Here is a 72,089-nt window from a genome sequence, read left to right as displayed (position 1 = left end):
CATATCTACCTCATACTGCTGCACCTTTCACTTTTTTTTTTTTAAACTGTATATATGTTAATAAGAGCTGTCATTTGTCTATTTACTGTACAGTGAGCGAAAATAACCGGAGTCAAATTCCCTGTCTTGTTTGACCTGACTTGACCAGACTGATCCAGATTCTGATTCTTTTGGGGTCCAGACCTGTCAAGTCTCCCGTTTTGGCCAGGAAACTACCGTATTTTACCCCTCTTTCCCGCTGTCCTCCCGTATTAGTATTTTCACGTAAATTTCCAATTTTATAATGTAATAATTTTTAAAAAGCATTATTGTGCCTCTCCAAACTGAATTGTCACTAACCTCGCGAGAACTGCCACCTGCTGTAGCCTCGGTGACAGTTCTCGGGAGGTTAGTGGCGACAAGGGAAGCAAACTCGGAACAAATCAGAGATGGATGTGACGAGAGAGGAGGCATTTCTGCTAAAAAAGCGAAGACTTCATGTAAATATCTCTAAAATTTGGAAACCGATTTTACTTTCCAAAGATATAACAGCGGGAGGCTCAGAAACTTGTTTCACTTGAAGAAAAACAATATAAACTGAACATATTTAAAATAAATATATGTGCTTTAATTCTTCTTATGTTTTCATTTAGGCTCATAGGAATTACACACATATTAATAATGTCCACAGTATTTCAGTGTGAAAAAAGGTCGGCCTGAGCACATAATTGTAGTTTGTAAGTTGTTAACAGGTAGTTATATTATATTATATGTCTTAAAATGTCAGATACTGGACCTCGGTTGGGCTGGTGGGACAGGAACATTTCTATTTTTAAATCCTAAACTTGACAGGTATGGGTGACCTCTACGGTTGCCAATCGTCCCATAAAATACAGAATTGTCATTTATTTGAGAAAAAAATGTTGCGTCCCGTATTGAACTAATACGGGACGCGATGTGTCCTGTATTTTCATTAAAGCCCCATACACACGTCTGTCACACACACATCAACACTAAATTTAACAATAATGAACAAAATAAAACATAGGAAACATTAAGGCCAGAAAAATCTTTGTGGCGGGACAACAGGACCTGCTGTGCTATGTGCCCAGATCTTTATATGTTGTTTTTATATATATATGTGTGTATATGTGTGTGTGTGTGTGTGTGTGTGTGTGTGTGTGTGTGTGTGTGTGTGTGTGTGTGTGTCAGACAGCGGGGAGGACTCAGGCTTGTGTTCCGAGTGTTCCAAGTTGTGTTCCGTATTGAACCAATACGGACATATGTTATGCTCTTATTTATTGATGAAATAATATACAGGTGAAGGTCGGAAAATTTGAATATATTGCAAAACGTGATTCGTAGTAAATTTAACTAAAGGTTAAACAAATATATTATTTCCCACTACATTCAAAGTGAGATATTTCAAGCCTTTTTTTGTTATGATTTTGGCTCACAGTTTATGAAAACCCCAAATAAAAAATAAATAAGAGAATATTTTATGAAATCAATAAACAATTCCATCATCTAAATTATAACAAATAAAGGTTTAATAAATCTTGCTTTGCCTGTAATAAGACTAGGTAATATATTAGTTTCACCTTTTAAGTTGAATTATTGAAATAAATTAACTTTTGCACCATATTCTTCACCTGTAGGCTATATTATACATCTTGGCTGATGTGGACATACATATCATAGGACAGTGGTTCTCAACTCCGGTCCTCGGGACCCCCTGCCCTGCATGTCTTAGATGTTTCCCTGCTTCAGCACACCGTGATACAAGGAGCTGTGTCATCAACAGAACTGTCCAGACTTTGATGACAAGCTGGTGACGACTGTTAATTAGAATCAGGTGTGTTGATGCAGGGAAACATCTAAGACATGCAGGACAGGGGGTCCCGAGGACCGGAGTTGAGAACCACTGTCATAGGAGACTATTTCAGTTGCTAGTATGGTTGTCTGTCTGTACAGTCATGAAAGTTCAATGCAATTAAAGCACTTTAAACTTTAAATCAAAGCATTTTGTTTTTTCATATAAAATAAACAAATTTTTATGCAGTTTAAAAGTTTTGGGGCTTTTTTTTTGGCTCCTGCGCTGCTAAAATCAGGGCGTCCTTTATTTCTATTCCTGAAAGGTGCAACCCTAGTGACCTCCAACAGTAGTTTCGCTGTGTCTCACTGGCTAAAGTAGTGAGTTTTCCTCCGTGCTTGATGGGCCTGACTGGAGCAGAGAGTGGACCTGTGTGAGGTGTCCAGGTGATTGTGGAGGGGGAGGATCGACCACCTGGTTCAACATTGACATTAGCATCGGCGGCTAGCACCTGTTAGCAGCGCGCTCCCCTACCTGGTACTCCGAGGACAGTTTATCGGGCTGCGCGCCCAGACGAGCGACGCTGTCAGCGTGGTAAGGTCTGCTGCTGGCCAACGAGAAACTCCTGCATCGGAGTAGCCACGGTCTGGCTGACCGTAGGAGCATTTTAATGCGACCTAAACCTCAAATGTGCAGCTTTTAGATCTCCAGCTGACCCAGCGGTTTCTTCTTCTGTGGTTGCTGGTAGAAGAGACGCGGCTCCACGTCGCCACCTGCTGGTCACGGACAGAACTGGCGAAAGCTCAGGGGAGTTTTAATTCGGGGAACAAAATGCAATTTTCTCGTCTCCCCCTTCACAGGGACAAGTTCCAGTGACATTTTAGTGTGAAGAGGTGTGATTAGTTTTAGAGTTGGCTAAGGAAAAGGCTTTAGGCAAAGATTAACATAAAGATTATAGTTGGGATAGTTAATGGTTATGACGTCTCTAGGCACAATGTCCTCTGAATTTATGGAGACGTGGCTGCATTTGTGTAAAAGACTAATTTTTGTTTTCCATCCACACTAAAATATTTTTATATGGTCAAAAGGTCATTTTCAGAACCTTAACATGAGATTTTGAGCAGAAATTAATGCTTTTACACAATGGCGAGAAATAAATCAGAAGGTAAGTGAAATCTTGACTGCAGATTACATTCATTTAAAGGAGAAATAATAATCTGTGGTAGTTTATTCTTAAGCATCCCTCCTTTTTCATGCATTCTGGCAGGTTTACTTCAGGAAATGTGCAACATTTGGTATATTTTCCTCTTGGTGGGAGGCCCCTACAGTGTTGAAGATGTCCAACACATTTGGTTTCACATAAAAAGAAAATTCTGTTTCACAGCATGCTATAATAACTCTAAATCCATGCAAAAAAAAAAAAAAAAAAAAAAAGATCCTCAAAAAAGCATCCCTTCTGACTTGACTACTTTATTCGAGCTGGAGTACCTTTGGCAGCATAGGAGCTGAAGAGCTTTCAAACCAAGAGCTTTTAGTTCATTTGGTTTTAAGAGGCCTCTCTCCTCCAATGCTCCCACCTATTCTATCACCATGCAAAGAAACGTCCATGACCTCCACTCAAATGGCTGCTTCTGTTTTCTTAGTGAATTCACAATCCTCCTCTCTGTGTGCAAACTTCAACCCTCTCACTCATCCAGCTCTCTCTATTTTTCTTTGACCTTTGAACCGTTCACTGCTGCGGCCGTGAAGTGACTGAATGCATGTAGCGGCACGAAAAGCCTCTTCAAAGAAGAAAAAAGACAGAGAGAGAGAGAGAAAAAATATTTATAAAATATTTTTACAACTGTGGGGTGCGTACAGGAAATTAGTTGAAAAAGCACACATGAGTTTCATGAAAAAGAAGCAGAGCATCCTTTCATCGTGAAATGTACGGAGTCTATCATCACATGGAGGTTGGTATTTGTTTTTTTTATTTGTTTTCTTGTTGTTCTTTATTAAATGTGTACGGTTTGAGTCATAGATTATCCAATTTTGACCTGATGGTGGCTCTGGAAGATACACCGAGGGATCGCCAGAGTTATTACAGCTGATGCTGAGAGAAACAAAAATGCATCCAACAGTCGCCATTGAGCTATTTAGTCAAATCAGACCAGGAGAATATTTTCAAACTAGCTTTGGTTTAATATACTCTTTGAAAAAAACTTAGATATGTACAGTAAGTGGCTGACACAGAAGCCCCTATCTGCAAAATGAACCTGGAAAAGTTGGGAAAAACCTCCAATCGGGACTGTGCAAGACACAAACCATTTAACACAGAAAATATAGTCCAGACTGTGCAATGGTGTTGGTTGTCCTAAAAGATCGCATTCTACAAAAGAAAAACAAGCTTTTATTGTTTGTTTTTGTTTTTAGTTTTCTTAAAACAGTGCATTTTTAAGATAGGAAGTTTTACTTTTTGGTCATCGATGTGAACATTAATTATAAAGAATAAGTCTGTTTCAGGGTTCTGTTGTTGTTGGTGATTCTCTGGAGCTGTCTGCTGGGCTCAGAGACTAACCATAAAGGTCTAATTTCTCTGATATAATGAATTCTGTCAGTTTAAACTGCAAATTGCAAATAACTAAAGATCCCCCCACCCCCCCAACCCCCCTTCAATCATAAAAGACCAGTGTTAGATGGAATGCTTGGGACATAAAATGCCTATTCCAATCTAATCAAAATGCAATAATTGTTATTTTCACCCAAGTCTACATTACAGAACGCAGTGCTATAAATATTTTATTGTATTGTCCAATAAATCCGCCTAAACGTTACACAGCGGAGACCACTATGATCTGTTTTATCTGAGCTTTTCCTGCCAAGACTTGTCAGAACGTCTGCTGTGAAAAAGGCCAAAAACAATTTTTGCTCCCCCACATGATGCGCAGAGGAGTGAAAGGGAAGAAGAAAAAAAACATGTGGGTGTACACCGAGTGCATGTCCTTCATGAGGAATTTAGAGATAATCCAGTTAAGAAAGAAAAAAATCAGAACGCAATCAGCTTCTGTTGTCGTTTCTCAGTTAATCGAATCCAATTACATCTGTTTCAACAAAAAAATGAATTGTTGGTTTGTGCTGAATTGAATGTGGCGAAAGCTGCCTTTTTCCACCATTTCCCTTAGGTGCAGCGTGCAGTGCTCAAGTGTCACTCATTCACTTACACATTGCACACACACACACACACACACACACACACACACACAGACTGATTCCACCCCTGTCTTTTTACATACTGAGCTGAAATCTCCCATCCTTCCCTTTTTGGAAAGAGATAATGATGCTCGTTTCACAGCTCAAAGAAGTCATTAATGCGTGACACTGCCTTGAATGTAGGATATCAAAGCTCTGCAGAGTGTACCACCCCCCGCCCCCCGCCTATCCTCCCACCCACTAACGGGCACAACCTCGTTAAGACGGCGGAGACATGAATTAATCATCAGTTCTCCCTGTAACAGGGCAGGAAATTGTTAGCAGCATCAGCTGTTGCGAGAAATGTCCCTTTGAATTGCGCAAAAGTATAAAGCTTCTTACAAATCTTTCATCTCATTACAGGATCACTGTCAAATTTACTTCACCAGATAAGCTGAAGGATGTGCTCCCTCCTATGTACCCTTATCTAATCTCATTCAAAGATTTGATGGTACTGGCAAGGTGAAAAATGGGAGAAGAGGAAAATGGGTGAGTCAGACACGACAAGGACAGATTTTGTCAAATGCAACATGCAAGGCCATAAAAGAGAATCCTATAAGCCTTACAGAGATGCTATAATCTCATTAAAACATGCTATAGTGCACTGAATACACGGCACAACTTGTCCCCTCAGAAACCAAGAAGCGTCTGCTCACACTGAGTTCTTTCATAGGTTTCATCAAACCAGCTACCAGTGCAGCAGGATCTGTCTGCAGCGATGGAAGAAGGATTTTTACTTAAAATAATATTACCATGAATTCACTGTGATGTTTTCTTGGTTCCAAGCTGTTACATCTCACTGAGTTATTACCCTCTTCCTTTATATTTGTAGCTTCTCAGTGTCAAAAACGTCCCGCAATGAATGTGTTTTAATTGGGGCCACCCCAAATCCTGCCACGTCTACAACTAATAGCCCCGAAGTCAAACACTGCAGGCTGTTAATGAGTTCATTTCCTGTAGTTAATGTCATCAGGTACTCAAATGTAACATTTAATGAGAGCAACATGCTTCAAATCTTCTATTTAAGCTACAGTACTAACTAATTATGTAAATTACGTTAATATGGATATTTAGCAATTTACATTATGTTAGAATACCATATTTTACAATCCAGGTTTACCACCCACCTTTTTACATAATTTAATCTCACTTCACAAATTAGGACAGAAACAGTGATTACATATATATATATATATATATATATATATATATATATATACATATACATATATGTATATGTGTGTGTATATTTGTATATACAGTAAACACTTTCTCATTCAAACAAACTGGGGGGTGTGTCCAAACTTTTGGTCTGTACTGTATATATTTATATCTATAAATATAAAAGGTCCCAATGAAGTAACAAAATGTTATGGTTTTGTATTTCTGTTCTCATGATTCTTTTTCCTTCTTTTTTTAGCTGTTTTAGTCTCGATTTTTGTATTCTTTTGTCTCCTGTGTTGTTGCTGTTGGCTTTACTTCCTGCTTTAGTTTGAAAATCTGCTTTTCTAATGTGTTACTCCCCTTGTTTGTTCCTGATTGTTCCCACCTGTGTCCCCTCAGCCCCTGTGAGTAATATTAGGTGTATTAGATAGATGAAACCCCGCATTTAATCCCTGGATGATGAACGCGTGTTTAACATGCGTTGGGCAATGTAAACGTTAGGGGTGTTATTACCTCCCCGGTGCCTGAAGGCGAATCGAGGGGAAGGTATTGTTACTACGTAACAGACGGGAAGCTGTCTGCTTGGAGGGCCCTGTGGGCTTCACCGATAGCAGAAGAGCTGGATGATGCAGGAGATGGAGCGGGTGGCGGATCCATTCTGAATAACAGCGGGATTTGCTAGCGACTTCTCCCAATGTACCCTCTCCCATATCATGTACAAATTATACAAATATGACCAGGAGTTTTAGTAGCCAGTTGCAGATTACGTTTCTGTAATATGATGATTTATGTCGACCACGGCTCTGAGGATGAGGAGCTCTATCCCTCCCACAACCAGCCACCCCACCTTAGTCCCTTAGAGGCGAGTTATTTGCGGGGCGAGCCCAATCCATCAACCCTGTGTCAGTCAGTGTAAAAAGGACATGCGACTAAATCCAAATGTTAAGCGCAGGGTTTTAAGCTTTTTAAAAGCAATTTTTTCATGACACTATGTCTGTTTTGCTGCCTTGTCTCACTCATGTGTCCTACCTTGCAATTAGCCCTTGATTTCTCCTGTATCAGTATTTTTTTGTTTTGTTTCACATTACCTGCTTTTGCAGCACTTGTTGATTGATAAAGAACTTTATTTTGTAATCCTGCATACTCATTGTCTCCTCCATTTGGCTTTTCCACCCCCCTCCTTCATGGCACCAAAGGTGTGTGATACACACACTGACTTTAAGCGGATGAAACAAGTATTAGAAAGTGGGCGGATGGATGGACAATGTTAGTACTACTACTAGTAGTAGTGCTATGGGTTCTCTTTAATACAAGCCATTATTTCACCTGTATCAGGAAGTGAATAAATGTAATTTAAAACTGTATGCTAGCCAATTTGGCTGGTTTTAAGATGATTGTACTGTACTTTTATTCATTTGTTTTATTCTATTTTTGCACTGTATCTGTCTTTGTTGTGATATGTCATGCATGCTGTATTTGTGTTTATGTCTATTGTGCATTTTTTATTTTATTTAAAAAAAAAGTCTGTTAACATCTGGCGAAGGGACTGCCGATGAAAATTAGCCTTTCGGCTAACTAGGGTACATTTACTTTCTGCAAGGAAACGTTGATCAATGTACACTGTCCCTTTTTAAAAATAAACAATTATTATTATTAGAATTATTAGTGCTGAACAAAAGAAACTTCTACGTCCTAAGTACATCATAGCGTCGCTGGTGGAGCCTCGTTAACGGCTTTCATAATGAGCTGGACAGCTCGACACATTTGTCTTGAGCTGCAGCAAATATTCACTCTGTTGCCCTAATAATTCCCCTTCAGAGTCTCCAGAACACGATGTTTGTTCTATAAAACGGCAAATAAAGAACATTTCTGACATCCCTCCGAGTAGCAGACAACTGTTCAAAGTGGCGCTTTGCAAATGTTACAGCAGCAGACAAAAAGTCATGCACGGTTGTGAAAAGGTAGAAAGTTTTTCACAGCAATAGTAGTGGACATGTCCATTTTAAACATCAAAATTAGCTGATTTGTGAGCAAAAAAAAAAGGCTATCCTTGTAGCCGATGAGCCAAATCCACCAGCGATGAAAGCTAATGGCAACTTGCAGTTATGTGTCCTGTTTGTTTAATCCAACTTGTGTGCTCGTCAGGAAAGTGGGTGATTTGCATCCAGCAAGTGCTCTTAATATAAATGTTGAAGTAGGGTGGCTCATTCCCACATTGCATCCCCACCTTTCCTCCTTCTCTCCCACTTTAGGCTGCGAGGAGTACTAATTGGAGAACTGCACCAGGAGTATCATTCACTGTAATGGCAGAGCGTCCTCCTCCACAGCCCTCACTTGGATCACTTAATCCACTCTAACAGTCCAGCGCGGTGCTCGGCATGAACACGGCACCTTCACAATGGCAGGTGGTGAGACCAGCGTTGACCAGTCAGCTTGTACTAAAATGCCACTCTAAAACATTGGAAGCCCTTGTTTTTCATGGCCCACTTAATGTTGATGTAGAATATTCCTGCCACCCTCCAACGATCAAAATCAAAGTGTTTTTTTTTTTTAAATGCCAGTCCATATCCTAGCGTTAAAACAAGTTATATCAAATTGTATATCTATCATATGTATAGATATAAAAGAAGAGTAATGAAACAAATATGAGAAAGTTTTTCAGACTATTACAGTACTTTGAAGCTGGTTGTATCAGATTCCGGCCTTCAAATTGCAAAAATTATTGCAAATTGAGGCTTAAAATTTTTAGATAGCGTACCTATGATTATCTACAAAAATCATGATGTGCGGACAGGATTGTGAGGAAAAAAATAACAACCCCCCCTCCCCAACTTCGACACAAATAAGTTGATGGATGGATGGATGGATGGATGGATGGATGGATGGATGATATGAACACTGCAGACAGCTGTTGTGAGAAAATCCTCCAGATAAGCATTTGGAACATGTTACATTTATAGTATCACTTGTGTGAGCGTTTGATGTGATACACAGCATCGGTCAGGTTACACATTTCCAAAAGAACGATTTTGGAAACAGCAATAATTTGACAATTTTTGAGACCTTTTAGTGAAAATACCACGTTTTGGACTGAAAACCACCAATCTTATATTCTGAAGCGAGTCAACATTTAATTTCTAAAGAGCTTTTTATGAAGTCAGCAGATCTCAGGTCTTGGTTTAAAAATATCGCTGCAAGATGTAAAGTACGTGGTAACGTTGATTCTATGTTTGCCTTTCAAGATGAAACGGAACCAAAAATGCCACATTTCATGGAAGTGGAGCCGCTGCAAACATCGTGGACACGAGAGCAAGATATTAACATTTATAAAAGGGATGAGACTGAACTACATGTTGTCACTTTAAAAGAGACAGTAAATTACAACGATGTACACGGTTTCCTACTACCATAATGTTCTTTACTACGGTATCAACATATATCTGTATTTCTGTGCCAGAACTAAATGAACACAATCCCTGTGTATGTGGCAGTGTTTTCAATTGTGATGCATTTGCAGCTTCTCTCATGCAAATATCAGGAAGTTCAGATATGACAGCGAAGGCATTAGATCCAGATGAATTAAAAGATTATATTGTTGTCTCTGCTTGCCACCTGACAGGCTGATAACCACTGTTATCTTTTATTCAAATACCATAAATACTCTGTAAATAAGTATTCTTTTTAACATCGTCTGTTCATTTAGTTTAGGTATGTAGAGCAGTAACATCCCGCTGTACTGTAAGCTGCAGTGCGCTTAACATGTGAAGATGAATTGCTGAGGAAATATATCATGATGCAGTTGTCTCTTTAAAGATTGTAATATTAAACCCTACTTGACACAGCGCCCGGACTTGGAGAAATGGGAAAAAAAATGTCTTTACTGTCAAATATTTGCCTGAATCATCAAATGCTGTGGACAGTCTCCAAAAGAGAAGACAGAAAATCCTTATGTGTTGCTTACTGAATAACAATTTAGGGACAACAAGGCTAATCTTTAAAAATTACTCTTAAAGAGGAGACCTTTCAGATAAATATTAGTGAACAACTTATCTTGCAACAGTAGTACGAACCTGCATTTTAAAATTTCGACATACAATAAAACATATGCTGCAGAAATGGCACTTTTCTCTAGAGGGTTTGTAATGATACTGTTGTTTTTTTCATGTCTGATCATCATCATCATCTTTCTTATGTTATACAGGACTGTCTCAGAAAATTAGAATAATGTGATAAAGTTCTGTAATGCAATTAAAAAAACAAAAATGCCATACATTCTGGATTCATTACAAATCAACTGAAATATTGCAAGCCTTTTATTATTTGAATATTGCTGATTATGGTTTACAGTTTAAGATTAAGATTCCCAGAATAGTCTAATTTTTTGAGATAGGATATTTGAGTTTTCTTAAACTGTAAGCCATGATCAGCAATATTAAAATAATAAAAGGCTTGCAATATTTCAGTTGATTTGTAATGAATCCAGAATGTATGACATTTTTGTTTTTGTAATTGCATTAAAGAAAATCACAATATTCTAATTTTCTGAGACAGTCCTGTATAAGGCTAAACGGTTGAATCGTGATTTTAAAAGTTACCACTTGAGACAGTAAGTGAGGCTCAGACAAAATACTCACAATAATACACACAATAATTTAATAAAATCAACCACAGACTAGAAAAAAAAGAGAGCGAAGGCATTTCATACTGAATGAAAAAGCTCAACTGGCAACAGGAAGTTTCTCTCTGCTGCAAGCTCGATTAATTACATGTTTACAGTCAAGTTATCACACCTTTGAGAGCTCAGTGAAGCTAGGCGCCATGTACTTCATTACCGTATGAGGTCATGTGACTTGTAACAATCAAAGAAGACAAGTAACAACCAGGTTTGACTCTTTACATGAACGTGAGCTAAAATGTATTTCAAAGCTCCGAAATGGAGATTGAAGAGTGTTGGATACAGTTCAGGAGGGCGTCACCAGATCCTTTTGTTTTTTGAGAGCAGAAAGAACTACAGAGCAGTCAGTTGCAACAAAGTGAATAAATCATCATTTAAATAGGAATTTATGACAGACTGAAGCAACAAAAAGGGGAAAAAAGATAAGGCAAACACAGTGGAAAAGAACAAAGCACCAATATGACCCGTCATTTAAGTCTGTACAGTCTGTCTCTGACTGCCAGAAAAAAAACACAAAAAAAAAAACAGAAAAACAATCACATATGTGTTATCACAATAAATTATCTTTTGAGTGGTCTCCTCCGCATGAATTCTCTTAGATTGCTTCTCCTGGTGAGAAGAAAATGCTGAAAAATGTCCTTTGGCATCCAAATCAGCAGTCATGTTGAGAAGTATTCTTCTCCTCCAGATGAAAAAGAAACTAATCCTTCCAGTGCAAGTCAGTTTAGAGACTTTAAAAACAGATTTGATGTATATTGATTTTCTGCAGAGCTTAAGGACATTCTGGGAAACAGAGAGATGAGTTAATACTTGCTCGAGAGTTTCCCAGGCTCTCAAAATGTTTTGTCTTTGAATTTTTAGATCTATATCAAGGTATTGAGACCATAAGGAATAAAAAAAGAAAGATGGGTATAACTCAGGCAAAGATATACAATCAAACAAGAATTTTGCTCATATTTGTCACTGTTATCTTGTCACAGTCATTGCCATGGGAGAGTGTTGCGAAAAGAGACAGAAAGCAGATAACGATGAGATGAAACAGTCGTCTTCACATTTAACAGTGATGGAGAAGACGGACAGCAGCCGTTACAGAGAGCTCTGAGTAACGTGGTAATGTGTTCATATAGACACTACACCACCAATGCAAACACTGTTTGGTAGTAGCTTTTTACTTTCTTAATCTGCCATCTAAGAACATTGTTTTGCACTCAACCAGGGGCGTCAATTGGGTATGGCAAGGTATGGCAGCCGCCACACCTTTGCTTCAAGGGTTAAATGTGTTGTTTTTTTTAAATACATTTATGGAATAACTACAAATGCAAATAAGAACAACATGATCAATTTCACTAGTTATTATACACTGCAAAAACTCAAAATCCTAACAAGAATATTTGTCTTATTTCTAGTTAAAATGTCTAATTTTTAGTCTCATTTTTTTTTTAAATCTCATTACATTTAAGACAAGACTGAAAAACAACCATTTTCACCTGTTTCAAGTAGATTTTCACTTAAAATAAGTAGAAAAATCTGCCAGTGGAACAAGATTTTTTTGCTTGTAATGAGAAGATACACCTTGTACCACTGGCAGATTTTTCTACTTATTTCAAGTGAAAATTTACTTGAAACAGGTGAAAATGATCAAATAACAAGTTATTTTTCTGGTAATGACTCTTGTTTTAAGTGTAATGAGATTTTTTGACTAAAAATTAGACATTTTAACTAGACATAAGACAAATATTCCTGGTAAGATTTTGAGTTTTTGCAGAGTGAGATTGCATTTGAAAAAGTTCCAATTTTCTTGACCACACAGATAAGCTACATAGCCGACTTCTGTGATGAGTATTTGCTGGACGTGTTGATTGATACTCTAGTTAAGTTCTGTGACTCGTAACCTTGCCATACCTTAGCTTCCACTGAATTGACGCCACTGCACTCAACAGGCGGAGAAGTAGAAGTTAAAGCTAAAACACTCCGATTATGGTTTAAGCATCTGTTTAAGGTTCAGTTGGAACATTTCTAAATAGACCAAAACATGGTATTTCACATGGGTGTGTTCAAAGTAAACAGGAGTGTAGTCCTGCTTATTTCCAAGGGCAAAGCTGACACGCACTCGAGTGAATGATCTGGGTAACTGTTACTGAGAACTAATCTTTTGAAGTAAATCACCATCCTCAAATTGCTACAAAATGTACATTCAAAAGCAGTAGGTTTTATTGTGAAAACCTCGCCGGCAGAAGTCTCACGTTTTCTGCGCTTGTGAGCTGTTGAACAAGTGGCAGGAATAAAAAATGCCAGAAGCGCAGCAGAATAAAGGCACTGTGTTATTTCTACGAGCCAACAGAAGTTAATCCAAGACAAATCACGACCTTACGTCTGACCGCTTCTTTTCAGATAAAGAGCCCAGAAGGATTAACAGAAAATCCAGTCTAGAAATGGACACCGACCTCCAAATAGCAATAAACCATTTTAGCTGAATTCTGTCGGGACGAAAACCGCCGAGCGTCCAGGGGAGTAAAAACTGAGGTGCATAATCAGGTTCAAAGTCTTGGTTTGTTCAATAAGTGCAAACAATGCTGACACTACTGTACATACACACTACGGCACGCACACAGACCGAGCTCACACCTCCTGCAGAAACAGAATTACTGTACAAGAGTAATGATATACAGTAAACGTTGGAGGGAACGAGCACAAGCTTTGTTTAAACAACTAGATGACAAACTGCATGACTTATGAAGCCTAGACCAGCTGGTTTGCTCAGCTCAGCACGACTGGAACAGTTGCAAACTGCCTGCCTCGTTTGTCTAAAACATATCTGCCTCTCAACACATAGATTTCATTTTTTTTTACATGAAATACCATGTTTGTTTGCTTGTTTTTTGAGCAAATAATGAAGCTAAAATATACTACGCCTGTATGTACAGTAGACATCTTTTGTTTCTGGACCCAACAGCCTCCAAACGCCGTGTCTTTATGTAGAGAAGCATTACTTGTTGTTAGGGCTGGGTGATATATCGAGATTTTAATATATATCGATATATTTTCAAACGCGATATGGTATGAGACAATATCGTTTATATCAATTTAATTTCTTATGATTTTGATATAGCTTATTTTGTGACAAATTGACTTGAATGTTTTATTTGAGATTTGCACAAATGTTTTGATATTTGCACAACTGTCAACCTCAGTGGAAAAGTCTGCCTGTTACTGCCTACATTGTATTAATTGCACAGTGTATTTTAATTTAATTGTTATGCAGGAAAGGGGTATTTGTTTTATTTTATTCAATAAGCATTTTTATTCTATATATACAGGCAGTTTATTTTTATTTCATTTGTTTTATACATTTTGATATTGTGCAGACCTCTGTTAATAAATGTACCTGTGTGACATTTGGCACGAGGCTTTGTATTAAAACTGACTGTTTTTTTAAGGGTTTGCCTCAGAAAAAAATGAAGCTAACAGAGATGCTATGCTATAATGCTTTGGGGGAAACCCCAATTATGGCACAGAAAAAATATCGATATATATCGAGTATCACCATTCAGCTAGAAAATATTGAGATATGAATTTTGGTCCATATCGCCCAGCCCTACTTGTTGTCATTTCTCTCTCTGCAAGAAAAAGTGGGGGAAACATTGTGCTTTTATAGCTTATAATTCCAAACTGTTCAGTGAACACCGATGACACTTTCTCATCATGACGCTTCTGTTTCCTGGAGGAACTCTAAGATATTAAGAAACCTTTCTCCCACCATAAAGCACCATTCGGCATGCAAATATTATTTAAGTGGTTTTTGATGTCTTCCAGGTATGGAAGGCTTTAAAAAAAAGAAAAAAGAAAAAGGGCATAAACTGCACATGAAGGCAAAATGGAATAAACAAAGTAAAAATCAATAAATTGCATTTGGAGCATTATTTTTCAACGAGGCATTTACACGTACGTAATTGCTCATATGGTCTATCGCGTATCCCTCAAGGCAAAAGTGTCTGTCTCAGGAATTAACCCCGCACCTCTGTGAGATGGAATTAAGCAAAGAAAGGAGGATGTGAAAACATGAAGACAGGTCAGCAGCAGACAAAAATGGAAAAAAAAAATGTTATGAGAAGAAATTGGTTGCTTTTTTTCTGCTATAATCTGAATAGTTATGTTAAATAAGAATATTAACACCCTCATTATTACTTACCAATAGGAGAAATTTCTGAAGTTGTACAAGATGAGTCACTTAGTTTACCTACATTTTAAAGCCTCCGGATATATACAAAGTACATAGGTAAATACTGTATAGGTTAACAATAACACTTGCGTCACAGTTGCTTGTCTACATGTCGAGGAAAAAAAAAGAAATATACCAGAGGTCTGTGTCAGACAGTACATAAAGGAATGTGATCCGGCGACTCCAGACTCAGTGCACGTGGACGTTCACTCATCCTCAAAACAACAAAAAGCCACTCGAGTACAAAAAAAAGAAAGGAAAGAAAAAAAAAAAAACTCTGTGCTTAGTTCCACTTAGTTCTTTTTGATCCACAGCCAGCCAAGTAGTCAAAAGATCGCAGTCCAAAAAGTGTTTTGATTCGTCCAATTCAAATCTTACACACATTTAAAAATGGTGGGGACTTGGGGCCGGAGGCGCGGACGACCTCGGCTCTCCTAGTAGATGACCTCGTACACTGTTGCCTTTTTGTCTCCTGAACCCGTCACAATGTACTTGTCATCAATGGAGATGTCGCAGCTCAGCACTGAGGAAGTCTCTTTTGACTGTGACAGGGAGAAAAACGTGTGAGTTATCCTCCAAAGCAACACGAGGACAAACTAAAGTCGTGCATGTGACAGACAGTCTGAAATAAGGGAATATTAAATATGAATTTCCCTCTACTCAAAACTCACTCTCATTGTAACTCTGTTCCAAGACTCTAATGAAGACTTATTGTTCAAATGTCTGCCTGTAACTCAATTCACTTTTTCATTCAATAATACTTTATTATAGAAATAATACTTGATTATAATGTCACAGAGTGAAAGCTAAGTGCGCTCTTACTTTGAAAGACTTCTGATTTTGCTGTACTTAGCACCTATGCTGGAGCGCATTCCCCTACATGTTTATACCTCTCAGCAATTGAACACTTAACCTTTTTATGGACCATCCTCCCACAAAAGTTTCAATTTAGCAAGCGGAAAAAATTGCTTTGACATCTTTCTTAAAGATATTTCAATAAACCTCCCAGCAATATAACTGGGCTGCGTTTGGCCTCTCAGCTCCCACTAATGCATTTTTATTTTCCCCGGTGAATTATTTTCCACACTAACCTGGAATATGCTGGCTCCATACGGGGTTCTCCACGCATTGAGCAGATTGTCTTTTCCTGTGCTGACAAACCACTTCCCTGCAGAGAATGGCAAACTGCACATCAGACACGTCCCTGTCACCCGTCCGTTTGTGTACATTGATACGGGATGTTTCTCAGCCCCTTTCAGCTCACGTACACATCATTCACAGTCACATTTCTGAACATTTAGCACCGTAAAATCCCTCAAGTGTGCGGGATATATTCATATCTGATGATTGTCAACTGGATTTTATGAAAAAAAGAAAGAAAAACTGATTTTAAAAAAATCACTTATGATTAGGGATGGGCGGTATGGACTAAAAAATGTATCACGATAATTTCTGGCATTTATCCCGATAACGATTAAAATGACGATAAGAAAAATACCAATTCAACTCCACCTTTGTAACTATAAATCTATCACCACATTCAGTCTTTGGAGCCCCCAAAAAACTGCTCTAAAAGAATACTAAATGCTACTAAACTTGAAAAAAAATAAATTGAATTAATAAAAACCAATTAAATGAGTTACACCTGTACTGCAAAACTGGAATGACTCAGATCCGCCATGTTTGTTACACAAACACGTATCAACGGGAATTTATCCTTTTTTCTTTCTTTCTTTCTTTCTTTCTTTCTTTCTTTCTTTCTTTCTTTCTTTCTTTCTTTCTTTCTTTCTTTCTTTCTTTCTTTCTTTCTTTCTTTCTTTCTTTCTTTCTTTCTTTCTTTCTTTCTTTCAGGCTCATTTCTTTCTTTCTTTCTTTCAGGCTCATTTCTTTCTTTCTTTCTTTCTTTCTTTCTTTCTTTCAGGCTCATTTCTTTCTTTCTTTCAGGCTCATTTCTTTCTTTCTTTCTTTCAGGCTCATTTCTTTCTTTCTTTCTTTCAGGCTCATTTCTTTCTTTCTTTCTTTCTTTCTTTCAGGCTCATTTCTTTCTTTCTTTCTTTCTTTCTTTCTTTCTTTCTTTCTTTCTTTCTTTCTTTCAGGCTCATTTTTTTCTTTCTTTCTTTCTTTCAGGCTCATTTCTTTCTTTCTTTCTTTCTTTCTTTCAGGCTCATTTCCTTCTTTCTTTCTTTCTTTCTTTCTTTCTTTCTTTCTTTCTTTCTTTCAGGCTCATTTCTTTCTTTCTTTCTTTCTTTCTTTCAGGCTCATTTCTTTCTTTCTTTCTTTCTTTCAGGCTCATTTCTTTCTTTCTTTCTTTCTTTCTTTCAGGCTCATTTCCTTCTTTCTTTCTTTCTTTCTTTCTTTCTTTCTTTCTTTCTTTCTTTCTTTCTTTCTTTCTTTCTTTCTTTCAGGCTCATTTCTTTCTTTCTTTCTTTCTTTCTTTCTTTCTTTCTTTCTTTCTTTCTTTCTTTCTTTCAGGCTCATTTCTTTCTTTCTTTCTTTCTTTCAGGCTCATTTCTTTCTTTCTTTCAGGCTCATTTCCTTCTTTCTTTCTTTCGGGCTCATTTCCTTCTTTCTTTCTTTCAGGCTCATTTCCTTCTTTCTTTCTTTCAGGCTCATTTCCTTCTTTCTTTCTTTCAGGCTCCGTTCGTTCGTTCGTTCGTTCGTTCGTTCGTTCGTTCGTTCGTTCGTTCGTTCGTTCGTTCGTTCGTTCGTTCGTTCGTTCGTTCGTTCGTTCGGCTAAATCCGGCTTTACACAAAAACGTCATCAACGGGAATTTATCGTTTTTACCGCGAGATGACAAATTCTTACCTTGGGGAATTTTTTTGGCGGTATATCGTGAACGGTAAAATATCGTCCATTCCTACTTATGATTAAAGCCAGTGTGGAAATGCAGATTTCCAGCAGCCTTGCATTAACATTTTTTTTAAATCAAATTTCCCCCAAGTCTGTAAGGAGCCTGTTAGTTATTTTTACTAGTACTCATTTGGCCATTTACTCAGATTAAATAGAAATTAGGTGTCAAAGTTTCCAAATGTAGGGAAGTGCCTGGCTCGATTGACCCAGTCACGTGTGTAAAGCAGTCACTTACAGGTCTTTTGTTTAACATAGTCTTTTTTGTGTCTACCTCAAAGGGGAGAAAAAGCCCCAAAAGCAGGGATAAAAGATCACATCTCTTGACACATTTATAAACGAGCAGCAGACTGTGCCTGAGACTCACCACAATGAGCGAATCTGAGCGACAGGACGCAGCTTTCATGCAGGTGGAGCTGGTACTTGTCAGGTTTGGTGACATGCAGGACCTCCACGTTGCTGTTCTCCATCCCCACTGCCAGCCACTCCCCCGTCGGACAATATCCCAGCGAGAAGATCTGTGAGAAAAATCAACCAGTCTCGATTCATGACATTTACAGAACAATAAATTAAGTGGGTGACTGGTTTTGTAAAAATCCAATTCTCTAAATAAAAGGCAACCATCCACACACCTCATGGTTTTTGTAAACCCGGCAAGTGCAACAATATTTGTTTTCTTTCCAAAAATGGTTGGTGATTCATTCTGTGAAGCGTCAGAACTTCATCACTCATATCTCTCCCCGTCTGCTCTGCACTCTCTGAACCCTCCTAAATGCACCCTCGCGTCTTCACACGCACGCCCAGGCTGTGAAATGGGACTATTCAGGAAAATTGCAGTAATGGTCTATTATTGCTGCTTTTTCTTCTCACCTAAAAAAAAAAAAATTCAAGTATTATTAGTGTTAAAAGTATTTGAGGGCATGAGGGAAAAAAATGGAGCTCAGTCTGGCCTTTAGTGTGGGTTAAATGCTCTGAGTTGAGCTTGTAAATTACTGCCATAAATCAAAAGCTGAGACAGTAATCACACAAACTGCAAATGGCACTGACTCGTCCTACGATGCACATTTTATATCAGTCTGACATTTCTACTTCAATTTAACCACCAAATAATGGCAAAAGACAACTGTGCATCAGCAAGCTTTGCGATCGCCTACACCAACTTAAGTACCGCAGGGACTCGGCTGCAAAAGCTATGATTTTTACAGACATTTAGCAAACAGACATTGACAAAAGTAAAATGGATAGCTTAGTATCATTCTGCAGTGCACTTGTTTTCCTACCTGGGAGGTGAAATCGTGCTGTTGCAGCTGCCGTCCCTCCCTCAGGTCCCAGGACCGGACCGTGTTGTCCAGCCCTCCGGTCCAGAGCTTGGTGCCGTCGTTAGAGATGTCTATGCAGCTGGCTCCATCGGTGTGGCCCTGGAACTGCCTGCAGGTAAACACACGCAACCCTTGTAGAATAACAGCATCGCACCGTGTCTAAAAAGCATATGAATGGTTGCTTCTTGTCTAAGATGACAGAAGGGAGGGAAGTTTCTTTGCTGCCGGGAGATCTTTGGTCAGGCTAGGGCAGGGGTCAGCAACCCGGCTCTAGAGCTGCATGCGGTTCTTTAGCGCCGCCCTAGTGGCTCCCTGGAGCTTTTTAAAAAATGTTTGACCTTTTTTTCTTCTTTTTTACTTTTTTTCTTCTTTTTTTCCTTCTTTTTTTCTCCTCTTTTTTTCCTTTTTTTCTCTTTTTTCCTTACTTTTTAATCTCGACATTTCACATTTTTTCTTGAAATTTTGACTTTTTTCTTGACATTTCGACTTTTTTCTCGACATTTCAACTTTTTTCTCGACTTTTTTCTCGAGATTCTACTTCAACATTAATCTCGACATTTCGACTTTTTTCTCAAAATTTCTAATTTTTTTCACGAAATTTTGACTTTCTTCTCGACATTTCGACTTTTTTCTCAACATTTCGACTTCTTTCTCAAGATTGTACTTCAACATTAATCTTGACATTTCGACTTTTTTCTCGAAGTGCATAATGAAAAAAGAAATCTTCCCTCAGTTATAACTAATATAGAAACATGCAGCAAGTGTTGCCTTCATTCTAAGGCTTATACAAGACTTTTCATTTTTTGCGGCTCCAGACATATTTGTTTTTTGTGTTTTTGGTCCAATATGGCTCTTCCAACATTTTGGGTTGCCGACCCTTGTTGTTACGTTCAATGTTTGAACGTAACATTTCAAGATTTCTGGGGCTCAAAAAAATACACAAGAAATACGTTCAAACACCAAGTCATGGACTGATTAACAGATTAAACCCCATTAAGAATAATTTGATCTGAATCCATTAGGATGTGAAAGCAACATGAACAGAACAAGCACTTAAGGTTGTGATGGACTAAAACTCCACTTGTCAGCAATTACACTGTATTGTGATTTTTTTTTTTAAATCGTGTCCCAGGTGTCTTCCAGCCTGGTCTGACATTTAAGGCGTTCAAGTGCAGCTTCAACCATCACAAGACATTGAGTCAAGTCCAGTTGAGTTTCCTCATGAGAATGATCTCCCAGCAGTGGCTGCAGCAACATCTTTAAAAGGCAGCAATGCCTTTTTTTATTTCTTGCTTTTATCACTCAAAGGCACAACTTAATATCCAGGAAAAGCAAAGTAACATTTGAACTAAACCGTTCTTGGAGCTTTCCTGCTGCAAGGGAAAGATTAAAGTGTGGTATGCACATTCAGAGAACGAGCAGCAGGAATGAGAAAGAAGATAAAGTTCCTCTCTAGGAAAGAAAGCCATAAAAGAAAGCAGTATGAAGATCTGAGAATAGAAATACAATTGTCCAACATGTCATGCTGTCAGTGAAGCTTGCAACCAACTGAGAAAGAGGTTGTTTTTTTTCTAGCTGGTGCACCTATTGCCTCCATTCTCATTGATTTCCATTACTGGAGGATTCAATTGTCTGGAGAAAATCAAAGACAGGACACACACATCCGAGAGTCCACTGGATTCTACTACTGCTGCCACTGGATCTAATGACAGTCAATATGGAAGGAGAGGAGATGAATCTGGAAACCAAAGAGCTCCCATTTAGGATTTTATTCACTGTTGTGTCAATTCGATCACCATCTCCTCCTTCAGACTCTCAGTAGGAAGAAACTAGCGACACAAGATAAACACATCTGCCAAACTTTAACTTGATTTTAACATTGGACACAACATTTATACTTTTTCTGATGCAGAACAAAATGATTCTTCCATCAGGGTCAACTACGATGCTTATAGCTGAATCAACAGCGTTCGCTATATGGGTTGTCTTTCCACTTGAGAAACTTCTGGGGGACTAGAGCCCAGGCGAGCCAACATTGGTTGTTTTAGTTTTAGGCCACGTTTACACATAGCCGGGTATTTACAAAAACGGATATTTCCCACTCTACGTTTTGAAAAATACCCTCGTTTACACAAACCCGCATAAATACGCTGTTAAAGGTGCTATGAGCAGCCAAACCTACAGGGGGCAGTGTAACGAGAAGATAAAGTCATGCTAGCCAATCAGAATCCTGGAAAAAAATGTCAACAAATGACACGTGTGAAGCCTGAATAATATGGTTCTGCATTAAATCGACGGCGTAGCTTACGTACAGTGCGCGTCGCCGCGTACCCTACGCCGTAGGCTCTGCGTTGGTGTAACGCGGAACCATGAATTAGCCTTGACTGCAGTTACTTCCAAGATAAACGGGTCTTTCGTTTGGAGTGACAGAGAAGTGGAGTTACTTTTAAGTGTGACTTTAGAATATAAAACAGGTAAAATACAAGAAAATATTGACGGTGGCCAATCAAATTGTAAACACAGGTCGCATAAATGACGCTGGTGACGTTTCTGTTGCATAATGTGACATTCTGAAGCCTAAATCTCTGTTTCCCTCTGTTTACAAGCAAACGTGAAAACTGAGTTTTTGAAAATTTCCACTTTGGCCGGAGTTTTCAGAAATTATCGTTTTTGGTGACTTTGAGCTTCGTTTTAACGAACGGTCAAAACGCATGAAAACGCCTGTAAACGGGGCCTTAGTTTTACTGCAGTAGTATAGTATATTAGCATGATTGTGTAGAATATTTAAGCTGTGTAGTTTCGTCTTAGTACCCATGTGTCTAGCGTTCCAGCATTCTTTCTTTTGTGTTTTTGATTCCTGGTATTTTGACCCCTGCCTGTTTTCTGGACTTCCCTTACGCCTGCTCCCTATTGGATTAGTTTGCTTTTTGACTTTGACTTCTGTGTACCAAACTTTGGCCTGAATTAAGACTGCCTTATTGTGAGTGGAGCTTTTGAGTCCTGCCTGTTATTCCAGTCGTTACAATTAGGGTGATAAACAGGATCAAACGCCGTCGTCCCCACTGACTTACCTAACCAGAGTCTGGTTGTGGAGATCCCAGACGGCGATGTTTCCATCCGAGCAGCAGGAGAAGCAGACTTTGGAGTCGGGGCTGATGGCCAGGGCGTAGCAAGCCGGCGCTGATGAAGTGAGTTCTGCTTTGATCCGAGGGGTCGGGGTAGCCAGATCCCAGATGGACAAGGTGCTCGCCTCGCCCCCCACGATGAGAGTCCGTCCATCCGGAAGAAGCCGGCAGGAACGGATGTAGTTATCTCTGTTCTGATGTGACAGAAACAACACGGTTACAGAACAAGTACATCTATGTAACTCATCAATGCAGGATGCAATGTGCTGCACTCACAAGGCAGTCCAGCTGAGACACCGGCGTCTTGTTGCCGGGGTGACTGATGTCCCACACCTTCACGCAGCCCTTGCCGCCGGTGTAGACGTGACGTGTCGGGTTACTGATGGTAACAGCGCACACCACCTCTCCGTGGGTCAGGGTATTGATCTGGCGCGCGTGCCGCGGGATACTAGGGCCGATGAGTGCGTCGGGAGGAAAAGGCACAGGCTGCATTTGACCGTCGGCGCTCACGTGAAAGGAGTAAGCTCTGGTGGGACAAAGAGGGACGGGAAAAGAGAAGAGCATATAAGTTAAAAGCAAATGAAAGGAATTTTTTGTCATTTATGAAGGAAATTTATGAGGAAAGTAAACATACGGCTTTCCACCAGGGATTCCAGACAGGTTTGGAGGAAGTCCAGGAACACGGACGTGATGGTGAGGATCAAAACCCAACTAAAAATATGAGAATGACAACGTAAGAAGGCAGCTTGGTAAGACATAAGACAGGAAGAACTGAACTGGTACTGCATGAGTCAGTTGTACGAGGTGGTACCAGAAGTATAATCCTGCTTTTGAACTTTGCCTATCATTAATCAAAGTTTAAATTTAATACAAAACATTAAGTAATATTAGTAATATTAGTTCTGAAGCTGATGCAGGGATACCTGGTTGTTTTACTTATGAAGTTTATTGAAATTAAATTGCATACAGCACGTGTCTGGATATACTTACTATTACTGGAGTTAAATTCTGGAATGATGCCAACATAAATTTAAAACATGTCATTCTCTTTTGGTTTTTAAGAAAATGGTTTGTAAAGCTATTTTTAAAGCTTATAAGTGCAATTGACTATCTATAAATGTTTATTTGCTTTTCTGTTGTTTCTTTGCCTTTTGTTGTTTCTTTACTTTTCTATTCTCTTTTTGGTTTTCTGGAGGTCGGTAGCCACAAAAAGAAAGTTGGTAATATAGGAAAGGCTTTTATAAGCAGTTTGCTTCAGCCTATGCCTTTTCAGTCATTGTTCAACACATGATTATTGGTTTTGTATGAAATGTTAATGCTGTGCACAATGTTTTTTTTTTGGTGTTGTGTTTTGTGTTGTCATGACTGAATAAACTTCATTCATTCATTCAAATTACTACGTAATGTCACCAAGTTATTGTCATTAATACCACTAGAGTTCCAACTTAGGACCAACATCAATACGGTTGAAAAGACAAGATCTGGGCTTCAAAGTGTCACATATAACACATACTGTAGTGATGGTGAAATAACAAAGAACTAACTGCCTCAGCAAGTACCGGTACTAGTCCCCATCGCTAAAGTTGAAGTGCTAAAGTTCTGGTGACAATAACAGTCATCTAGAAGGTTCTAGCACTCGTCTCCGTGCCGTCTCTGCCGCTGGTTCATTGCTGTATTTAAGTTTGCAGAGATTCTTTTAGAAATGGGAGAGTTTAGCTCCAATCATACGCTTTCAGGAGGTATTTGGGTCAAAGCTTCATGCTGTGCCATTTAAAACCTCTTCTTTTTCCACACTTCAGCTGTTGAATGGTTCTGTTCTTGATGCCTTCACATCACAATGTTTCAACATTATTTTAATACATTCAAGGCCTCCACTACCAAGATATAGCAAAGCATGATAGAAGTATGTGTTGCTGCCGCTACGCTGTTCATTGTGTTGTCTCTAAGACCTTCCATAGAACATTATTCCATATATAATATAAATATATATAATATATAAACAATCGTGTCCTCCTTGGTCACTCCAGACCACAGGATACAATCTGCAGTTCTCTCATTAAGTTTCTTCTTAGCACAGTTAAAGCATCACAGTTTTTACCAAAACAAGCTTTTTAAGCTACTTGGTCATTGAAATTTCCCCTGAACATGTGGATTTTATTTATTTTTTATTTAGTTAGAAGGTAACATTTGAGGCCCTTTAACAGAGTGTGACTACTTTTCTCCAGTGAACCTTTTTATGTTGTTGTGAATGTTTCCTATTCTCACTTTTGCACTTATAGTACTGCACTTATAAAAGAGGTAGAGCAGTAATTCCAGCCCTGACTGGAACATGGAAATGGCATTGATTTGACCAGACCAGTCTATTTTAGATACAGGAAGAACACGGAGACATCAGTCAGTGAGTGTTTGGGTACCACTTGTGTGCGTCCGTAAGCTGCCACGGCTGCGGCCGCCACCGCGCTCATCTGTGGGGAGATGTTATGCAGGCCGGTGTAGGCCGCCCCTGCTGCACTCAGCTCTCCGTTCATGCCCGGGTGAGGAACCATCCCAAACGGACTGGGGTAAGAGCAGGGCACTGCAAGCGGCGTGCGAAGACCAGGTGCTGCAAGACAAAGACAATGCACGTTGCAATAGTTAGTTAGTGCTTACTTAAAGGTAGGGTATGTCATTTCTGGAGGATGTCCCTTCACATCAAAACATCACAACCACATGTAGAGCTAGCCTCTCCTCCCAGTTACCGCAGCGTTCTGAGAGTAAAGAATATTTGAAGAATATTTTTTATGCTTTGTAGGGCCAGCTGCCCCAACTCTGTTTGTAAAAATAAAACGTTTATATTGGCAAATGAAAAATAAGCAATATGGCAATATGGTTTTTCTAATGTCCAAAATATTTTTATTGAACGTTTGTTACATCCTTTGTTACATCGTTTGTTACACTCGCCACTTTTACATTGCCAGATACCCCGTTTTTATTACTGAAATGTATGTTATATTTCATAAAAATTATGTTATATTAGGATATTACTACATTATTATGCTATATTTATATTATATCGTGCTACACCACTCTATATGATAATTATTTACTTGTTTAACCTATTTACTCTCGAATTAGTATTGTCAATTTATGTATCTACTTTCATCACCTTATTTACACACACACACACACACACACACACACACACACACACACACACACACACACACACACACACACACACAAACTGATGTCGTCTTTTGTCGTTGTTTGCACTGTATGTTAATTAAAAAGAAAAAAAAAGTGATTAAATAAAGCATCTGTCAATCACCTTCACAGGTGTACTTAAAAAAAAAAAAAAAAATTACTGAAATTTAGCATGTCGCCTGTCCTTTTTACATAAACTGACACGGGGTCGGGTGTTGAGTTGGCTCCGTCAATAACCCACACTTAAGGGTCAGGTCTGATGGAAACAGAATGACGTGGGATGGCGGGACCTGGGTGGGATTTATTAATAAGGAGACGAAGGGGTCTTCATCCTCAAAGTTGAGGATGACTACTAAAATAACGTGTTGCTATTCAGGGTTGCAGGGATCTGGCTCCGTCTCACTCAGCTCTTCCAATGTTTGTGAAGCCAACCAATCAGACCGTCACATTACACAGTACAACTCAATAACGCCTTCTCCGACTCCTCCTGCCTCTCCTCGACCCAGCTTCAGGCCTCGAGGAGTTAGTAACAGCCCTTGCACTGCCCAGTGTGCGTTAAACGCGAGCCCTTCGTGCAGGAAAAGTAATGGGGTCTAATCTAAAAACGCTTCCTGAAAATACATTAGATGATCTGTTTTGACCACTCACCAAGTGTCTCAACTCCTGTGGGTTTACTGGGTGCAGACCTCAAGCCCGGTGTGGAGGTGCTGCTGGGTGTGGGGGCGTCAGAACGAGATGTGGGGGTGCTGGACTTGGATACGGGGGTTGTGGGCTTTTCATTCTGTAACCAAAATTACCAAAGAAATCTTTGAAAACACCAAAAAAAAACATTTTCAAATCAAGAAACCTTTTAATAATACACATACCGGTAAGTACATACTCTTATATTTATTCATACTACAAATAATAGTACTATGTAGAACTAGTACAAATAATACTTCATAAGTTATACAATTAAAAATGTATACAACTTTTTTAAGTATTGCACTCTGCACCTCTTTTTTTCAAGTCTCTTACATCAATCCATCATTGTTCCTTTATACCTTACTTCCAGTGATTGCTCATGATTTCTACATTTATCTGAATGCCTAAAAATAGAAAACTACCATGAGAAATTATGAAAAAGAAGATCAGAAGGCTATAATTACATAAATGACTCACCAAATTAATCTCTTTGGACTTGGATGAGGGTGTGCTGCTGGAGGAGGCGACTGAGGAAGGACTCATGGGCGCATCCTTCTTCAAATGGCGGTTTTTGTCCAATCCGTTCTCACGAGGAGAGTGGGCGGGACTTCCCCGTGGAGACACCGGGTCCTGTGATGGGTGAGCACACATGAACATGAAGGGAAAAGATGTATTTTCTGACCCGGCAACAGGGATGATGCAGTGCTATCTTGCCATACCTCATTGGAGACATCCACGACCAAGTTGTCATCACTTTTCTCTCCATCACTTTCCTGAGATTCATAAAAAAGTTACTTTAATCTTGTGAAAACATTTTGGGATATATATTTTTTTTTGTCAGATAGACTAGTCACTCACTAGTCTATCTTGTAAATGTGTTTCAGTCAAGGCAAAATACTGATAGCGTTGGTGTCTGGAAATCATATTTTTCATCTTGTTTGACATGATAAAATGAAATCACTAGCTTTTACTAACCCATGCTCAAACATCTGAGTCTCTATCTCGACCAAATTAAACACCTAAAATAAAATGAAACAAAGACTTTAACCAGTGTTTTCAATCCTTGTCCCTAGCCTCACTATGGTGCATCCAAATGACTCACAATACGGTCCATAAACTAAGAACTAGTGGGTTGAGGAGGAATTTCTTACTGTACAAGAGGAAACTGATCCCAAAATAAGTATATAATTTAGCTCTTTCTTTCTGTATATTTTCCTTGAAAAAAAATAATCACAATTCATCTTCTCCCCTCCTTGGATAAGGCAGATTTGAATGCTTTGACTTACATAGCGTGTCGAGGTGAGCTCTTTATCATCAGTCTTTTGTTTCTTGCTGTCGGAAGAATAATCGCTTGAACTCCGATGCTTCTCTCCGGTCCGGAAACTGGCTGATGGAGACACTGATTGGCTCTAGAAGGAAAATAAAATAGCACGTACATAAGCTCAAGTAAGCAAGCTATCTTTTTCTAAAACTAAAACTAAAATATTATTCATTGAAAGTAAGTAACATCTGACAAATTAGAAAGTAGTTAAGGCCACACTATGCAGCAATATCACTCCATGCTTGCCATGAGAAATGTTATATTTCAGCCTCTAGTGTAAGATGCAACAAAGTGCGCCTCTAGTGGCACAAAGTGGTATTACAAAGCTCCCCAGACCATCCACGTTCATCAGCACAGTATTAACACAGATGCTTTATTTTTAACATTTTCAAGTGTAAATTTCACATTCAGGAACTTAAATAAGCATATTTATTTTGTTGTCTATTTATTCCAGATGTGTGGTTTGACTGTTTTGGTTTGTTCTTTATTTTTCTCTTTTAAAAAAGTTTGATTTAGGTTTTTTCCTCTTCTGTCCACCTCACGCCTGCTCAGGATGAGGGATCACAACAAAGTGAAAATTTGACGCAATGTTCCAAGGTTCCTTAGCTATAATGTTTTTATGAATTGCAGTTATATGGATTTAGAGTCTAGACTTTACTGGAATAAATTGGATTTACTGGATCACAATGAATTAGAATTGTAATAACTAAGTAGTAACTGAATTAGATTTGATAGGACAGTATTGCATTTGTCCTCTCTCTAAGTCCCTCAAGTTGACTTTTGTTGTTGGGCCAGAAAATGCTAAATCTAAAATTAATTTGTTGACAAATTATTGTCTATTTTTAAATAATTGGCTACAAATAAGCCCACATCGGTTATCCACTAAATAATACGTGCAGAAAATAAAACCACACGATGCTCACGACATAATGACTACAAGGAAAAATCTCTATTTAATATGACCTCCCTAGGAGTGAATTTCATTATATTTGGATTAGAAAAAAAAACAACCGTTGCATAGGATTTGGTTAAAGCAACACTTTAAATGCAAGTGAACACAGGTTTTTAGGTTTAATAGATCTGAATGAATCATAGGTTGAGAATTGTTTAGACTTTAACTGTAAATTGAGACTTTATTTACGCTGGGTGGAGCATTAACATAAATGGGACTGTCAAGGACACCTTATTGTTCAAACAGAAAATGGCAGGTTGAGACAAATTAGTTATATTGCTTTTAAAAGGCTGAAAGCAAAATAAACCATCCTATTTCTAAAAATGCTATGTAAAATGTAAAGTAAAATCAACCACCTGCAAATAATTTGAATAATACTTTTATTGTTTATGTTTTATTTGCAAGATTTAAAGAAAATATGTCAAACAAAAAAGCTTTTAATTACTTTCTAAAAGGGCCATACTTCTTTTGATCTTAATGTAGCAACGGTTGTGCCAAAGCAATGAAACACTGACTTGATATTTAATGTTGACCCCTCCATATGGAGGGGGCCTATTTGTGGAAGAAATATGTAGTATTTGAGTTACATAAAAGCTTGTTATTTGTTTTCTTCCTAATTGTCCTTGTGGTCAAGAACCCCCAACACAAAAATGGTTTGGTCGCTGATCAAAATTTGATGTTAAATTTAATTCAACCATTAGAATGGTCAAAATGTCCGGTCAGCACAAGTCCGGTGCTCAGAAAAGAAAAGAAAAGAGAAGAAGAGAAGAAGAAAATAGAGGCCTCAGAGATTCTCTACACAAATATTTTAAAAAGGGGGTGACGGTGAAGCTGGAATTAATAAAGTCAGTGTAGAGCAAGGTAAGAAACAGGGCAGCCAACGTTTACCAACCTTGTAACTTAACCTAACTGGCTAGCTCTAATGTTAACGTCCATTAGCGTGTATAAAAACCTGAAGAGCAGAGGAAGAGGAGAGGAAGAGGAGAAGGAGAGATCCGGGCGCAGGGGGGCCCAGCTTAGATTATTTTGTCCAGGGCCCCGGCAAGACTGTCAGCTGGCCTGCTTTTCAGTATGAAGTAAAAGGGTTTCAAAGCTGATGAATGACATCACAGCGTGTTTTTTCCAGTTCTTCCCATACAGTCCATGTGTGGTATTGGACAAATGTATCAGTAAATTGATCTGCTTTCGGTGTTTCAGGGTTGACTGAAAGCCACCTATAACCGCTGAGAAACCTATTCGTTCCCTTATATAGAACATTTAGACACATACAGCCTTCACTACACGTATAACAGACTGTCTGTACGATGCCTTCTGGCTACAATCAAAGGACCAAGGATTTTCTGTCGGTGGAGCAGGTGTTAAGAGTGTTAAGTGACAGGGCTTCTGCTTCCAATGATCTCTTAGAATCATTTCATTGTAGATTCCAAATAATCTCAATGACTGCGTTTACATGCATCAATAACCCTTTTAAAACCCGAATATTGGCAATAACCCGAATTTGCACGGCCATGTAAACACCAATAACCCCTTTGAATAACCCGAATTTGCTCATATTTGGGTTTTTAAAAACCCGAATATGACCCCTGAGTTCCTCCTTTTAAAACCCGAATATTGGGTCATGTAAACGCCTAACGGAATATCCCCATCAAACGGAACATGAATTTGTTTTCTGCGCATGCTCTGTTCACAAGGAATCCTGGTCTTTTGAGTCCAGGACGTTCTTCTAAACACGGAGTAACGCAAGACCAGGAGGAGACTAATCACTTCATAAAGATATAAACATTTCTGCATTTGTAGACGGTAGAAAGTACTGGGATAGCGAGATTTACAAGAAGGTGAGTGAAAAGTTGCGCAAAGCAGCATTTGTTTTGAATTTGGATACAGGAAGAAGAAGCGGAAATTATGGTAATTGCATCATAATGTTCTCCGTGCGTCGCTGGTTTGATCCAGATATCCTGAATGATTAATTACCATGTAAACAGGGATAACCCTGTTTGCTCACGCATGTAAACGGAATAGTCCAAATGTTTCAGTAACCGGAATATTAGCAATAACCCGAATTTTGACTGCATGTAAACGTAGTCAATGATTAGATGATGTTGCATTCCTTTTGAAACAAGCTCTTCCATGATTCAATTCAAGTAGCGGCTCTTCCCCATACTCCCGTGTTGTAACTAGAACTCGGTAAGAAAACTATATAAAATTTGACACTGGACCTTCCAAGAGCTGCAGCGCCCCCAAAAAAAGAAACCCATCAATTTTTACTTAATCATACCACAATAAAGCAGGACGTCATCCATAACAGTTTGATAACATCATTAGGGTGCTATAAGCAGCAGGCCCGATCATGTCTCTCATTCTTAATCTAATACGGCCTCTTTTAAATATCATTCCTGAAGGATTAATCTTCTTTGAGAAGCAAAGATCAAACTAAGGTCGGCGAAACATTTCCCCTCTTGCTCTGCCAGTCTCTGCTGATCTCTCCCTCTCATTGGGAGGCGCTGCTTACCCAGCAGACACTGGACAGAAAGAAGAAAAATAAAGCAAGACCTTTAGCTCGACCTTTCCACTAACTCACGCTTGTAACCTTTCCACTGCCCTTTGCCGTGCTGCAAGTGTTGATGACAAAGATGCTATGAGGGGGAGGAGTGATGTTCTGTGTGTGTGTGTGTGTGTGTGTGTGTGTGTGTGTGTGTGTGTGTGTGTGTGTGTGTGTGTGTGTGTGTGTGTGTGTGTGTGTGTGTGTGTGTGTGTGTGTGTGTGTGTGTGTGGCACTTGTTCCTGTTTACATTTTAGTACTCTGTGAGTGCAATTAATCTGGAGATGTCTGTGCATTTACAGGTGTGACTCTTTTCTCGAGTGAAACAGATGAAGCAAAGCCCCTCGTTCTCTGTTTCCTTCTTTCCAGACTGATTAGATTAATTAGCCTGCAAATTAGCTCTTTCAAAAACATCAAGGCAAATTAATTTTGCTGCGGAGACAGATGAGGGCACCGCCGGCAGTACAAGCATTGTGACTGTGACGAACTCTGCGGTGTGGCTGAGTGAAAGCATTAATTTTCATTGACATCCTAATTATATTTTCCTCCCATGTCAAATTAATTCTGCAAGTCCTGATAATGATATCTGTAACCTCTTGAGTTTCTTATTTTTTTTTTCTGTTGTGCAAACAGTCTGAATCCAATGTGTCTGTTAATCAGCTGCGGCGGAGCAGGATGTTAGAGGCTACCATAAATTCAAGGCCAGCAAAAATTAGATGGGGATTTAAGACAATACATCTGACTTTCTAATTTATCCAAAATCTGGCTAAAAAAAATACAAATAAAATCTTTGGATGAGGTTTTCACACAAGTAATAAGCATTGAAAAACAGGAATTAATGCTAGTAGCTTTTCCAAGTTAGTAACGGTAACTAAGGGGGTGGGACTTGGGAATGGGACAGTTATACCAGGGCCAAACCCCTTGGTCCCTCAAGCCATAGTGTTTCCATTAGAGTCTCAGACACAGCAGGGTCAAGTCTGGATTGAAGTTATCTGCTTTAATCCACCCTCTTGTTTTTTTTTTACTGTGCAGCCTGCACAACTTGGAGGGCCAGGCTGCACCTTGCAGTCAGAGTTGTTTTAGAGAACATCCCAGTGCTCACAAAGAGCAATGGACCGCAGCTGTAAAACTTGTTTACAAGTGACAAAACCAAGGCAGAAAGTACAAAAAGAGAAATGTAATAAGCAGCGTTTGCACAAATACCAAACTGTGGTGTTTTTACTTCAACACAAGAGTAATCTAAGCTATTTTAAGTTTGTCTATAAACTTGAAAACCGTAGAAACTAATTATTCTACTTTATTTCTTAATATGCATTGCATAATCAAATGTTATTTTGCATATGAGTCCTCACATTTAATGTTTTTAAAAAGGGGAAAGCTGCTGTATATTTGTATGTATTCAATATTTGTCTGGATTCAAATGTTTCAGATTAAAGGGATTCAGACTCAGTGGACTGAAAGAACCATCACAATTACATTGAATAAGGAAAAAAAAAACAGAAATAAATCAGTGGAACTCATCGCTGAAACTACTATTAGCCTTGAATTGGTTTCCACCATCACTAAAAGGTCTGAGGGGGAGCTGTCCTTGAACACACCACGGCTGCTTAAACGACTGCCTGTACCGGCAACAATGCATCTGCAGCCGCACGTGCGTGCGCCATCTAAACCCACATACCTTTATCAGTGTGTGAGGTGGTGATGCCAAGGACATTAAGGCACAGATGTTCATGCAATTCAAACACACTGTACTGTGTGCTGTTGCCAAGGCAACTGTAGATCACTGACAAAGGGGTTATTGGTTTCATGGAGTGACTGTTGGCCGCTGTGTCAAAGAGCATCCCTGTGTGTGTGTGTGTGTGTGTGTGTGTGTGTGTGTGTGTGTGTGCGTGCGTGCGTGCGTGCGTGCGTGCGTGCGTGCGTGCGTGCGTGCGTGCGTGCGTGCGTGCGTGCGTGCGTGCGTGCGTGCGTGCGTGCGTGCGTGCGTGCGCGCTGGTGCGTGTGCGTGTGTGCGTGCGTGTGTGTTTTCTCAGGATACTAATGAAAGGCATTCATCATCTTTTGGCCTCTCTATCTTTATCAGTGATTTCTGATGACCTAATACACACACACACACACACACAGACACACACACACACACACACACACACACACACACACACACACACACACACACACACACACACACACACACACACACACAGATAATTGCTCAAGTCACGGCGCCCCCACATTTGTATACTGTATGTGTCTTTCTGATATGCTACATGGGGGGCAGGAGAAAACATAACAAAACATTCCCTCAGTTTCCACCAGAGAGCACACACACACACACACACACACACACACACACACACACACACACACCAGCCTCTAAACTTGTGTGTAAGTGTGTGTGTGCGCGTGTGTTTGTTCAAGCATGTGAGAACAGGCTGCTGGTATAAAGAAATGCTAATGTGCTCATTGAGTATTCAACAAACCAAATGTTTGCCTTGGGAAAAAAGCTTCGCTTAAGACACTAATTGCTACAAACACTGGATGGAAGCATGATCTGTTGCTCTGCCTCTCTGCTCACTTCTCCTTCATTATCCAGACTTCTAAGCTTTTTTTCTGTATATCTGGGCATTTCTCTGTCCCCCAGTTTTCCCTTTTATCCTGGTTGTCATCATGTTGACATATTTACATTTGTTTATATTTTTACTTTTTAATTTGGTATGCTGAAAGCAAAGACGACATAAATGACAAGAAAAATCAGAGTGTGATCATGTTCACATCATATTTTTGTTAACTAGTCTCTAGTTATTATTTCATGGCACGATCAGCTACAATCAACATATATAGGAACGTTTGCCAGGAGGTTGTTATGTGCTGGGGTTTCCTTTGGGCTCTCAGGCTTCTTCCCAAAGTCCAGTAATGATAAACATCTGAATAAAGAACAGATGGACTTGATTTTTTTTTTTTTTTTATTTCAAACTTGCTGTGTGAATACTCAAAATATTGGAAGTGATATCATTTTTTCTACGTGGCATAAGTTTCTACAAAACTTAAAGCAAATTAAACCTTGGTATTTCACTTTATTTTGAATTTCCTGTAAGTATACGGGACAAGGCATGAGGCAATAAGGCAGCAGGAAGACAAATCTTCCTTGAAAGAAAATTTGCTCACTTCATTTACTTCATGTCTAAAAAGGAACATCCTAGCTACTACGATGTTGGATTTCAGGCACTTCCTGATCTCTTCAGACAAAAAAAACTGTTCATTGCAGCCATATTGTTGACTGTTAAATGAATCCATTGATTTTTCGATCCTTTTACAGATTTTTCACTTATGTCGGATTCCAAGGGTGATGGAGCAGATGCTTTGATTAAAAGTAAGAACATTGTTTAGCAAAGGATAGAAAGATAGAAAAGGACTTACCTTGACTGAGTCTCTATCTGAGGGGGTGAAAGAAAACGAGAAAAAAAGACCGATTAGAGAGCAAACAATGCTTGAAATACCAGGAATGTATGTGATGACACACATTCACACCTTCAACAGATACGCTGTTGCATCAAAACAAAGTACAGTTTAACCTCAAGCTGCATGTTTATACTATTCATTTAGATGCCGATGTTTCCAGTGAACTCCATTCAAGCATCAGTGTGTAAACACATACTGGAGCAACAATGTGGGAAAAAATCCTCAGCGTTTCTTATTATTGGTATAATCTCCTCTATCTGCAGTACACTGTACTGATATACTGTATATCCACAAGTATATCAGTGTAGTGTCTTACCCAAGGGCAGTTTTGACACAAAGCAGGGCTAGGGATCAGAATGCTAACCTCCCAGTTGGTGGTCGGCCTACTCTACCCACTGATCCACAGCCACCCTCATACAAACTCTGCATTTATATCAGGCTTTATCTCAAGAGATTCATAAACCTCATATCTCAATTCCCCAAACTGCAGAACTGCTTGATGTCTTGCTCAACAGATAATGATTCTCTTCTTTCATTACTTTGAGTCTCTTGGTCTCCTCTGCCATGATGCCCACTAGGGGTGGGACGATACGGGTAAAGGCTCAGTTATGGTTCTGCGTCAAAATGACGCCGTGCCTACGGCGTGTGGTTTGGATCGACGCAGAGGACACGCCGTCACCTGCGCCGTCTCTGACGTGCACCTCCTGAAAATTGTAACTACGCGTCGAGGAGACGCAGACCACACACAGACCGAGAGCGCTGTGATTGGTTCGTTTGAAAGCGAAGCATTTCCGGTTTCCGGTTTGAAGCAGTAGTGAACTTCCAGGGCTCTTTTCTTCGTTTATGTGTGATTTTTTTTTGTTTTTGTTTTTTGCACAATAGTTGTCCTTATTTCTTTGATTTACTGTGACCGGAAAAAGTCGGATAAACCATTCAGAAAAAGATCGCTAACTAGTGGCCGCGGGGGGTACTGCACCGCGACCAAATGGAGAGACGGAGAAGTCTGAAGGGTTCAGCACGGCGTCACGGCTGCGGCGTGTGCTCTGCGTTGGTGTGACGCAGAACCATAACTGAGCCTTAACTCACGATTCAATACTGTGGCTATATGTGGCCCACGATAACGATAATATCACGATAAATCATATCTACGATATTCAATATATTGTAAGAAATTTCATCAATGATATATCATGATATATGTGAAAAGGAAAACATCTGTAGTTATGTATTTATTCAATGCCAAAACTTCATACAATGTACAAAGAAAGTGCATTTGTATAGAGCCTCAGGGCCTCCTAGGCTTGTAAATGTAAACACTGTACAGCTGGAAAAATTGAAGTGCATGAACAATATTATGTGTTGTAATAAAATATCGATATTTGCCGTCAGTTTATCGATTATTTATCGCAACAGAGAGTGCAACAATATATTGCAATATCGATTTTTCCCCACCACTAATGCCCACTGTAGCTCTGTGAGCTGCTTCAATGTTGTTGTTTTCCTAGTTCAGAACCAGCATACAGATGCGTCCCGAAAGATTCAGCCCTAAGTGGCTTTGTGCATATGTTCACACCTGGTATCAAAATGTGTATCAAACTGCGTCTTGAGTGATCAGATGGGAACTTGTTGATGTGCATATGCAAATATACACGCATGTCTTTCTCACATAGAGATACCAAATTTTTTGTTATTTTCAAGCTACCAAGACAGAATTTGTTCATCACTACCTAACTACAAAAAAAGCTGAAAAAGGACAAAGAAGATTTGCCACAATAGCAATAAGGGATAATCAAAATATAAATAAAAGGTGTATATAAGGATTATAAGGGAACAAGAGTGAAATCGAATGGCTAATAGCTTTATTGCGATAATTCACATATCAAATAAAATGAGTTATTGTCAGGGGTCTGCAACGCAAAATGTTGAAAGAGCCATATTGGACCAAAAACACAAAAAACAAATATGTCTGGAGCCGCAAAAACTGAAAAGTCTTGTATAAGCCTTAGAATGAAGACAACACATGCTGCATGTAGCTATACTACATTTCGAAATGTCGAGAAAAAAGTCAAAATTTCGTGAAAAAAGTTGAAATGTTGAGAAAAAAGGCAAAATGTCTACTTTATTCTTGAAATTGTATTTCCACATTAAAATTTTTACTTTTTTCTCAACATTTCAACTTTTTTCTCAACATTTCAACTTTTTTCTCGAAGTGCACAATAAAAAAAAAATCTTCCCCTCTCAGATATTTTTTCTCCTGCATGGCCCTGATACTCTTCCGTACAAATCTTCGTTAACAGAAATGTTGAAATGTTTTTCACATTTTTACAGCATTGGAAAACGTTAAGGATGTTTGTGTCATGTTTGTCCTCCTACAGAAACCATATGAAAACAAAAAATGTATTTCCCTCACCCATCTATTTCCATTTTCAAACATTTTTGAAAAAGCTCCAGGGAGCCACTAGGGCGGCGCTAAAGAGCCGCATGACGCTCTAGAGCCGCTGGTTGCTGACCCCTGGTCTAAACCAATGCTCTTAGCTTATTTAGAGGTCCCTGAATCCGTATCAAGATGCTTTCATGTTTAGACGATGAAGAAAATGTGGATACAAGAGTCTCAGACCACCTTCAAATGCATCATGAACAATCTTATCGGAAACTATCTGTTCAGACTTGTATTAGCATTAGGATTTCCTAGGACACATTCCAATGCAAATGTGTGAGCGCTATTAAACGTACACACAAGTATCACAAGAGGCAACCCCGAGTGAAGTCAAAAGTTACTCGCCGATTATAGAGACCCGAGATGTAGATTCTAAGTGACACTACCTGAAAATAATAAAGTAATAAAATAAAATAATAATTATCTGAAAGGGAAATTGAAACAGAGTTTTTTTTTCACATAGAAAAACACCTTGGTGTCATTTTAAGGAGTTTAAATGAAGTGAATTGAGTTGGGGTTGAAGACTTTAAGCACCCTTTAAGCAGGGTGTAACAGCTCAGCTGAGAAAACAAGCTCTAAAATCACGGTTTCAACAAACTGTGTTCACCAGATATATACGCAAGCACACCAGATAAATATACAGTTAATGGTGACGTCTTGCAATACATACTATATAAATAAATGGTCCACCGTAGTCATTTAAACTATAAAAATCAATTCCTCTTTTAGTGCAATTGTCACTGAGCTTTAAATAATCATCCATAAAAATGATCATCTGCGTTAAATCACGTCAATACTGACAATGGTGATACTGTCCAAAGCAGTCGAAGGACTTGATAATAAATAACAGAGGCAGTCATATTACATTAAATTTGGTAACCAAATTTACAGCAGCATGAATTCCAGTAAACATACTTTTAAAAAGTCTGAAAAGAAACAAAGAAATCTCTTCTTGTGTGCATGACACTTTAATTCTCAGGAACTCTGGAGATGGAATTGCATTTTCATTGATTGTGTTCCTAATGCGGATGAGCGCTACCTGCATTAGGAGCTGTTAGCTTTATTGAAGCTACGGGGCAGGTTTAACTGCTCAACAGCTCTGTAGAAACTCTCCGTCATGCTGCAACAGAGCAATTGAGTGTCTGCACTCACACACACACACACACACACACACACACACACACACACACACTTTCCATCATACACACACATTAACATAGTCTCTAAGAAACATAATTAAATACTTGAACTGAAAGTCAGCTCACACAATAATTAAGCCGCTCTTTGTTTGCATGAGGAAAAAAGCATCACGGCGGTTGTGTACCGCTCCCCATCAGAACAATTAAAATGGCATGAAGACAAATCAGCTTCTAATTATCTAAACTGCTAGTACTCTGGATGAACAGCAAACAAGCAGCATCCGATGCAAAGTGAAGATGCAATTCATAAAACTAAGGTGGATGCACAAATAGAGATAACACAAGTCCGCACACTTCATTCTGATACTGTACATCTATTAGGGATGGGCTAAAAAGGACTAAAAAGTGTATCACGATAATTTCAGGCATTTATCCCGATAACGATTAAAATGGCGATAAAAAAATACCAATTCAACTCCACCTTTTTAACTATAAATCTATCACCACATTCAGTCTTTGGAGCCCCCAAAACACTGCTCTAAAAGATACTAAATGCTACTAAACTACACCAAATAAATTTAATTAATAAAAACCAATTAAATTAGTACACCTGTACTGCAAAACTGGAATGACTCAAGCTTGCTTTCTTTCTTTCTTTCTTTCTTTCTTTCTTTCTTTCTTTCTTTCTTTCTTTCTTTCTTTCTTTCTTTCTTTCTTTCTTTCTTTCTTTCTTTCTTTCCCGCACACGTACGTTGTGCGTCGATTTAACGCAGAACCATAAATCGGCTTTACACAAAAACGTCATCAACGGGAATTTATCGTTTTTACCGGGAGATGATAAATTCTTACCGTGGGGAATTTTTTTGATGGTATATCGTGAACGGTAAGATATCACCCATTCCTAACATCTATGGACTTATTTTAGAAACAACACAACCCAGAGCCGTCCCTTACTGTTCACTGATGGAGCTGCAGATAGGGGGCCTCACCTCTTGTGTGTTCGCTGTTGTTGTCGTGGTGTTTCCTCTCATCTTTGAGTGGCAGCTGATGACTCAGCGCCGACGACAGAGCCAGCAGGCTGGCAGTACTGGCCCCGGGGGGCAGGGGGGGCTGCAGGCCCGCGGGATGGGGGGTGAGAGGAACCGGGATGGCGTGACCGTGGGAGAGATGCTGGGCCTGGAGCTGCTGCTGCTGAAGCACACACACAGGAACGCTCATTCAGACTTGAAGGAGGGGAAGCAGGAAGCAGACACTGTGCATCAGACCATAATCTTTTTGATAAACGGTGATAACTCAAAATTGATCCCTCTAAACATTCAAATATAAAAAAAAATCCCCCAAGGATTTCTTTTTAACAACTTTAACAAAAAAAAAAACAGAGCTCATATCTTTGCAAAGACTCATTGACTTATTGAAGTGGGTCATAAAACTTCACAAATCTGTTCTGAGTCATTGATCCTGCATGGCCTTCTGCACTGGTGCTGTTTAGCCATCCTGCCCTCTTCACATTTTTAGCTTTATATTCATCTCTTTCCCTACTTTTCAACACTGAAGAAAATCCTGCCGGGATCTTTGACTTGAGGGTTAGTTTATATGTGTGTGTGTGCGTGCATATGTGTGTGTGTATGTGTGTGTGTGTGTGTGTGTAGTACACCCACTCCTATGATGGCGTTGAGTTCAGCCATGGTGACCTGCTTGGCTCTCTCCACTGCCTGCACCACCTGCTGCTGATGCTGAGAGACGGGCAGAGAGGAAATATGAGAGGATGAGTTGCTGCCGCAGCAGCTGAGGCAGGTTTTAAAGAGTTATGAAGAATTTGACATTTATAGATGTAGACAAAGAAATACAACAAACACCATTTGAGCATAACAACTTTTGGTTGCTGTCCTCTCTGTCCTTGGAGATTAGATGTTATGAGTCAGTGGAGGAGGACATTAAACCTGGAGAAGCAGATTTCCCCTCACAAGGATGCCGCACCCTGAACAAGCTCATGCTGTGTAGTATTTTACTCTAAATGAGACGACGATTTACGAAATGAGCAGCGTAAAATTTCAAATAAGACTTGAAAATTAGCAACCAAGACCATAAATCTGTTAAAATATATGAGATATATGAGATATATGACATGATAAATACTCATAAATACATTTTGCCACCACAGGAGTCGCCCCCTGCTGGCGGTTTCAGTCATTTTGACAGTTGTTACAGTTTTTGGGACGTAACTAACCACAGGAAAACTACATTTAAAAATGACTCCCTCTACCTAGAGAGTTAGCAGCTCCTTAAACAACACAAACATCCAGCAACGTTTTCATCTAAAAGCATTTATTGCCAGTTAAAAGGGTACCGTATTTTCTGGACTATAAGCCGCACCTATATATAAGCCGCACCCGCCCTATTTTTAAAAAAATAATAAAAAAAAGATATACAACCCGCACCTGTATATAAGCCGCATCCGCTCTATTTAAAAAAAAAGATATGCAAGCCGCAGATATTTCTGTTGTTAGATTAGATATTTACTACATGTACAGAAGGATTTTGAACTGTAAATGATGTACATGTTTGTACCTAAATAGATCCTTTCCTAACAGTGTCTTTGAACACGGCAGCAACTTTGCTGATTAAAACGGGACAGAACCAAGAGAAAATAACCGGTATTTATTTATCTATTTATCTGTTTGAAATCTGCTTCTACCTACTTCTATCTGCTAAAGAAGAAGTAGCGTATTCTTCTTTGCATTTATTTTGTCTTAGTTTTGATTGTAATACCGGTTAGAGCGCCCCGAGCGGTGGAAGAAAAATCCACAGAATAGCCGCACCTTTGTATAAGCTGCATGTTTCAAAACCTATGAAAAAAGTAGCGGCTTATAGTCCAGAAAATACGGTAAATATACGTCAATATGAAATTAGTGTTTGTCACATTCGAGCAGCCTGAGGTGCAGCTTGTGAAAAAAGTATTGACATAATTCTCTGTAACTCAGATAAAGCAAAACAATTCTGACTCGGCGTCTATTCCTGCCTTTGTGGGAGTATTTTTTATTTGTTTTCAATTGAGAAAAAGGTGTGTCATTCAGTGCAGAAAACGCTAGAACTTTGTGTGCCTGTGTCGTAAACATGCAGCCGGACTGTTCCAGGGAAAAGGAAAGGGGGAAGCTGTGTGTTCTGTGCAGATCAATACTAATAAGTACCTGCTATGTTCACATGGCAGGTACTTATTTGTTGTGTAACATATTGTATATGGGAACAAATACGTTCCAGCTTCGCGGAAATGAAACCATCCGAGACCCAAAACCATCTTATTTTCATTCTGCATCAAAAGCAGCACATATAAATGGGTTTTTAAACGTGGATAAAACCCACCATCTTTTGAGCAGTGCATCAAAATTTGTTTGACTTTCTGTGTATACTATTTTCCTCGCCTCAGAATGTCATGTTTACAATCACAAACAGTGACAAAACAGGGATGGTGAAAACGTGGCGAGCTGATTGGACTGCATTGATTGCGGCGATCAGTTTCTCATACATTCTATACTTCGTGCGGCTGAGAGGGCAAACATTTACATAATTTATCAGATATTTTATTTCTTCGGCGTCTGAACGGAAAGCGTGCAGCACGTAATTAAAATTCAAGACTCCGGCCGGATCCAGTTAAACTACTGTCAGAGACCAACCCTCGAGACCTCGAGTCATCGCTGCTGTTTGCACTTCATGTGTAAAACGTCCAAGGGAGTAACTTAAGATCCATGTCTGCTAATGGGTGCAGGGTTTACACTGTTACGGCTGCTTGTCCAGAAGCCCAGAACATGACAGCTTTCTCACACGTTGCTGTAGAAATTATATTTCATGCTTGAGACAGTTAATCTCTACTTTTTTTTTTTTTTTTTAAACTGACATGCCAGATATGCCAAAGCAGCTACAACCAGATCTTTTGTCTACCTTAACTAATTCATTTTTTTTACAGTTGTATACCATCATCACTGAGAAAAAGACGTGTGTAAAGAGAAAAAGGACAAGCTAGGGAATGAGAGAGCCGGCTAACAAGGGCAAAGTCAGAGGACGGTTGCACAGAGAGGAAGACAGATCCAGACAGTGGAAGAAGAAAAAAAAAAGAGCAGCAAGATTCATCCAGGAGCGCAGAACATCAAAGTAAACCAGAGATGAAAGAGCTTATTAGGTGTGGAAATGAACCTGACCATCGAGTCCAGCTACGCCTCTGCTCACAGCTCTAACCTGCCTGAATGTTGCACACACACACGACACAAGATCCATTACCACCAATGTTGGTGTTGGCCAAAAGCCTCTACGACTTTATTATCTAGTAGTTTTCCTAATTATCTGCCTCAAACTGACAATACAAGAATAAATAATGTAATAAAAAATTAATTAGTCACTCCAGCTCTCAGAGATGTTTTTAATTTCACGGTGTTATTCTCAGGTACACAGAACCAGGTCCGCCACTGCTCCTTTAACTTGGTTTGGTGATGAAAGAGTAACACGCCGTTGCCTAGTGGCGGTTTTCCTGTGGAACTGGGCTACTTCTGAATCGTTGCCTTTGGCTGATTTTTTTAAGACCGGAATTATATTGAATGCACATATGAGGAATATCTACAAAGTTCAAATCAAAGTATTTGTCCATACTCAAAATGTACGAAAAATGACTCTGCATCAAACCGTGAAACATGTGTTATCCAAGTATGCAAATGCTCAAACACAGCCCGGCCATGTTGTCTGCCTCTTCAACCCAGAAGCATATTTTGAGCAGAGAATGTCACACGTCAATTTCTTTTCTTTTTTTTTTTTTTGCAAATCCAAGCGAAGTCTTAAGTGTCTTATGGCTGTAATGAGTGTCATATGATGTACGCCGTGTCATCCAGTCTGCTTAGAAGATTGCACATCAAAAGGTATTGGAGTCATGTACAGAGATACCATCACTTGTGACATCTTATAATCTAATTAATATCCCTCTCATGACCTAATGAGCCCAAATCATTACATGGCCAACAATAAATCAGTAACCCGCAGGCAGCTGACTTTAATAATATCTGCTCTCTCTCCCTCTCTCTGCTAGTGTAAGCAGGCAGCAGACGGTTGTAGCAGAACGAGGAGAATTAGGGTAACAACTGTTTTCATTGTGATGATAAGATGTTAAGACAAGACCCTGCTGGGACAAAGCGTGTTGAGCAAATACATTTAAAAATTTAAGAGAACTTCTGACTGATCAAATTAGTTATTTAAAGACTTCCAACAGTCTGTGTTTCTAACGGCAGCTTGTGAATTATTAAGTGACAGATTCATCTGGATCTGAGTTTTCAGGTTAAGCATAAAATTAGACGTTGTTGATGAAGTTCTTTGATTCTGTAAACAGACTTCCTAATTGACTGCTCTACTATTTTTCTTGATTTTAAAGTAGCCAAAGCCAAACTAAACAAATCTTTGACAAAAGAGTCAAGTCTGAGTCGCCCTTCTCTCATTTGGAGTTGTGTTGTTGGGCTGGTTTTTGGACACCTTTGATTGGCTTGGGTTTGTTGCACAGACCTGGCAACGCTGGGTAAGCACACATTAACATGTCATTGGACACACGTGCATCATCCGTGTTTCAAGACTTCACCAGTTCATTAACAAATGCAAATTCCAAAAACATGAATTTACTTTAAAAGGAAAACGTAAGAAGCATCCAAGTACATGTTTAAGCCACTGAGAGACACATAAGGATGCTGTTGGGCTCCAAACTGGCAGATTTAACAGTTTATTTCTCTTTCTATGCACTGGAGCTTTTTGGTTTATTTTGCCAGCAACGAGTGACAAACAAACACTAACTAGCTTTTGTTCGCTTGGGTTTCAGGGGAAATTGTTAAGGGGACAACCTTATCTCAGAGGAGCAATCTCAACATAAAGTCAGTGAATCGCTCGTCATTATGGAAGTGATCCTCAGGTTTCAATGGATACATCGATTCCCTCACTCACATGAGGACGTATAAAAACCAGGAGAACAGTCCTGCTTTGGTTCCTGAGTGGATCCCTCACTTCACTCTCTCAAACTTCAGCAGTGGGTCCCAGCTAGGGATGGGCGGTATGGACAAAAAAATGTGTCACGATCATTTCTGGCATCTATCCTGATAACGATAAAAATGACGATAAATACCAATTCAACTCCACCTTTGTTACTATAAATCTATCACCACATTCAGTCTTTCGAGCCAAAACACTGCTCTAAAAGAATACTACATGCTACTAAACTACACCAATAAAAACCAATTAAATGAGTCCACCTGTACTGCAAAACATGACTCAGATCTGGCATGTTTGTTACACAAACACGTCATCAACTGGAATTTATCCTTCTTTCTTTCTTTCTTTCTTTCTTTCTTTCTTTCTTTCTTTCTTTCTTTCTTTCTTTCTTTCTTTCAGGCTCATTTCTTTCTTTCTTTCTTTCGGGCTCATATCTTTCCTTCCTTCGTTCCTTCCTTCCTTCCTTCCTTCCTTCCTTCCTTCCTTCCTTCCTTCCTTCCTTCCTTCCTTCCTTTCTTCCTTTTTTCCTTCCTTCCTTCCTTCCTTCACGTACGTTGTGCGTTGATTTAACGCAGAACCATAAATCAGCTTTACACAAAAACATCATCAACGGGAATTTATCCTTCTTTCTTTCTTTCTTTCTTTCTTTCTTTCTTTCTTTCTTTCTTTCTTTCTTTCTTTCTTTCTTTCTTTCTTTCTTTCTTTCTTTCTTTCTTTCTTTCTTTCTTTCTTTCTGGCTCATTTCTGTCTTTCTTTCTTTCTTTCTTTCTTTCTTTCTTTCTTTTTTTCTTTCGGGCTCATATCTTTCCTTCCTTCCTTCCTTCCTTCCTCCCTTCCTTCCTTCCTTCCTTCCTTCCTCCCCTACGTTGTGCGTCGATTTAATGCAGAACCATAAATCAGCTTTACACAAAAACGTCATCAACGGGAATTTATCGTTTTTACCGCGGTATATCGTGAACGGTAAAATATCGCCCATTCCTAGTCCCAACTATTGTTGCACCATTTGTCCTCTCACTGGTGTCTGGAGATACTTAAGCACAGACACTGGAAAATAATCTCCAAAATTTAGCTGGCTTTTTTTTCAAGAACAATAATCAGTTACACTTTTGCTTTCATAAGAGAAAAATAAAAATAAAACGACCCTTAGAGCCATCTTTGAGCGTGAACACTTTTGTTTAGCGATGAGATGTCAGTTGAATGTTTAATTGTTATAAAGATGGCAAGGTATCCAGAGGGAGGACTTCTAGAGCCAAATATGAGAATAGCCTGAAACTGGGTTTGGCCATGACAATCCAACACTCTTGCATGCGTTCTCCTGGTAATAATTGAATCAGCTTAAAGTCAAGACTGCATGTTAAAATTCATAAGAAATAAATACATTTCCTCTTGCAGTATGTCCATACGTGAATTAAATCAGTACAGAAGGATGCATGGACGGTTCCACAGTTTTTTTGCACATGAAGAGCATCTTTGCACTCTGTTTTTTTATTCATGATCCTGCATGCACTTGCTGGTATCACCAAAGAGAGTAAATGCTTCTGCAAGGTGTGATGTTTTCACTGAAAACACAACAGTCAGGTCTTCATACAAAAGCGTAGACCAGCTCTTCAGCTCAGCTCTTCACTCTTCGATAGTTATCATACGCCCTGCAGTTTAACTACACACATAAGAACAATGAACCTTCAGTAAGAGAGCAGCTTTGATGCACTTCAGTCTCACACACACAGTAATGGAATTACGATATGCACATGTGCACATTTAATGTTAAACTACTGACATGAAATCCTCCCACACCCCCTGAGAGCTCTGGCATTAGCAATCGCTGCCTTCAATATCGGTACTTATCCCTTCAGTCTGTCTTTGGTAAAACCTAGGAGGATGGTTTTTAGCAGTCTGACAAGAACAAGAACCTGAAAAAGAAAAATGGACTCCTGCTCTTAAATCAATCTGTTGAGATTCCCTTGGGAAGTGCCCCTTCAAATTCAACTTGCCGAGATGAAATGTTTACAAAAATAACAAAATGCAAACACTGTGCAGTTTACATGAAGAACATCCGATCGAAGGGACCTCACAAGATTGATATTTGATAAAATAGACATTATCCTTTCACCCTGTGCCATTTCCTGATGCACTACTTAGTCTTACTTACCTAATTTAAACCGTTTTCATTGACCAATCAGTAGATAACTCATAAGTATCAGCAATGTGACTTTCTAAGAACATTCAAACTATATATGGTAAAAAGCAATTAGGAAAAATCTGAAAACTTCAGGGATAAAAATGAAAACAGAGACTTCATAAGTGTATGCAAAGGTATCCAATATGATTTGCTGCACAAAACTAATATGAATGTGTTACATTTCATGTGTGCACACAGTAAACAAGGCTGTGCATGGAGACAAAGCCGCTTCCTCGCCCTGCCTCCCCTCTCTGCGGGCCGCGGGGCTGTGTAGCAGCACCACCGTCTAATGCCATTATTCCTAATCCATCCTAAACCCTCCTAATCCATGGCTAATCTGGAGGAGAGCTTTTGGAGTCCACACTCACTCGTTCCTGCTGTTCCCACCCCTCAACACACACACACACAAACACACACACACACAAACATACACACACACACACACCGTTCACTCCTCAGGAGGATTTATCACCTAAACACACACACACCTCAAGACAGCACAATAAACACACTGCATAAAATGCACTTCTCACACCCACCGCAGTATGTGCACACAAGCAAATGTATTTAAACACAAAGGTATTTTGTCTCACACACTCCGCCGTTGGCTCCTGCATATGTTAGTGGGAGACATTTGATAAATTCGGAGCATATCTGCAGAGAGGATTAGCCCAGGATAATCTGTGTGTGCGTGTGTGTGTGTGTGTGTGCGTGTGTGTGTGCGTGTGTGTTCATATTTATTTTTTTTTGCTGGAGAATCCACCACACACTTCTCCATCTTTTATGTATTCTGTCTTCATTCCTCCCTCCTTTTCTCTCTCTCACCCACCTCCTTCTTAACTCACGCTGACAGGCGTTTTTGTTGTGTTTTTTTTTTTTTTTTTTTTTTTTTTTTAGTCTTACCTCTTGGGAGAGGAAGGGGATGACTTGGGCGCAGATTGCGTTCAGCCGTTTGACGATCTCCGCCTGCAAGACAAAGGGGTGGGTGCAGAGAACACAATCAAATTCACCGGCAGACAAGAAGGCGTCGTCATCCTCTTCGCTCAACCTTCGGCTGCTGAGATCAGCTCGCTTTACACCGGAGCAAAGCCGTACATTATTCTCACGTATGGATCCATAGGGTCACGTTACAGTGTCGTGCAAAAGTCTGGGCACCCCTGGTCACAATTTTTCTTACCGGGAATTGTGAGAAGAATATGAGCTGATGTCTAAAAAGGTGTTCAGTTAAAGACGAAGCTCTCTATTCAGCCATTAAAATCATGAATAAACCAGGGGCTGCAAATCTCAGAGCATTATAAATCCACGTCCAAACAATCAACACCCACAGGCTCCTCTAAGCAGCTCCTCTAAGAATTGATGTCCACAAAGCACTGTAAGACTGTAAAAGGACAGCGACGTGATCTCAGGCGCCTAACCTTTTCTCTTATTTAGGAAAATAATTCAGAAACGTCCATTAGAAGGAATAGTGGAGGCTAAGTAGAGGTATGAAAGAATGAAAAAACCTTCTAAAAGCTTCTGTTTGACAAAAATTTAACAGAGCTGGTGAACTGTTTTTCTCCTGTGAGGCACCATCGACTCAAGGATGGCCTCTGTGATGAAAGCTCAGTGAAAAACCTCTCAAACGGAAAGTTTTATGTCTTACTTTTTTTCAAATAGACCTCTGATCAAGCCTGATCCTTTCAAGTAGCGGGTCCTGAGGCGGAAGAAATTGACGAAGGTTTTGCAATGACCCTCGCAAACCTCGGCCTAAACAGTGATGGTTTTTATGTTATATGCACTACAGATGACCCACATTTCAGAAGCTAGTTTTGGCACGGGATGCAAGAAAATGTTGTAGAGGCCAGGTTTGTCCCTCATGCCAGCAGAAAGTGAAGCCATATCTGGTGACATGTGGCCAACTACAAGTAGCAACAGTCACCTTGAGTCAATACCATCACTCAAAGCCACATGTGGGCCATCAAATCTGCAGATATGGGCCGGTTTCAGGTCAAACACAATCATTGTGTATGAAGGACGTCCAAAGAATCTATGGTTAGATGCTGTCGCTCGCCTACTGTAAGGGAAGAGTTCTGCCTTATCTTTTTTCCTCCCTTTAACCTGTAAAACATGGAAACAAAGTAATCTTAGTAAGTACTAAATGTCACGCCTTTGTCAAGACAAAATCTGATACTTTCTGTAACTATTTTTATGCCTTCACCTTTCACGTCTGAACAGAAAATACAAAATACTGGATACATTTGCTGTTAAAAGCTCGTAACATCTGATTTCTGGCTGATGGGAAATTGCATATTTTCCATTCAAGGAATTTTAGTGCTGCAACAGCATGAAGAGCAAAAGCAGACCAGGACAAAACCAGACATTTTGACTTGCAGACGAACATAGAAAAAGAGAACCAAATGGCATAAATTAAGATGTCAGACTTCAAATTCAGAGGAAGATTCGGTGTCAATGAAGTCTCCATTCTTGGGCACGCCTGCAAATCTTTAGATGTCAGCGTGAAGTGGAGGTTTTTAGTGTTTGCAACAATGTCTTTTTTTAAACAAGCATTTTCCACAACCAAAACACAATTACCACTTTGCAATTATTAAAAGCTTCATAAATCAGATACAGTATAACTGCTATTTCACATCTGGACCTTTAAAAAGCTTCAGGATGAGAATCGGTGTTCACTTGAATAAAACACGAAAAGCACAAACCTTGTGAATAAGCGAGGATAAAGCTGTCATTTGTTCAGTTTTCTCAGAAATAATGCTTACAACCCCCCCCTCCCCCCGCTGAATGTCAAGTGTCTCTACAAATGAAATAAATTCAAGTAATCTGAAAAAAGATGCCTTGAATTCCAGCTAGTAACAGTTGCGTGTATTAAATATCAACACTTATTCAGTGTTTTTTATCCCGTCGGAGACGTTTAGCACTTTCCGTGGACACCTTTCATAGTGTAAAAAAAAAAAAAGAATATCTGTGAGGCTGAAATCTGAGAACAGCTAGACGGCTTATCACAATTTCCAAACAGCAAGTCAGACTGAACAAACTGCGATATCAAAGGAAGACTTTGAAAAGTTGGTATTATACTCTTGTAACACTTGGAGCAAGACCACAATTAGTACAAAAAGGCTTCAATCCTCTATTCAACACTCTTCCCTTTGTTTTAAAATTTAGTTTGACCCCTGACTGCTTTGATGGAAAATACTGCTGTGCAACTTTGAGTCACTGACTTAAAACAGAAGGAAGAGGCTGTACAGCTCCAGTAAGCTCATTTATTTACAACATGCTCTTTTTTCCTTTATCTAAACTGTTATCACATGACCAGCTGATGCCAACTCAAGGCACTGAATTTATCAGGCTTTGCTCAGCGTCATCTGGAGCAAAAACACGTTTTATAAACCTTCCAGGCAACATATACAGTGCGTGAAGATCGATGTGTGGACTCCTGTACTGCTCCTTTTAGCACAGCAACATTGATCATTAGGTTTGGACTCCTAATGAAATACAAACTGAATTGTGGGTCCATTGAGCCATGGTGGATGTGTTGTTCCCGTCAGAGGTTGAGATAAGTTCTACTTTTCAGACGCAATCAAATTGTGGCTACACGACTAATGCTGGAAATTGTGGATGAGGCCGTGACAGCTTCATAGGCTCTCCGCTTTCATGTGTACCCAGTGGGAAGACTCCTGATTGGTTATTTACTGGTGTGATGGAGGCCGGTCCTATGTTAGTGCACGGTAAATCTCACTCCGTGTCCGTAAAGCAGCTTAACCTCCACACCTACACGGGGATCCTCTCAGCTAAAGACCGCAAAAGATTCCTTTGTGCCACTTTAATAGCATTTTTCATTATGATGAGACAAAGTCCAACGTGAAAAAGATCAATGCCAGTTTGTTCAACGGTTTCGGCTGTTGCCATGGTAACAGGGACGCAAATCTGCATCCCCAAAACAGCATCTTTTAAGATTTTCCTCTATTAACAATATATATAACTTACAATAAAAACTTCCAAATAGCCAAGAAAATTTAAAAAAACAAACACTCAAAAGTATTAATCAGGCATCAACAACTATAACTTGTAGCCCTAAAGTCTTACAAGTGCTTTTATCCTTAACTAAGTCTCATCACGCTCTCTCAAAACCATAAATATCTCACTGAAGCTCCAAAACCCCCAAAAGTTACGTATATCCAAGTCATTTCAACACTGCCACCATTAGTTAACTAGACCAGTGTCTCCCAACCTGGGGTCCGGGCCCCCCCCCTGGGGGGGCGCCAGAGATCTCTGGGGGGGGGGGGGGCGCGAAACTTTGTCTGCTTTGAAATTATGCAGTTGTAAAAATGATATTTGCGAATGAGTCATTCATAAGACATTGTTAGGAATAATTTATGAATGTTTTGAATATTTTTTGTGTTTTTTATACACTGGTGACAAACACAGGATATGATTTCATTCCTTATTATTATATCATTACTCAACATTTAATCTACTCCGACAGGTTGTTAAAGGAAAAATGTTTAAAAAAATGTTGGTCTCATATTAAAAAAGACATTTTTCAGAAATATTTTTATGTCCTGTTATGTCCTTTTGTGCGTATTTTATACATTGGTGACATTGTATACATATGACTTTGTTTTTCTTCAGAGTAAACCAAAGAGAAATGTATCAAAAAAACATATTTAATGTAAATTTTTTTCAATTAAAGACTATTTTGGTGCTAGTACGTACGGGTCGGGGGGGCCTGGCTGGTCATAGACACAAGTAGGGGGGGCTCCAAGGAAAAAAGGTTGGGAACCACTGAACTAGACCACTAAAGATGTACAGTTTCAACTGTAAAGGAAATATATATCAAGTGTGTTATTTATATTTGTCAGACATGCAGCCTGATAGAGCCAGTATCTCTTACTTTTCCAGGAGTATCTAAAGTCTCTGAAGCTCATTCTACTCCTCGTCTCTCTTAATATACACTAACAAGATGATTATTGGATGATTTATAAACTGAAACTTGGATTCTTAGCCTTCCCGAGAATGTTCAAAAAAGGGAAACTTCAACTTATAGTGGAAAGAAAACCTGACCCCCTCTCACCACCACCACTTAATAAGTGAAATTAAGATCCAATATTTGCCATCATGAATAAAACAATTCCTCCGAGTCCGGAAGAAACCCCTGAGAAGCCGCTCTCTCACCTTTTTTTCATGTACATAACCTTGCAAGAGGTGAAGTTCGGTATCAGCGGCAACAGACGCCCCCAGAGGCAATGACAGCAGAGCCACAGCACACACTTAAATAAATCCTTCAGCCAGAAGCACAAGCAACACTGCGGCAGCGTGATTCACATAAACCGTGCGTGAACGCAGACACACACATCCACCGGTTTAGGCTGTGCTCACCTTCACAGCCTTCTCTGTATTCATCAGATGTTTTTTACTGAGCCCAAGGCTCGGCTTTTAAAGATTATACGGCACTTGCACTCAAAAAAATAAATATTTTTTTTTTTTTTTTTAAATCAGATGCTTTTTTTTTGTTTTTTTCCTAACAGGAAATTGCCTGATCCGTTGTCTCTAAGGGAGTTCTAGAAGAGCAACTCGAGTCCAAACAAAAACAGAGACAGCAGATGCAGACACACACAGAAACACATACTAATGCGCACCTGAGGATGAGCATCCTCCTCTTTATTTAGAGCAATCAGTGCACACAGCTCCATCTGGACACCATTTCATCTTGTCATTAAGATCATAAAGTCATAGTAAATTTACGTTGGAACCACAGACATAAATCCTTGACACTCAGAATCCGTAAAAAGACTTTACAACTCTAAAATATCTTGATGATGTGAATATTTTTGGGAGAATCTAAGTTGGCAGTTAAAAACAATATATCCCTTTCTATTTTGAGACCAAAGCGAACGTAATCCGACCGCGTAGTCTGTGTGGGGGAAAGTAGGAGGCGCTTTCTCGTTTTCTTACTTTAAAAGTTCATGGCTTATTTATAAGAACAGAAGCTTGTCTTGTACATTTTTTTAAATTAGTATTTTGATGTAAAGCGTGCACTTTTGGAGCATAAATTGGAGGGTTTGAAGAGGGACTTGTTATCTTTAAAAATATGCTGACAGCTGACTCTTTTTTTTTATCGGTAATTTATTAGAACATTATTCAAATGACTTATATGCATTGAGCAACTTGTAAATTTGCCAACAAACAGAATTGATTTAACAATAAAGATCACCTTTGATCGTTTTATTTTGTCATGACCAGTGTATTAATTGTTGATTTGTGTGCAGGGGACACTGACCTTTGAGTGACCTGCGTGTCTGACGCACTGATATTCCATTCAAGCTTTGCAGATACATTAGCTTCATATACAGAACTGGTATTTTAGAGAAAATGTGTTTTTAATAAGTACGCTTTAAAAACTGGAAAACATTAGTTGTGGGACAAAGGTCAGCATCAACTGGTGACATTACCCAGAGATGTTTAAAACAGGAAGTCGTGGTAAAACGGATGTATCAGCTCAGGAAACATTATTACGCACATCTACTGTATAGAGGGGCAAATATTTAAGAGAAGCTTCAAATGTTCTACATGTAGGGAAGATCTTGCACATTTTTTAGAGAGCAGGATTTCTTTTTCTTTTTTTAACGCTGATTTGAAATAAGGTTGCAACCCTGATTGAAAAGATTTGTTTGTAGCTTAATAAATCTTTGCAGATCTTATAAATCTAAGATATTTCATGTTATGTCTCGTCAATTCAGTTTCATTAAATAGTCATAAATTTTTGTGTATCCGTCTGACAATACATTCCTTGAAAGTTTGTGTAGTGGAATTTCATCTCTGGGAAAAGAGTTTTAATCAAAGATATGACATGTGACGTCAACAGTCTATCGTAAAAAACTTTTAAGGTGCCAAACCGCGGTTAACCAGCAAAGAATGAGTCCTCGAGAAGGGGAGCATGCAATGAAAAAAAAAGATGGGAACATATTTGCATATTCTTCCTTCTACAATAACACATTTTTCAAAATTTCAATGCATTTACGGCCAGAACACGATCCGAAGATGAATGCTTGAGATCTATGACCCATCAAACACCACTGCATCAGGACTGATCACTCGTCAATAGCTAATATGGCAACATGAAAAAAGAAATAGTTTGGGAAAGATTTGTCAAGTACTAGAATACAGAGCTATATTCACAAATGCTACTTAAAACTTAAAAAACTTAAAACAAACAAATACGTTAACGTAGGTTAACGTTAACCTTACGTGACATCACCAATCTGAGAGGCATCTGAGATGAACCATCAGATAGAGGACATTTTTTGGTCATTTATGGTCAAATCAATCACTATTGTAGATCATTTCAAAAGAAACAGCGTGCACTCTGAACCAAATAAAGAAAGGACCATGGTAAAGAAGGACCATTGGGACCCTGAGACCGGCCTTTGTGATGGTGTAAGGTTGTTTCAGTTCCTTAGGTGAAGGTAATTCACCCTTCTGTGATGGCAGCATGAGTTCAGATTTGAAAGGAAAATGTTCTGCCTTCAAGACCACGTGTTTTTCCAGGGATGGCCATGGCGTTTTCAGCGTTTTTCAGCAAAAGCACACTCTGCACTCACACCCTATTTTTCGTCGCATGACTGAGGAACAATAGGGTATGGGTACTGGCCGGGCCTGCCTGCAGTCCTTACGTGTCCCCAGTGAAGGGTTTTGAAATGAAACCTGCCACAATGGTGGTCCCACGCTGTTGCACGCATTAAGACCTGCTCGCAGGGAGAACGGGATACAATAAGAAAACTAAAAAACCACTCCGTTGCCTGCTATCCTAAAGACCGAGTGTTGTTCCAAGGATTTTTTTTTTTTGTTCGTTTTTTTTCTTTGAGAAGACTTTAATTGCAGAAATGGATATAAACTGATGTGGTCGGGGGGGGTGAAGTCCTTATAGCCCACAAAGACAGCCATAATCTTAAAAATGTGCTCCAAAAGGGCATTTTGCTGAAAGAAAACGACATGAAAAGAAAGGAATGCTACTTAATGAATTCTCATAACTCAGATATCAGTTGTAACATTTTCAAAATGACCTATTCTGCAAAGAAACGATCACCGTTTTCAAATATTTCTTTAAGTGACAGGATCCCTGAGCAGCAGCTTTTGGGACTTGTCTGGTGGATGGATACTCAGAGAGTGATTGATCTTCAACTTACCTGTCGGCAGCACAGAGCTGCAGTTGCACACAGTCGCACAGACAACCTAAAACACTGACATTTCATTTTATATTTAATCTTTATACAGGCAAGATGTGCTGAGCACACATGCCCTTTGTCAGCTTGGCTCTTCTTCACATTTGCACCCACTGGGAATCGGTACCGTACATATTGGTCTCTGAGATGCTCAACTGATGTGGGGTGTACCTTGCTCAAGGGAACTTTAGGTGTTGACCATGTTCAATATTTATACAGCTGCAAAATGAGCTGCTGATGCTGCTTAGCCCTAATCGTAGCTGCAGGTTAAGAAGTAAGTGGATAAAAGAAGTGTTTCCTCCGGTCTGGCTTAAGTGAATTGATGTTCAAGGAGACAGTGGATGGATGCTAGACGGCTACTGTACAGCTGAGGATTCGGTAATATGAGAAAGGACTGGAGGCGCATTGATCCAGCTCACAAAGAACACCAAAAATAAACCATATAGCATGTTAACGGCTCGTGTGCTTTTGAGAATTTAAATTACAAAACTTTTACTGCTGATTTGGAAGTACGCAGACATCATCTTATTTATTCATTTACTGTTTTAACCTCTATTGAGTCCAGGAGCCTTATAGGATATTTTAAATTATCTCATTTTAATAATTTAAAGCATTTTATGAACTGATTTTTAGAACTTCAGTCATTGATTTTGATTGATTTTCTCCATCCCCCAGGGGAGTTAAATGTACTACCCTTTTAGGTCATTAGAGGACAAAAAGGTCTTCTCTCAAAAACTGCTGTCAAAACATTTCAGATTCATATTCTTTTTTTGCTGATATCTTTTATTCAACTTCTGCCCTAATCAAAACTACCAAATATTGAATTATTTTAATTATTTTAACCCTTCAAATGCCAATTGGATTGCATGATGTCACGGTTTACTCAGTCTTAAACAGTTGGTCATTCGGAACAAAAAGAATATCTGATGATTTACTGGTTTCGATCCACTTTCTTTATTCCACTATTTTGCAATGTTACTGTAACTAAAGTAAGCACCTGGTCTGAACTTATTGTTTTAAGTGTTGCAACTATGAATTCTTGCTTTAGACATCATTAAATGTCAAAGGAGAGACGCAAGATTTGCTGTTGTATTTCTATGAAACATAAACAGCACACCATGGAAGGAGTGGTAAACTTCTGCTTCATGTAAACTGTTATATCTATTAAAAATATTAAGTTTGTTAGGATACAGTTAAGATTATCCAGCTTTAGAGGGATTGCTTTTCTACAGCCATACCAAACAGAGATGTTGACACACAATCGACCATTGTTGACGACTTTCAGGCTTTAGATCTGACTCTGCTTCTAATATGCACGTGTTATTAGTGATTCATGTCTTCCTAATTTAAAAATAATTCCAAAACAGTTTGGAGCAACGATGGGTGAAAAGCTGCAGAATGATGTAGAAATACGATAGATAAAACAAAAATGGCTGGAGTTTAAGTCTAAGGGCCCGATTTACTAAGATCCCAAATAAAGAGTACTAAATTGCGTGTGCACTGAAAAAGTTTGCGCGTGCAGTTGTTGCGTGGTTTGCGGGTGATCAACTAAGATTGCGTGCGCAATTGATAACAGGTGCAAACCGCAGTATTTAAATGAGGTGTTGCGCGTCTTACGTTTGCGCCATGGAGAGTCTGGATGGAAAGCACAGTCACAAGTCACAAGCGCAAAATGAAATTGAACGAGTTGGAGTTAGAGATATTAGTGGAAGAGGCAAATAAATACATTCATGAACTACAGCAAAGAAATTTAAACATTACCAAAAGAAACGCAATATCGGAGAAAAGCTGCGATAGAATAAATGCAGTTGGTAAAACAAAAAACAGAAAAACGTCTGGTTTTTCATATTTCAATTTTAGGCACAGATCAAAAATACGAAATAGAAAAACGGGCCACAGGACCGAATTTGATTTTAATATTTAATTGGTCGGGTTTGCGTGAGCCGGCGGTGCTCGGCATGATCTGAGGAGAAAAAGACAATCAGACACAGAGCTGGAAAGCGCTTTGATTCATCTATTTACCGGTATGAGTTAAGTTTTTATTCAGATGTCCACAGTATATTGCAAATATTATATATTATATAGCAAACACTGACAGTAAATGTGTGACAGACGGGACCATCATATGGCCGAAAGAAGAGAAGTGTTCAGAACAGCGCACAGCGCACACTACAGGCTGATTTATGGTTCCGCGTCACACCAACGCAGAACCGACGGCGTAGGCTAAACGCGGCGACGCACCCCGCCCGCGACCCTACGCGTCGGCTACGCCGTCGATTTAACGCGGACCATAATTCAGGCGAAGCTGCAGTCTCTGCGCTGATCCTGACACAGCGGGACGGAGCAGATTTGGTCATGATGTTTAACCTGTGTTTTGTGATTAATAAGCACGGGTTTTAATTAAATGTAATTTACGAAGGATGATTTCACGTTCAATAAGATAAGTAATCAATAAAATACAAAGTTTTGGCACAAAGGCTTGGCCTGCTTGTGGGCGAGTGGAGGGGGGCACAATAAAATAAGGTGGCAAAGATATAAGGCGAAGAACTAAAGAAAAAGTGGACTTTAATAAAACTTGTGCAACCATTTTTAAAATAGCATGCAGCAGAATAAAGACTCTCTCTCTGCGTATTCTTTGATTTTGGATGTCGCCTCCTTGCCACAATAACAGCAGCAGCAGATTAGCACCTTCCTTTCGAACGTATTAAATACAGACGCAATCACAATACGCGCAATTACTTTCAGGCTTGGTAAATCTAATTGCGCGTGGTAAATGGAGCAATTTGCATCTTCCCCTCCCAGTATTTAGCGCGTTCTGGCGGGTACGCCCCATATTGATTATTCATCAGGGCAAAAGTACTAACTGAATTGCGTGTGCAATTTTGCGCATTTCAGAGACGCAGTCCTCTTTGCACGCTGTTAGTAGATCAGCTGGCACTTTGGTTTGCGGGTGCTGTCAAGTTTGCACACGTTTTAACACACGCAAACCTTTAGTAAATCGGGCCCTAAGAGTATTTTTATATTGTACAAAAAATAAGGGAAAACTAGTTCTCTGTGTGTATGTGTGTGTAATTCAATATTACAATTGTGGTTTTATTTCTAGCATAAAACTAAGTGGCATCTTATTTTGGTAATGGATTTTCATTATAAAATATAGATTAAGTGTCTAAAAAGGATGATTTCCTTAATTTTTCTATCAAACTTGATACATTTGGTACTTTTTAATGAACATTTAATAGGCAAATTCATTTAATTCCACTAACCAGATTGGTCAGTAATGTTAACAACACCAACACATTGATTAAAATGTAAAAATTAAGTTTTAAACATGCAGCTCTATGTTAATAACCTGAACATCAAGGAGGTTCGTTTTGGTGGAGCCGGCCCTGAGATGTTGACAGCAAAATGGAAACAAAAGCAGCGGCACAGAAAAGAAATGGAGGTGCTTTCCTACCATGCAACACAACCAATTTCACCTGACATTTTAGATCAGTGGTAAACCGTTGTGACTACAGGCCAAAGTGCACAGATGTGAGCCTGTTCGGCCAGCGCGTCTGCTTGCACTGCAGACACCAAACTGAAAAAGCAAATCTTTTTTTCTTTAAAAAAAAAGTATCCTGCAGTTTGTTTTTTTTAACTTCAACCCTGAGCTTCTCTTAGCAACAATGAAGACTCAGCTTCGACCTGAACCTGTCACCAGCTTGACAGGGAATAAATAATAAGAAGTGACTGGACAGCGACTCCTCTAAGGTTAGGACTCAAACCAGATCGATCCATGGGGCACACTGCCAGTTTACAGGACTCTGTGGTCACATAAAGCTGCAACAACCTCTGTGGTGAGATCATGAGCACTGAATTTATCTCCGACCCTGGTTTTGAGCCACTGGAGAAATCTTTTTCCAGTCAAAAAGAGACTAATCAGTGAGCAGAAGCTGTAAAATATCAAACTTCACCAATATCGACAGGGTGCAACAGAGGATGTCATCCACCTAAGCTGAGCTGAAAAGGTAATGCACTCATTATTACCTGGCACAATCCGTGTTTTGTCTATTTACCTGTTGGAGTGCAGCCTTTTCTTTTTGATAATACAGTGACAAGCTGGTGTGGCACAATAACAGACCAGCAATGAGCACTTATCACTAAAGCTGGCCTCCAAAAGGATAACAATAATAACAATAATGAAGAGAACCTACTTAAATAGTCCCACTTTAACTCGAAGCAACGCTGAAATTAGATCAGGCAGGAGGCATGGAGTCAAACTGGGTCAGATAGAAGATCAAATGTCCGTCTCCCATGTGGGGCTTTGTCAGCACCGCATCAGCACCACTTTTCACCACCGGCTAATACACCTAATGGACCTCACCAGATAAAGGCTGTATTCCCTTGTGTCTATATGTGTGCTTGAGTGGGTGTGTGAATGATACAGTTAGATAGGTGGGGAGGGATGGAGAAGAAATAGAAAAGGTGCTGTGGAGACTAGCTCCTAACAGCTTATGCTGCAAAAAAGAAAAAAAAAAAAGCTCAATGTGAAGATTCAATTTGTTGTTGACACAATGCAGCTCTTGTTGGAGGCTGAGAAAGGCAGCTCGCACATTACAGGGTATACTTAAGATGATCTCGCTACAGGAAGAAATCAGGGAGCAATTCACCATCACATGATCTCAAAAGGGATTCAAAGAATATGAAGGCTCTTGTGCAACAACTTGCCGCTCTTGATTAAACAACGGTGGCAGATGTGGTGAGGATGTGGTGGCAGCGAGAACTAAAAGTGAGGCTGGACCACATGAGAAGGTTCACGAGTAACACGAGTGCGTAAGACGTTGGACCAGATTTGAAACCACTGAACTAAAGCAACGTTAGTCAGGCATTCATCATTTTTTTTAATGATTTGCATATGAGAAAAGATTGATGGAAAAAGCAAAATAAAAAAATTCTTCTCACGACAGCTTTTTTGTTTTGTTCTTTCTCTTTCAAAAAGGGTTGATTTATAAAAGAGCATATACAGTAGCAACACAAAATCAGTTCTACTGTGGGGATCATGTTACTCACATGACTGAACCTGAACATTTAAAGGAGCTTGAAGCTCCTTTTAAGAAATGAGACTCTCTAGCGCCACCCTTCGCCACAACGGCCGTCGGGGGTACTGCAGCCAACAGTGAAGCCGGCACGGGAGAACGGGGGGAACGCGCATGCAGCGTCATTTGACGTCACATCCGCAGCCCAGCGCGGGAAATTCGGCCCCATAATTGCAGCACATTTTGCAGCACACAGCCTGTTCAAGGCAACGGAGAGATACACTAGAGGGCTCATTCTTTTTGGTTTGGAACGCTTCATCTGACATTATTACTAGAAAACTTAAAACGTTTACAAATTTTTTTCATAAATCCTGCCTCAATCCTGCCTCAAGCTCCTTTAACATAAACATTTACTAAATAAAAAGATTTCTGAACCCCTCACTGCAACTTCGCCTTATACAATAAGTGGCCCAGGGTACCAGTTTTGTTTGTCTACTTCAAAATGTATTTTCGCCTTGGCAACCACAAGTTCTGATCATGAAAGACTAACATATAGAACCCTTCTACGTTTAAAAACTACAAAACAATAGCTTGAAGATTGTGGATCAAGGGGTCACTTTAAAGCCACTCTATGTAGCAATACCAATTCTGGCCACGATGGCTGCAGGATCAAGGAAGCTTAAGAAAGTGCACCACTAGTGGGGAAAAAGTGATATTAAAAGACATCTCGGACTGTCCCCACAATATTGCCAGTGTTTTTTTTGTCAACACAGCAGATCTATATGCCCCCATGTGGTCAGAGGTGGTATCGCTACATAGAGAGGCTTTAAAGCGACAAGGGCCAGATTCCAGCAACCTCTCATTGGTTACCGACATGTAAGGCTAAAACCATGAATTAACATCCACCATATTTGATTATCTCGCAACGTGAAAACATAGAAAAGACAATTTGCTCCAATTTTACGGCTAACAACTGAGATCAAGGGAACATGCCTCACATTCTGCACACTGTTCCTTCACCTGCAGAAATGTGTTTGTAACCTTAAAATCGCTTGAATGATTGTTAAGTGTAAGGCGACTATGTGCAACATAGTGAAAACATTGTTTGCTATGAGAAAGCATTTCAAAAGTTTGCTTCAAATTCATTTTTGAAATGGCTGGAATAAGGGCTCCTCACAGGATGTGTTTAAAATATATGAGTTTTACAATAGCCGACCAGATAACTGTTTAAAATCATATTCCAGTGGGCTTTTATTCACTTAATAAATACAGTTTCTGAAAGCGCACATTTAAATAACCCCCAAAAAAACTCTACGTGACCAAAGTCATCACGGTGAAACAAATTTGCTGCAGTAAAATAACCTGTCGGACCTCACTGTAATCTCAATCAGTCCTCACAATCTGAACGCATTATTACTTCCTTCTCTCACCACTTTGTCATGGGGCCTCCTTCCCCTTTTCTCTCCACATCCTGCTCTTCCTCCATTTCTCTTCCAGCCTCGCTAATTTGCAATTGATTAGCTGTCCTCTCTCAGTCCCATGTTCCACACCCCGCCCCGGCCCGCCTGCCAGTGCCCCCCTCCCCCCCCGCCCCACCTCCCAGCCTGTCGTCTCTTCCATCTACGAGTCAATTTCTCTTTAACGAGCGCTGGTACATTTCTCTCCCCGGGCACCACAGCTCTTCTGTGTAAATAAAACAGAGAGCATGGCCAAAAATCAATGGGCCTATTACCCTTAGAAAAATGCTAAACAAGCAATATTACCGACTCAATTGGTAGTGGAGGCTAACTGCCTCGACCCCCACCCCCCCCCCCAACACACACACACACATATATAGACACACACAACCTCCAAGAAACATCACCACCCCCTCTCAATCCACTTATCCACACAACAAGCCACATGTTTTCCATTGCTGTACTGAAAGAAAACACACATTAACGCCCAGGCATGCTCTCTCAGAGACACACACTCACTAAGCATGCGCCGAATCAAAACGCTGCACGCTTAAAGCATGCAAGCACAGACTGCTGGCACAAATTAGGGATTCACTCTCCTGACAGAAATCATTCGGCACCACGCGGAGCTACAGGCCACATTTAAACCACTTCTTTTTTTTCTTTTTTTTTGTATTTGTCTATCTTACCCATAAAAACAAAACACACACTCACACGGACGCACACACACACACACACACACACACACACACACACAGCAGCAGGCGGCCAGGATTCATAGCAGACACCCCATATTTCATCAGACAACTCTGATTAGTTGTGCCAGTAAAAAGCTGCACGCCTGTGCAACATTAACACACCGAAGCACACACATTCAGACGGAGGAGCCATGTAAATCTGGGCACGCACAGAATGCGCACACATTCACAAATAGTGCATACAAAACTGAACAAACAACAACAGTGTGCCTACAGACAAACACGCACATAAAACACACACACACAGAGTAAACATGTGCAGTATGTACAGGCTCTTAAACACGTACACACACACACACACACACACACACACACACACAGCAGAGTAAACACGCTGTATAACTAAAATAACACACACGCAGAGCAATAACAGGCCAAGCATTTATTACTTCCTTTCACACTGGCACACACACACACACACACACACACACGACTGTGTGTGAAAATGAGTGTGTGGCTGTTTAGCGGTGGTCCATTTATCGTGGCAGCTGATGTGTGGTTAACACAGACATTTATGCTAATAACCTTGCACGTTTAAAAAAAGAAAAAGGCGGCAGTAATGTAAAGGTTCGTTAGAGACAGTCATTTTTCAGCCCATTTTCTTGTACAATTAAACTGATGAAATTATTATTTGCATGTGAAATGGCCAGTCACCCTCACAATGCAGCCAACCATGGTAAAATAGGATGGATGGGTTGGGGGATCAAATTCCTGCCTCTTTTTTTTTTTCAAACCCCTGCGTGAGATAAATTACCTTTAGTCTATATTAAGAGCTATATTTTGGCTTCTCTTGTTTTAAAACCACTTTATATTTTCCAAGAATCCAGACAGAAATTGTCAATTTGAAAACATAAACTGCATCATTTGATTAAAGAAATGCACTTAACACATCTGATTTGCTCTTAACATTTGTGTGAGTATAAAAAAGCATCAACGTCTATACTGCTCTGTGAATGCATGGAGCCATCATTGTTTGAGTTAAGTCTTCGGTAACGTTAAGCAAATAGAATCCTTCAATAAGACGTATCGAGGGATTCTGTGAGGATTTGGGAAAAATCTTAAGAAAACATAGTAGCCATCTTATAGAAATCACACCTGTCACTGTGTAATTTGTGATTACATGACCGCAAAGCTGCTGTGGCTCGGGTGGAAAAGCAGGTTGTACTCTGGCTGCAGTTTGGATGTCCTTCGTCTGGACTCTCCACATGCTGAAGTGTCGCTGGCAGAGGCAACAAACCCAGAGTTCCTTCATAAAAACCGACCAGAGCCTCGCACGGCCCTCAGTCCAAGACCAGGCACGTGTGTGCTCGCACTACAAGCTCTAGTCAAATGTCTGAGATTAAAAGGCAGCGTGTAAGAGAGGTGCAGACCATCACTGAGGGCTAACACCGCCGTATCAAGGGCAGGGAGGATGCCCATAAAATGGCAACAGAGGTAAGGGGGTAAAGTTGTTAAAGTTATGTAGTCTTGCAGAGGGCAGCAGAACTGTCAACACCCAGGTTGTATAAAATGTGGCCTGGAGAAGCTTCAATTTCAGAAGTGTCATAAAGTGACTGCAGTTTGTCTTATCTATTGACAACCATGCAGGAATGGTGATAAATAAGAGACACCGGCATCGAAGAACCTAAAACGAAAAAAGAAAATAACTGTAAAAAGTGTTCTTACCTGCTTGTGCATCTCGATGTTGAGCCCATATGACATCTCGTAGTACTGGAAGAAAAAATGAATAAATGGTAGGTCAAAGAAAAGTTACTCCTCCTTATGCACACAGCAAAATCCTAATGACAACACATCTCGTCAGTGAGACTCACCATGACGTAGTGTCTCTGCATCTCCGTTTTCTCACTGGCCAGTTTCTCACATTCCATCTTCAGACTTCTCAGGCAGGAACAAAAAAATGAAAAGAGGTTTTAGTTAGTGTAGTTAGTGTATGCTCTCATCAAACTCACAGGAAGCTGTCCTGCATGTCACACAAACACACGGTCGTAGCAAATGCGTGTTACAGCACTTTCCAAGATTTAAGCAGACGTTGACAAACTATATAACTGGTGTTGCCACTTCCAGAGTTCAGAGCTTGTAAGGCATCACATCCTGTTACTTTAAAATGTGCACGTATAAATCTGAGCGTGACGGCCGAGCAGGACAGAAAAGAAGTAGTTTGGACCACAGCGGCTTCCTGTTTCAGACACAGGCACTTACTCAGCAGGTGCACTGCAGTAATTAACGGATCAATGTACAAACACACAAACCTCATCATATATTCTTACAGTGTGAGTGGAATCCTAAACTGCACCGTCAACAAAAAACAGGAACCTTATAATGAGAATCCATTTTACTCCAAAGCTTAACTCTTTTAAAATGTTGTGGGTTATGAGAAAATCCTGGATTTATAACCGCAGGAAGCTTTTGTGCGTCTTCCTGTGAGAAAATCATCAGGTGGGCAGTGAATCAGACTTTTTTTCAGGTTTGACACGTAAACATGTTGCAAAATATTAAAGGTGAAAATGCTTGGATTGCCACTAAGAGATGAAAACTGGTTGTAAGATCATTTGAAGTAAAAAAAAAAAACACATCTGAGGATAATATGTCTCAGAACCACGGTGTGTTCTCGGTGTGTGTATCTGATCCACCCTTACTACCCCCCCCCCTGCCCAAATCGGTGCCTCCCCTCTGCTGGGATTTGACTGGTATGAAGCCGTTTGATGTGGGTGGCTGCAGCCTTCAGCATGCCGCTCATTACCCTCAGATCAGCCCCGGGATCGACCACAAAACTGGACCCCTGGTTCATCTCACAGGGTGATTGGGTAATAATTACAAGGTGGCCAGAAGTGGGCGATTATTATGCATAGGTATCGTGCTGATGGTTCTACCCCGTAGCAACGTATTTCACACTTCATCATGTCGGGTAAAACGGTATTTCACACCACTTGCACTTGCAGAGAGAGCTGTGCATATCAAGGTCGATGGGGTTTACCTGTGGTTAGTCACTGGTGATAGATGGAGCCCAGACAAACCAGGGCAGCATGCCAGCGTGTAAGGAGAACACTTTAATAAGATCTCCACATGGTGAAACTAGGAATGTTTTATTTATTAATTGAGACAAATGCCTGTTTTTGTCTGGGTTTTCATGTCATCTATATCATTTTGGTCATACTGCATGACTCATTTGTGAGTCATACAGTCTTTCTAACCCCTTTATCTATTCTGGGGTTGCTTACAGGTTGCCACAAGTGAATATATTTTGTACTTATGGATTTTTTAAACGTTTTCCCTATTCATATTGCCTGGAAAGATTGAAAACTGAAAATTCCCAAAGCCCCAGTTAACTAAGGATGTCTTGTTTTACTTGACAGAAGTCTTTAAATCACACATATCCCTTTTTCATTATCTGTCAATAAAAAAAAGAAAGCCATTTGTGATTGCTTGTTGTATTTAATTGATTAAGAGAACATATTTTTCTCATCTGAGTGGTTTAATGAACTAATTGCTACAGCTCTAATATGAAGGAAGCATAACAAAACCTCATAATGAAGGTGATTTTGTGATTTTAGGATGATTTCGCAGCAGTGCTCATGTCATGCTCCATCCAAACTCTCACCTGTGGTACTGGGCTTGCAGGAACTGGAACTCCTCTTTGATTCTGTCGCAGGATTCGGTGACAGTGAACTTGAACGGCTGACCCGGCTGGTGGGGAACCTCGACACAACACCAGACAGCGGGGGAAACAGAGCGAGAACTGAGCCACCAAAGTTCAGTGTCATGACACACACAGGCATGGACTGTAGTTTACAATGGGCCTCTGTGATAGCCCCTTTTTTTCGGTTTCTCTCAGTCTCCTCACACGTTAAAGCACGCACACTCAGTCACACACATTCAGCTGCAGCAGTTTGACAATGAGCGCAATTGTCCGTGAGAGCGCGCAGTGGCACGGAAACTTGATTTAAACTGATTACGCATCAGGCGCACGGCTGTTAATCTGCGCTGTTCTCACATACTGCCTCGACTCCCACTGCTCTCTTACTTACCGGATGCCGAGCCGGCGGGTACATCTTGCTCAAATCTCGAATCATTAAAAAGGCAATGGAAAGTTCATCCACGCGAAAAAGAAAAAAAAAAAAATGCGTGACAACTGGCTTTTTTTCCTCGTGCGTAAAAAGGTCAGTCAGTGGTCGGTTTGCGGGGTCCCGGCAGGAAACATCCTCGAAAACCTGTGACAGGCCAAAGAAAAACAAGACAGTATTTCAAAAGTCCGTTCAGAGTAGATAATCGAAGCAGAAGTTGCCCTCAGTCTTCTTTTTTAAATCTCCAGCACCTTGTTCTGTGCGTAAAAGGCTTTGGTGGTCTCCCCTTCTGAACGAGTAACTAATCCCCCTATTTTCTCTGTTTTTTTTCTTTTCTTCCCCCCTTATAAAGAAGGAACTTTTGACCCATCAAAAACCAAAGCTTGTCCACGACAAAGCCTCTCCAGATGGTTCCAGTGTCGCGCATTTATCGGTGTTATTTCCATCAGCCTCCGTCTCGGTTCACATCCTCCTCGCGCAGCGCCGACAGGAGCGACCACTTCTCCAACTGTACCAGCCAAATTTTACAAGCCCAACCAGGCTCAACACGAACACAAGCTCCACACACACACGCAGCAATTACAGATGCCCCGACCGTGACGTCGGGACGTGTAGTTTCATTCAAATTTGTCGATAATAAGCCATACAGATGTGCTCCTGGCGTAAAGAACTACAAGTTCCCGGCTCCTCCGCGGAGCCCCCGCCGGAGCCAATGCTGTGTGGTCTGCGGGAGGAGCGACCATTAAAGCTCAGCCAATGGCGACCAAAAGTGAGCAAAGCTGCGCCGCATTGTCCTGCCAGTCACCCGGGACTCGTCCAATCACATCCAGGAGGATGCGATCCGTGCACAATCCCCCACGTGGGGTCTGCAACACAAGGATGTCACCGGGATGGATCTGGAAACTATCTGTTGACTTATGCTCGTCTTTTACTTGCTTTCTTTTTTTTTTTTTTTTTTGATGAGATTTATAATCAGGGGGGACTATACGGGCTCAGGGGTTTTGTTTTTTTGTTATTCTTCTGTTGCTTAATTGAATGGAGCACTAAACAGCCTGCTATTAAGACCGCAGATTGCAACTACAGCTCTGCAATTTAACGCTCGCTCAGCCTCCTAGTGCGGGGTGTAAATTATCTAGAAGGTTGATGAAATCAATTAAATTTGAATCATTATTACAATAACTGAAGTGTTTATTATATTTGGTTGCATGCACAATATGGAATTGCCTTCTTAAATAAACTTTTAAATCAATGCCACTGACTTTAAGAAGAGACGTGAGCAACTATGAAACAGTTTGTCATGTTACACACATATAATAATAATAATAACCTTTATTTAACCAGGTAAGACTCATTGAGATTAAAAATCTCTTTTCCAAGAGCGACCTGGCCAAGAGGGCAGCATAAGTTACAACAGAAAACACAACAAAAAACAACAAACAGCAATCACACACTGTAGTCAGGAACACAAATTACATACAACATAAATGGGTCCATATAATTTGAAAACTTTTTGGTACTATTTGAATTAAAAACAAGCACATTGCCCGAGAGAACTAGTTTCTCGATCCTTTAAAATTGATCGAAATTCCCCCAGAGTGATCAGTTCAGGTAATCTCAGATCGTTCTGTATGTCATTCCATGACCGGGGAGCAGCGTAACTGAAGGCTTTTTTCCCAAGTTCAGTGTTGGCTCTAGGAACGAACATGCGCAGAACGTCCTGTGAGCGTAAACTGTAAGGATTAGAGACTCTACACATGTAAGAACATAAATAAGAGGGAACCAAGAAGAGATTTATAAATGAACGCTAACCATCGAGACATAAATATGATGTGTTGATGAAAGAGGGAACTGTAAATATTGATGATGATGATGAGCAGGGATGGACCCTCAAGCCGTGCAATCCCACCTCGTCCCACCAAATATCAATCATTTGCAGTGCTCAGTTTGCCTTTGTACACTCAGATGGAGAAGAGGCGGTTATGCGGGCTGAGGGGATCGTTTATGTTGATAGTCGCACCCCAGATAAACATTTAGGCCAAGCTGACGGACTAACTGGAGGTCAAGCGGGTGATCAGCAGCCGCTCGCCCATGCAGACGATATTGTTATATGTGAACTACGCAGAGACACGTCAAAGACGCTCAGCGAGTCCCACCGTCAACAGATATGTGAGCATGTAAAATATCTGGAGAATTCCCATTGGACGTGCAGCCAATGAGAGAGCCAGGAATGGGCCGAGGTCACCGTGAGGGGAAGAATAATACAAAGCAAGGGGAGGATTAAGCAAAGTATATCATGTCGCACCACAACTGGAGGTGACCGAGTAATGTCTCTTTAATTGTACACCTTTGTTTTTGTTTTTGTTTTGTAACTTATTCCCTGCTCTCTATAACACTGGCAGACCATATTGCCTGTATGTGCTAACCCATTCCTTTACCCATGTTTGTTGTCTCTTCTTTTTCCGTTTGTGTTTTGAACAAATAATTGTACAAACATTTGGATCTTTTTTGTTTTGGGTTTGTTTGGTTTTTATTAAATTCCCCTCAGTCCATTCTTCAAATGAAAAAACTTGTGTTTTGCTTGTAGCTACACCTTATTTTGTATCTGTATTTTATCGACGTGACCTGATGTGGAGCCCAGATGGGTGACCGAAATCCTGTCAGATTGTGTCGTGTGCAACTCCAGATCACAAGCACGGTGGCTGAGCAACAGGCCACACGAACCTACTCACCAGAAGAAAAGAAAACACATCTGATGGAGAGGAGGAGCAATGAAGTAAAGGTCATCGCTGGCATTGCAATGATCTAATGAACCTAACGCTTATCAGACGAGGTAATGAAATATGATGCAGAACCGCCAACGTTTCTCCTAGACCGGTAAGTAGACTAAACTATTGTATCTGAAGTATGCTGATATTCCAAGCGGAGTTATGAAGCTACTTGTTGCATTCCTGGTGTCATAGTAGTATGTCTTTGCATTTGCTATAGTGAAAATAGAAGGTGCCGAGCGGAGTGACACAGAGCTGTGGAGCGACTGCGTGCTTCGTTGAGGATTACACCAACGACTGACACATAAACCGGATGTGCTGCCCTCCTCTGGTCAGGAGCGATTTGCTTACATCCTATGCCTTTAAAATGACCATCAAACCAAAGTATCAAACTCTCGAGTAAAGTCTAGGGTTTGAGTTGTGAATTAGATGTTGACGCTCACATAAATGATGAAACAAGAGGAGAGAGAGAGGTTTAAGTGTTTCTGTGCTGTATCCTCTGATATATATAATCATCAAGTTTCCTTTCTTCCTGCCTGAACCTTTTAAGAGCTTTTGAAGTAGATTTTCCTCCTTGTGGAAACACTTTCAAAATGATCAGATAATTAGCAGCTTTGTTACGTATGAAATAGTCTAATGGTATTGATAGTAAATGGGTATTTACCTGGATCTTCTCCATGGAAGGCATATGAATCTCACTTTGGAGCTAAAGGACAAGTTGATACCTTTTGGTGTTGAGAGCAGTCCAACATTTACAACGTGGGACCGCAGTAGCAACGTTTACTTCAGTTTTTAACAAGTTAGTAGGATCTTTGTTGTTGCTCGCCATTATTTGGGTTTGTGTGTATCTGTTTGTATTTGTGTCACTTTCTGACAGCTTTGCTCATGAATATTCTGTGATTCACTCCGATTGCTCCGTGATAACCTGCAAACTGACCACATTATGCCACATAAACAAGAGGACTGCATAACCTTAACCCCCCCAAACACCCCACCTGCATCCACTATGAATGCAGCTGCATACGTGAAGCCTCTTTTGCGGTGACACACTGCTCAAGTGCTACAATACAATTTAGATTGCTGAATAAGGTAGAATTTCACGATTAGGACTCTTACAGCTAATGCCATTCAATCCCAGGGATTGAGTGTATCTAGCATGTTACAAATGATCCTTTTGTGCAGAAGAAACACACTGTTGCTGGGTCAGCAGCTCTCTGAATGCTGCAGTCAGTCATGTAACTAAACTGCATGGCTGTGGGGAGAAAGGAGGCAAAGAAATCTTAATAATCCTGCGCCGTAGTTCAGTTTATTTTCCTGAATTAATTATCTCCTCTTTCAGCTGTCGGGGATCAGGTTTGTTAAAATGTGTGCACCTGTCTTATTAAAGAGGACTCTCTCCTGTAACTGCCTCATGCTGGTTCTTTTATGTTTTTGGGGTTGTTTTTTTTCTCCTGCGACACACGCGTGGACTTACAAATGGTTATCTACGATATGACTCAACCTGAGTTTTTCCTTGCTTGCCTGCCTCTGTCTCTCTGTTTTCCCTGCCTCTCCTTCATACATACACAGGATTGTACACACATACACACCGGCTCAGCCATTCAAATACACATCTCTCTCCACCTCACACACAAACTAATATCTCAGGTAAGCACAGGGCCTAAAGTGACCTGCTGTCGTGGTGCATGAATCCACTAAGGCTGTAAAAACGTAATATCACCCTCCCTCGTTCGCTTTCCGAGGGTTGAGGCATGATGTGGACGAGGTGCAGAGTTAAGGGAGAGAGAGGGGGTAGGGCGGGGGCAGGAGAGGAGGAATAAACAGATTTATTTGCCTGCGCCCCTCTCTGATTATTTTGCCCCTGCCTTTTGTTCCAGACCTTATGAAACCCAAATGTCAAGTGAGGCGAGGGCCTCATATCAAGTCCTGTCAATCACGGCCCTCTGTGCACCTGAAGCTCTGATGCTGGATTATTGGCTTCAACACAAGGGCTGCCTTTGCCGCCAGGCACGCAGACAATTCGACAGCCAAGTAGTTTTTTTTTTTCTAAAGAGGAACTTCATTTGGCAGCTGATGCACAGGAGATTGCAAAGGAGCTGATTTTGAGGGTAGATGGGTAGCGAGATGGATGTGTGTGTGTGTATATAAGGGTGTGTGTGTGTGTGTGTGTGTGTGGGTGTGGGGGGGGGATTAAGGGCAAGAAGGCAGGCTTGACATGGTTTATGACGGAGGGTTGGTGGTGAGAACTCCTGACCTTAACATCTTGCTCAGTGTGCTGATCCCGAGCAGATATCAGTACCTGTACATATGTCTCCTAATCTTCCTCTCTCCTTTTTCACTTGTTCACACACATAGGTACACACACACCACTGTCCGTGCTATCTGCTAATCTTTAACACCATACTTCTTCATTCTGACAACCACGCTCTCCCAAACACTCTCCAGACAAGCAGTGTTGATATAAACCTGCCACCGACTACGAACTCCACCCGCCGCTCTCCTTCCTTTCCCCCCCTATCTGCGCGTCCTCACATCCACTTTGCTATGGAAAACAACAACCTACAACCTGAAAATGGAAAGTTTTGACACCAGAGATGTTACAAGGGGATAAACAAAGTGCTCAGACTGAAATTTCCGCTTGACTTCCATAATGTCAAAAGCAGCGGCTGAACCCACTCCTCCCTTCAAAACGCCAGTTGTTTCATTTTTCACAGCTGAGTGGGGGAAATAAATCCAGATAATCACGTGTGCAGAGCTGAAACCGATTTTGTGAAACCTTGTCATCCACAATATATAACCTGCGGTTATAAAAGAAAAGCTTTTTTAAAACCTACTTTGGAACGAAGTCACAAATTCTTTTTAAACGGTTATTCTCTGTACATGCGGTGACACTGCACAGGGACCTCGCTGGTCCAAAACCCCTGCCTCCACGCTTTCTAAAATAAAGACTATCCCAAAAGAATTTTGACAGTTTGGGGGTTTTTTATAGTCCTATTTCTTTCTTTGAACAGCAAAATTAAGGTGACACATTTCTCGAGCATTGATACATTTGAAGTCCAACTACATTTCCAAAAAAGATGTCCTAAAAAAAAAACCCAGAAAACCATGGTTAAGTTAAAAATAATCCATTGTTAAGTGTTACAAATTCTTCAAGTTGAATAAACCAGTGTAAATTATGCTCTTATTTTGAAGAATGTTTTATTCTAAAAGGGGTTTCTGTTATTTCTATTCTTCTTACACGTTCTCCGCTAGTGTAAGCAAGCACCAACCATCTACTTCTGTATTGAGGTTCATGCGGAACTGAGATACGTTGCAATTCCCCGAGTGACCGATAGAGGCTGGCTTCAAAAACAAGTGGATCTCCACTGACCGCCATGTTAACATGTCCGACTTTAGAACAGAAATAATCATATATACACCATTTTGGTCACAATCATTTGGTTTCACATCAAGCAAAAAATGTCTTTGTAATGTGATTGGTTGGCGGTCGGCTCAGCCAATCCCTGGCCATTATCCCTTCCTCGTCCGTAATCGTCATAGTACCG

General features: G+C 40.0%; 2 protein-coding genes across 5 annotated transcripts in view; both read right to left on the bottom strand.

Moving 5' to 3' along the window:
* mccc2 (methylcrotonyl-CoA carboxylase subunit 2) overlaps positions 1 to 2,529 on the bottom strand; it is a 19,018-nt gene extending 16,489 nt beyond the window's left edge. Inside the window, exon 1 of the mRNA XM_061729556.1 lies at positions 2,327 to 2,529. Coding sequence (XP_061585540.1) covers positions 2,327 to 2,458 — 132 coding nt within the window. The 5' untranslated portion in view covers positions 2,459 to 2,529. The remainder of the gene's footprint in view (positions 1 to 2,326) is intronic.
* Positions 2,530 to 14,190: 11,661 nt separating this feature from the next.
* Positions 14,191 to 66,282, bottom strand: LOC133451144 (transducin-like enhancer protein 4). 4 transcript variants are annotated; one of them, XM_061730090.1, is made up of 21 exons: positions 66,031 to 66,282; positions 65,744 to 65,926; positions 65,317 to 65,414; positions 63,530 to 63,593; positions 63,384 to 63,428; positions 47,176 to 47,238; positions 39,743 to 39,817; positions 39,074 to 39,275; positions 34,467 to 34,483; positions 27,524 to 27,646; positions 26,957 to 27,010; positions 26,715 to 26,867; positions 26,202 to 26,334; positions 24,785 to 24,972; positions 23,005 to 23,081; positions 22,647 to 22,896; positions 22,317 to 22,564; positions 19,207 to 19,354; positions 18,294 to 18,444; positions 16,170 to 16,246; positions 14,191 to 15,620 (listed from the first exon to the last, which is right to left on the bottom strand). In XM_061730090.1, exons 2-21 carry the CDS (start codon positions 65,786 to 65,788, stop codon positions 15,513 to 15,515), a joined length of 2,319 nt encoding a protein of 772 aa, XP_061586074.1. In that variant the 5' UTR covers positions 65,789 to 65,926; positions 66,031 to 66,282; the 3' UTR covers positions 14,191 to 15,512. The 4 variants fall into 4 exon arrangements, with proteins under 4 accessions (XP_061586074.1, XP_061586076.1, XP_061586075.1 ...); XM_061730092.1 differs by having other exon boundaries at positions 39,074 to 39,272; XM_061730091.1 differs by having other exon boundaries at positions 65,744 to 66,282.
* Between the last annotated feature and the right edge of the window lie 5,807 nt (positions 66,283 to 72,089).

The sequence above is a fragment of the Cololabis saira genome, chromosome 9, assembly GCF_033807715.1.
Source record: "Cololabis saira isolate AMF1-May2022 chromosome 9, fColSai1.1, whole genome shotgun sequence".
Classification (NCBI taxonomy): Eukaryota; Metazoa; Chordata; class Actinopteri; order Beloniformes; family Belonidae; genus Cololabis; species Cololabis saira.
This window is presented reverse-complemented; position numbering and strand designations above follow the sequence as displayed.

Bases quoted from the DNA above. Each gene is read 5' to 3' on its own strand.
- LOC133451144 (XM_061730091.1), bottom strand. From the start codon at position 65,788: ATGATTCGAGATTTGAGCAAGATGTACCCGCCGGCTCGGCATCCG. The intron at 47,239-63,383 runs GTAAGAACACTT...TTTGTCTTGCAG, and splicing joins ACATCGAGATGCACAAGCAG to GCGGAGATCGTCAAACGGCT. The intron at 22,897-23,004 runs GTATGTTTACTT...TTGTCCCACCAG, and splicing joins GGAATCCCTGGTGGAAAGCC to AGCTTACTCCTTTCACGTGA.